At 47.3% G+C, this 72,089-nt stretch overlaps 2 protein-coding genes across 2 annotated transcripts; one reads left to right on the top strand and one right to left on the bottom strand.

The window, feature by feature from the left end:
- Positions 1-39,520: 39,520 nt before the first annotated feature.
- Positions 39,521-40,332, bottom strand: LOC112890778 (protein DMP2-like). The gene has a single exon (XM_025957635.1). It carries the CDS (start codon positions 40,320-40,322, stop codon positions 39,624-39,626), a length of 699 nt encoding a protein of 232 aa, XP_025813420.1. The 5' UTR covers positions 40,323-40,332; the 3' UTR covers positions 39,521-39,623.
- A 1,740-nt stretch (positions 40,333-42,072) lies between these two features.
- On the top strand, positions 42,073-43,344 carry LOC112890488 (aspartyl protease AED1-like). Its single transcript, XM_025957372.1, has 3 exons — positions 42,073-42,217; positions 42,312-42,706; positions 42,769-43,344. The coding sequence occupies exons 1-3, from the start codon at positions 42,073-42,075 to the stop codon at positions 43,342-43,344; spliced, it is 1,116 nt and encodes a 371-aa protein (XP_025813157.1).
- Positions 43,345-72,089: the final 28,745 nt, after the last annotated feature.

Below are 72,089 nucleotides of genomic sequence, written 5' to 3'. Positions count from 1 at the left end.
TTAAGCCTGTGACGTTGTTGACGGATTGCATTCTTCATCATGGCAGAACAGGCTTTTTGAACAGATGCATCATTGGTATTGATATCAAACATTGCCTATTAAAAAAAAGAAGAATGTGTGAAAAAATCAACAATTTATAGCCACTCAATGAGATAGGAAGACCTAGATAATGCACTTTAAGTGTTCCTCTAAATTGTTGTAAAAGAGCAGAATTCTTCTTATAATCCTTCCAATGCTTTAACACTGGCATATGGTTCCTGACTGCAATATTGCATTCGGTTGCAAACTTAGCAGCTGCAAAAGGTGCCACGGGTCTTATCCCCCCTTCAGGAATAACAATTGGTAGCTTCCCATGCATAGCTCGACTCATCTTCTCAAGACCATGTCCCATATTCACTCCTCTATCCCTTCGATCATTTTCAACAAGTTGTACATCTACATAGAGATAGAATTAGTAAGATGAATTGAGCATGGATCAAGCATGAGATGCAAAGTTCAATTGCGAAGCAAAAAACACATGATATGGTAGATAGATTGATATACTATTACCTTCATTAGTTATCTCATTCTGGACACCAAGATTAGTAGTAGCCTCACCTCCAATAGTCATGTTATCCTCAATCTGGACATGTCCATTTTCTAAAAAATGGTAGCCAATAAGAACAATCATCATTCACTTCACTAAGCGCTAAACAGAATGATAGCCAAAAATTATTACCTTCGTTACCCATCTGGTTGTGCCCATCAGAGGGAGTAATGGCATGAAGTTCATTGGTCATGTGGTTGTTATCATCAAAAAGGGCAGGTACATTAGCTGAAAAAATGGCAGCATGTAAAAATGCAGTCATCATGCAATCAATGCTAATATAATAAGAGTAAGAAACATGACAGTTAAACTAGCCTTCAGCTGTAGCATGTGTGTGGCCACCAAAGTTGCCAACTTCTTCAACTTGGCTGCCATGTGATAGAGATGAAGATGGGACAAAGATTTCATTTGGTGCCAAACTTGCATCACGATAGGAAGTTGTTTTCTTTGACCTTGTACTTCTAGTAGTTTGTGGCTCTGCAAAAACTCTTTTTGAACGAGTCTTGATTGCTTCGGGACGCATAGCAGCAGTTTTTTTTGTTACAACCCTTCAAACCATTCAAAGAATGGAAGCATAAATCAATCAATAAATTGGACAAGTAGATTTAGCAAGCAAACAACATGTTAATTTGTAATAAGATAGGAGGAATTAGCATCTCAGGAGTGTCATCGTCAAGCAGATCCTCCTCATCAGTGTCATTATTTGTCGGATCATACTCATCCTCGGAGTTTTCTCTATTTCTGCAATTTAGCTTATTCTTCTTGTGAGCAATAGAATTTGCATTTGAAAGCACATCGACTAGATCATGAATTCCAAATTCTTTTAGCCTTGCTCTGTTCCTCATACATTGTTGGAGGCGCTCCACTTCATATGGATGCAATGGTTGTTCTGACGTCACGGAAAAATGAGCAACAGATTACTATTGATAACACTACTTGCCGCATTACATGATTTTGAAATTTATAACAGCACATGCAAAATATTCACATAAACAGGAAATATATTCAGAAGAGAGATGAGTAGAGGATGGCACCTGCCGGTACTGGTCGATGTTTTTGTGGTTTATTGGCTGGAAACTTTGCACGACCAGGAGCCATCTTGCCCAATACTGGATGGAAAACATAGTCAAGATTAGTTTTAGAATAAAAAGAAGGGGGCACACAGCAGAAAAGAACATCACAAGCATAGTCACACCAATCGTAGAAGGGGGAGGGGCACAGCTCCCACCTGCAGCACCCCTACAGATCAGCCAATCGTAGAAGGGGGAGGGGCGCAGCTCCTTGCCCTCACCAATCGTAGCAGGGGGAGGGGCGTGGATCCTCCTAGACCTCACCAATCAACAGCAACATGAGGAGGTGAGCAGCAAGACTCAACCGATAGGAGCAGGAGGCAAACAGCAGGATTGAACCGATTGGATGGATTTGGGAGGGCGCAGCTCCTTACCCTCACAAATCGTAGCAAGGGGAGGGGCGCGGCTTCTCCCAGCCCTCTCCAATCGACGGCAGCATGAGGAGGTGAGCAGCAGGACTCAACCGACAGGAGCAGGAGGCAAACAGCAGGATTGAACCGATTGGATGGATTTGGGAGGGCGCAGCTCCTTACCCTCACAAATCGTAGCAGGGGGAGGGGCGCGGCTTCTCCCAGCCCTCTCCAATCGACGGCAGCATGAGGAGGTGAGCAACAGAGGCGAGCAGCCTGCGAGGGGTGCGCCTCCCAACCCTCTCCAATCGACGGCAGCACCACGAGGCGAGCTGCAGAGGTAAACCGGCCTTAGGAGGAGGATGCTTGAGATAGACACACATCACAGGCGGTTTTTTTTCCAAACAAACCGCTTGTGATAGGCCAACATCACAGGCGGTTTCTTCCAAACAAACCGCTTGTGATAGGCCAACATCACAGGCTGTTTGGTCTAAACGGACCGCTTGCGAGAAACAAACACTGGGCTCGTGTTTCAGAGACATCACAGGCGGGTTGAAAGAAAAACCGCTTGTGGTACGAACATATCACAGGCTGTTTATAAGCCAATCCGCTTGTGATAGGAACATATCACAAGCGGTTTTGAGCCGAGCCGCTTGTGATAAATTCATATCACAGGCTGTTTGTAAGCCAATCCGCTTGTGATAGGAACATATCACAAGCGGTTTTAAGCCCAGCCGCTTGTGATAAATACATATCACAAGCGGTTTGCAAGCCCAGACGCTTGTGATCTAACACATCACAAGCGGTTTAATATGTCCAGATTCATATCCAAATTCAATTTGCATTCATAAATCATATCCAGATTCATACAGCAAATAGATATACATAATCATACAAATCACAGATCACATTCACAGAATGACAACAATAGTATTATCACCAAACCATAATTTACAGCAGCTCAAGTTCAAGTCCATACATCAACATTGAAGAACAGCCCACACATGACATAAGCTAAACAAATTCAAGGTCTAAACACTGTGAGCTAGATTGTACAATTCTGGGAGATCAGACAACTTTCCCTTTTCATTGAAGAGTAGTCCATTTGGGGGAAGAACTTCACGGTGCAAAAAGGAAAGCAAGTCTCTTACAACCTTAGCCACGCCGACAGTAGCCATATCTCTTCCTTGCGATTCATCCTTGATGTTGGATTTAGAAACCTGGAATGAAAGCAAAAGGTGCTTTGTAATAGTAATGTCATGGGCTGCAATAAAAAAATTGAAACATAGATAATGATAGGGAACTTACATCCTCACGGTTGACACAACTCCATTCACATACATAATAACCGCACAGGACAGTACCAGGAGGTTGTTTCTGACTGGTTGAACATAATGATATTGACAAATTAGGCTTGTCCTCTGGATGCTCGCCGCCAAGATCTTTGTAATAAAAACGGTATGCGCTGCATATAAGAATACCATTGTGAGATTAAGAGAATACATTTGCTAAGTTGTAAGTACAAGTGTAAAATAGTCATACTTCTCTAAAATCCTCAAGAAGTCATTATATGCATCCTTTTCCATTCTCAGCGAGTCGAAGACCATGGCTGTACCACTCTTTGGAAAGATCTTGATACAAATGTAGTGGTCACTACATATACATATACGAAAACACATGTTAAGATCACGATTGCCATAATTTGTAGTTCAAAACCATGTGGAGAACTTACTTAAAGTGGTGCGGAGCTATTATTAACTCCTTGCCATGTTGTACATGATTGTACATGGCTCGCCCAATGTATGTTGCCATTAGCCTCATTTTTTTTCTTTGATTCTTTTTGACTGCTCTCTCAAATTCATCATCATCAAGGTCTTTGTATTCTTCTCCATGTCTCCGAACAACTTCTTTGTAGCGAGCTTGGGATATCATCAATGGACCAAGAAACCCTGTCTGAAGTTGTTTCTTCTTACCATCTATGTACTGCATCCTACATGTAAGAAGCAATAATTGTTAGAATCTGTGCTGTACAAAACTAACAGACATTAAAGTTTAGAGGTACTTACAAGCAAAAGAGGGTTAAATAGTTGGTTTCCATCCTTTTTCGATGGTACAACGACCACAGATCGTCAAAGAATAAATGCCGCACAGCATCTACATTATCTTTGCTCCAAAATGCATCATCTGGCACAACATATGAGAAGCCCTCGAGTTTGTGTTTGTTGCTAGCCACCATGTACCACTCATGCATTGTAATCTCTGCAGCTGACAACTTAGAAAGTTGCACCATTGTCAAGAACGGCATCCCATTCACAAATTTAGCAGGAACATCCTCCTTCTTGTATATCGGGATATCGACTTTAAGACGTAATGAATCTCGAGTATGAATCATTCCATCTTCTTCCCATACCTCGAGCTTGTCTTTTAATTGGGACCGTGTGCGTACTCCACAAGATGCTGATTCTACTTTTGACTGATCTGTCATAACTCTCTTCAACCTTTCCAAGTAGCGTGTCACAACTTCTGCCGGTTTCTTGACATTGTCAGTGGCTATTTGTTGATGAATTTTCTTTGAAGTACTTGGCCCTGCAACATTGGTGTCAACCTTTGCTTCCTTTCTAATGTCAGCATCAATATTCTGAGGAACAATTCTGTCCACATCCCCCTCCTCAACTGCCTTCTTCAGAGGTGATATGACTGTTTCACTAGTTTTGTGGGAGGCCGGTGCTATACTTTCCTGCACCATGGGGATTGAACTATCTTTCTGTTGCATGGGTGTTGAAGTTGGTGTTGGTGACTTATGACGTGATAGGGGGCTTGAGATCAGCTCATCACCCAACTTAATGTCGCGTCGATGCCAAAGGACCAACTTATTCACTGCTTGCTGCAAAGTCATGATCCCCTCAACTGGATAGTCTATCTCCCAATCTTCACAACCACTATCTGTGATCTCTAGAACTTGGACCACAGCATAGAATGGCAGAACAGGACTATCATTGCAGCAAAGCAGTCCTGGTTTTACCACACCAATAGCAGCCTGTTTTGTTTTTGTCCCAGATCGATTGATTGGAATATGAAGACGGCAAGGCGTGTCCTCAACAATGAAGTCTACAGGGAACTTGGTGCCCGATCCCAAGCTTTGCACAGATCCTACACTGCTAGGGACTAGAGGTGGACTCATGGGGCCTGGATGCTGTTCACTCGGTACACATCCTGTTTCCTTCATTCTCTTCATTGCTTCATTAATAGCCTTCTGTACCCTTTCATCAATAGCCTCTTCAAGGGTCCTTTTCGCCTTCTCATGTTTCCTGTATGACGCTGCATACTCTGGAAATGCCTCTCTCCAGGAAATCTTAGAAGAGATTCCCCGAGCCCGTCCAGTGTGTTCAGGAGTGCCAAGTGCTGCAGTTAGTATGTCATTCTCCCTCCGAGGCTTAAACTCGCCCTTCTTTCTCTTTTCTGCATATTCTTGAACTTTTTCTGCAACTTCACCAACCAATTCTGGATGCAACAGTTTGCCCTCATTAGTCAAACCTGCACGAGCTAAGATCCAACGAAGAGCTCGCTCATCGATATCTTTTAGTAATGGGTCCAAAGTGCCATTGGCCATAGCTTCCTCAATTATCCTGTTCCACTCCATTGCTTTAGGGAGATATCCGGTTGACCCGAGGCAATGGGGGTGTTTGTTCTTCTTTGCTCTCTGAGAATTAGTTTCGCTCAGCTCTTTGGCCTTCGGTTCGGTCTTCTGACGAACAAATTCCTCCCACTGAGCTTGTGTGATTTTCCCCATTTTCTTCGGCGGAGGAACCCTATTCTTCTTAACAAAATCCCTATTCATCTCAACCTTCCACCTGTAAGCATCTAGGCCCTTAAGGTATGTTTCGGTGATTAATGACAACCATTATTGTGACTAATGAGTTTGTGCAGCTTTATAGATCATTATTGCTCATTTGGTTATATGTCAAAAGAGGCCCCTAATTTTCATTGTTCAAAAAGGCGATCTCGGCATTCAACTCTATAATGTGTCAAGACTAAGGATCTTTCTAGCCCTAAGTGTCATAAGGTTGAGAAGGACACTTAGGTTAGTATAGGTTTTATAGTTTTGTAGTGATCGCTCTATTAAGAGGGGTTTAGGCTTAGTAACTTGAGCATGGACATGGTCATTTGAAAATGGATGCACACAATGGTCACTCAGGTTTCTAGAAGCTCAAATAAGTGGTTCTCAACTTATATCTCAAGAATATTTGGATTTCATTCAAGACTCAAGTCAGAATAGGCAAAATCAGAAAAATCCTATTCACCGGTTTAACCGACGCTTCAAGTTTCATATACGTCGGTTAAACAAGGTCAGCAGAGTTTGACAAGTCAATTCACCGGTTCAACCGATGATATTTAAAAAGGGACGTCGGTGCAGTTGTCCAGAGACTCGGTTTTCAGTTGATCAGTGGACAGATAGACTCACCGGTTAAACCGACGCTGTTTGAAATTGGACGTCGGTTCAGTTGTCCAGTGACTTGGTATTTCTGTTGATCAATGGATGATTACACTCACCGGTTAAACCGATGCAACGACGGTTAATCTGCCCAAGCTGTAACGGCTAGTTTTCAGAAGTGGCAGTTTACATTCACCGGTTAAACCGACGATGACTATTGGAGGGACGTCGGATTAACCGGCGCTACGCAGTTTTCTGGCAGCTTTTTCTCCAACGGCTCTATTCGTGTGAGCTGCCCATATATAGCCCTCCAATGGGTCATTCTACTACTCTTGACACCAGGCAACATCCAAACACACATACTATAGTCAAGAGCCACCTTGAGCTTCAACATTTCATACACTTGTTCATTCAATCATTCAAGAAGCAAGATTAAGGACTTGAGTAGAGAGAAGCTTGTGTGCATCCATTCTTTGTGATTGGTTCTTGCTCAAGTGAAGGCCTTAGCTTGTTACTCTTGGTGATTGGCATCACCTAGGCGATCTTGGTGATCGAGGTGATTCTCGCGGAGCTTGCCAAGGATTGTGGAAGCCCGGAGAAGAGTTTTGTACGTGGCTGATCTCCACCACACCGGGATGGTGAACGGAGACTCTTAGTGAGCACCCTCTTCTTGGTGACTTGGGAGGTGACAATACTCTTTGTGAGTGTCACAACGTGGATTAGGGGTGTGTGCCAACACATCGATACCACGGGAAAAAATCCGGTGTCCCTTGTCCACTTTACTTATTTCAAGCATTATCTTTCATGCAATTGATTCATGTGCTTGATTTAGGGATCACTAGATAGCTCTACCTTGCTAGGCTTTATCTCTTTTCATCTTATCTAGCTTGTGTAGGTTGTTTAGTTGTCCCGGTTGGTGAATTGGGGCCTTTCTAGTTCTTGCATAGGTTAAGGTTGTTTTATCTTGTTTTAGAAATTGGATAAGGCCCAATTCACCCCCCCTCTTGGTCCATCGATCCTTTCAATTGGTATCAGAGCCTCGTTGCTCATTTGGATCATTAGGCTTCACCGCCTAGAGATATGGCCAAGATGGGTGGTTCGCCGCCTCACTTCGAGGGCAAGAACTTTGCCTATTGGAAAGTTCGCATGGCCGCATACCTTGATGCGATTGCCCCCGAAGTATGGTTGGCAACTAAAGTCGGATTCACCGGAGAACCCACCCCCGACCAATTAAAATGGAATGCTAGAGCTAGAAATGCAATTTTTCGAAGCTATTAGTGAGGAGGTCTTTGCTAGAGTTAATGGCATGGACCTAGCAAGTGATATTTGGAAGGAGCTCATTGAAATACATGAAGGTTCCACCAAGTTCGTGAACAAAAATATCACTTGTTTAGAGCTAAGTATGATTCCTTCAAAATGCTAGCTCATGAAAATTGCAATGATATGTATTCTCGCTTGAATGTCATTGTCAAGGACATTAATGCACTTGAAATATCCAAAATTGACAGTGCATCCATCAACCGCAAGATCCTCATGCTACTCCCGAAGCCCAAGTATAACATTATCAATGCTATGCTTCAAAAGAGGATCTCGCCGCAATGGAAGTTGGAGAACTTGTGGGCGAAATTCGCGTTCATGAAATGAGCATTCTTGGTATGACCGAAGAGCCAACATCAAGCAAGTCAATTGCTCTAAAGACCAAGACAAACAAATCCCGCAAGCTCAAGATGGTCAAACAAGACTCAAGCTCAAGCAATGAAGAAGATGATCATCATGAGAGCTCATCCGATGTTGAAGATGATGGAGAGCTTGCTCTCGTGATGAGAAAGTTCACACGCTTGAATGAGAAGATCAATAAGAAGGGCTTCAACTTTGACTCCAAGAAGGGAATGTTCCGGGCCAATGGATGTCCAAGAACAAGATTTGCTACAATTGTGGCGAAAAAGGACACATCCGTCCAAATTGCCCCAAGCCGGACAAAAGAAGCAAGGACAACAAGAGTAAGCATCGCCATGATTCAAGCGATGATGAAGAAGAGGAGAGGAAGAACAAAAACAAGAGATTTGGGAAGAAGAAGACCCATGACAAGAAGACCAAGCTCTTTCCAAAGAAGAAAGGGCACACCAAGAAAAGTTTCTTGGTGGAGAAACAAGAATGGGTGACCGATGTCTCATCAAGCGAAGACTCAAGTGATGAAGAAGACATTGTCACCATCGCCCTCACCAATGAAGAACCTTCTCTACCTCCGCCTCCTATGTGCCTCATGGCAAAAGGTAACACCAAGGTATGTGAGGTAGATAGTGAAGATGATAGTGATGAAGAGCTTGATCCAAATGAATTTACTAACCTCATCAATGAGTATACATCCGTCATCAGGAGGGAAAAGGGCAAAGTTAAAGTTCTTGAGAGCACTCATGCCAAGTTAGAGCTTGCCCACTCCGACTTACTTAGTAAGTACAATGACTTGCTCAAAAAGCACAATGAGTCACTTGTACTTGCTAAGCAAGTTGAAGAGAGCCACAAAAAGCTCAAACAAGAGCATAGGGAGTTGGCTCACAAGTATCAAGAACTTGAATTTGCCTATGAAGTAATTGACCCAAGTCTTGAGAAAGTTGTCAATGAAAAGGTCAATGCTTCTACTTCATGTGATGACCTACTCATTGATGCATATGCCACTAATGTTGTGCCCAAGCTTGCCTTCTAGGGAAAAGGAATTGATGGATCAAGTGGCAAGCCTCAAGAGTAGTGTGGAGAAACTCTCAAGGGGAGAATACATCCACAAGGAGATTCTCTTCAACAATGCCCGTGACTATGGTAAGAGAGGTCTTGGTTCATTTCCGGAGCCAAACATGGCTACAACTCCTTCTCCGGAGATCAAGACAAGCTTCATCAAGGAAGTTGGTTCATATTGCCAACATTGCCAAGTCACCGGGCACCACACTAGGGAGTGCACTTTACCATCACGTCCTCTTCCTAAATTACCCAAGAATTACTCATCAATGTTTCAAAATAATCATTTTCTCTTGAGTAAAGTGAAGGGCAAGGTGAAGGCCAAGTTTATTGGCAAAATTGCTAAGGAGTCGAAGAAGAAGCTCCCCAAGCAACTTTGGGTCCCAAAAGCTCTTGTCACACATGTGCAAGGCCCAAAGCTTGCTTGGGTTCCGAAAACTCAAAAAATAAATTCTCATGTGTGTAGGTGAACTACAAAGCCGGTGGAAAACATTGGGTACTTGATAGCGGTTGCTCTCAACATATGACCGGCAATGATAGCATGTTCACCTCACTTGAAGACCCCGGCGATCATGAACATGTCACCTATGGTGATAACTCAAAGGGGAAAGTCTTAGGTTTGGGTAGAATTGCAATCTCAAAAGATTTATCCATTTCAAATGTTTTGTTTGTAGAAGCACTTAGTTTTAACCTCATTTCTATTGCACAATTGTGTGATCTTGGACTAACGTGTGCCTTTGACAAGAATGGTGTTGTAGTGACTTATGAAAAAGACAAGTCATGGTATTCACGGGGTTTAGGCATGGCAGTATCTATTTGGTGGATTTCTCTACAAAGCAAACAAGCACCATGACTTGCCTCTTCACCAAGTCGTCTCTTGGGTGGCTTTGGCATAGAAGAATTGCTCATATTGGCATGAGCAACCTTAAGAAAGCCCACAAGAGAGGGATGATCACCGGCATAAAGGACGTCACTTTTGACAAGAACAAGCTATGCAAAGCATGTCAAGCCGGGAAGCAAGTTGCAACTCATCATCCTATCAAGACGATGTTGTCTACCTCCAAGCCGCTCGAGCTACTACACATGGATCTCTTTGGTCCAACTTCATACAAGAGCATTGGTGGTAACCTCTATTGCCTAGTAATCGTTGATGATTTTTCACGTTACACTTGGGTCATGTTTCTAGGCGATAAGGGTGAAACTCCGGAAATCTTCAAGTCATTTGCAAGAAAAGCTCAAAGGGAATACAATTCCCCAATCGTGAAGATCCGGAGTGACAACGGCACCGAGTTCAAAAATATGAAGATTGAAGAATGGTGCGATGAAGAAGGAGTCAAACATGAGTTTTCCGCCACCTACACGCCTCAACAAAATGGAGTGGTGGAAAGAAAGAACAAGACACTCATCACCCTAGCAAGAGCAATGTTGGATGATTATGGCACGTCCGAGAAGTTTTGGGCGGAAGCAATCAATACGGCGTGTCATGCATCCAACCGTGTGTATCCTCACCGACTCCTCAAGAAAACTCCATATGAGCTCATCACCGGGAGGAAACCTAATATATCATACTTTCGAGTCTTTGGTTGCAAATGCTTCATTTATAAGAAGAAAAGGCTCGGTAAGTTTGAAAGTAGATGTGATGAAGGTTTCTTTCTTGGTTATGCATCAAACTCCAAAGCATATAGAGTATTCAATCAAACCTCCGGGTTAGTTGAAGAAACATGTGATGTGGAGTTTGATGAATCTAATGGCTCCCAAGAGGAGGTTGTTGGCTATGAAAATGTAGGGGATGAAGAGATTGAAGAAGCCTTGAAGAAGATGTCCATTGGGGATATCAAGCCGGAAGAGGTGCATGAAGGCAATGATCAAGGGGGAGGACCTTCCTCATCTACACCAAGCACCTCCACGGCACCCCTAGTGGATGAAGATCAAGATAAAGTTGATCCACTACCTCAAGAAAATGTGTCAACGCCAACACCCCAAGTCCAAGAACAAGAAGAGCAAAATGTTCCACCACAAGCACAAGTCACTCATGATCCACCCCAACAAGCATCCACGCAAATACCGCTAGTGAAGCATGGTCGCATCTCCAAGGATCATCCAATTGGTCAAATCATTGGTAGTCCTTCCAAAGGAGTAAGAACTCGCTCTAAGCATGCTTCTTTTTGCGAACATCACTCGTTTGTTTCGTGCATTGAACCCACTAGCATAGAGGAAGCGCTTGAGGACTCGGATTGGGTGATGGCCATGCAAGAAGAATTGAATAATTTCACCCGCAATGAAGTTTGGGTCCTCGAAGCTCCTCCGAAAGACAAGAACATCATCGGCACAAAGTGGGTTTTTCGAAACAAGCAAGATGAACATGGGGTGGTAGTACGCAACAAAGCAAGACTTGTGGCAAAAGGGTTTTCTCAAGTCGAAGGTTTGGATTTCGGTGAAACTTTTGCTCCGGTCGCAAGACTTGAAGCTATCCGCATCCTTCTTGCTTACTCTTCACATCATAATATTAAGTTATATCAAATGGATGTGAAAAGTGCGTTCTTAAATGGCTTTATTAACGAACTTGTTTATGTTGAGCAACCTCCCGGGTTTGAAGATCCGAGGAATCCTAATCATGTTTATAGGTTGCACAAGGCACTCTATGGGCTCAAACAAGCTCCAAGGGCTTGGTATGAGAGGCTTCGTGACTTCCTAATCATGCAAGGCTTCAAGATCGGGAGGGTGGACACCACCTTGTTCACAAAAGACGTCAACGGGGATCTTTTCATTTGTCAAATTTATGTTGACGATATTATCTTTGGCTCAACTAATGATTTACTAAGCCATGAGTTTGCTACCATGATGTCTAGGGAATTCGAGATGTCCATGATTGGCGAATTGACCTTCTTCCTTGGTTTTCAAGTCAAACAAATGAAGGAAGGGACATTCATTTATCAAGAAAAATATACTAAAGATATCTTGAAGAAGTTCAAGATGGATGAATGTAAGCCAATCAAGACACCCATGGCAACAAATGGGCATCTCGACTTGGATGTGGACGGTAAACCGGTTGACCAATCCCTCTATCGCTCTATGATAGGGTCTTTGCTTTACCTTACCGCATCTAGGCCCGATATAATGTTTAGTGTGTGCTTGTGTGCCCGTTTTCAAGCTAACCCTAAGGAATCACATCTTTCTGCTGTGAATAGGATCCTTCGGTATCTCAAGCACACTCCTAGCATAGGCTTGTGGTACCCCAAAGGCGCTAGTTTAGATCTCTTGGGATACTCGGATTCGGATTTTGCCGGAAGCCGTGTGGATCGCAAGAGTACCTCCGGGGGTTGCCACTTGCTTGGGCGTTCTCTAGTTTCTTGGTCGAGTAAGAAGCAAAATTCCGTGGCTTTGTCCACCGCGGAAGTGGAATATATAGCTGCCGGTGCATGTTGTGCCCAAATTCTATATATGAAGCAAACCCTTTTGGACTTTGGTGTGAAACTAGGAAGAATACCACTCCTTTGTGACAATGAAAGTGCCGTAAAAATTGCCAAGAATCCAGTTCAACATTCTCGCACAAAGCACATTGATATTCGCCATCACTTCTTGCGTGATCACGAAGCCAAGGGGGACATTTCCCTTCAAGGTGTGAGATCCGAGGAGCAATTGGCGGATATTTTCACAAAACCTTTAGACGAAAGTACCTTTGTTAGGCTAAGAAATGAGCTAAATGTGTTAGATGCGGCAAACGTCATGTAAGTTGCTATGTCATATAGAAAAATGCATACATATAGGACACTTGTCTAACCATGGTAAGATAGTGATGAGCAAGGGTTTAGCTAGAGGTGGTGGTCCACTTGTTTTCCTCTAGACTTGTAGAAAGGCTCATCATGATGAAGCTTTCCGTGGGATCAAACTTGACAAGTAGATCTTAAATTCTCGCTATGCATTTCTTGTCAAATAGTTGTGCATCTCATGTTTACCTTTCTTTCGCATGTGTTTGTAATTTGCATTATCATTGCATGCGTAAAAGTCACAAAGGAGATCACTTGATGAAGATGAGACTTGTTTTACATGCAAGATCTTAATTCATGAGAAGTGAAGAAAGTAAAGTGTTAGGTGTGTTATTGCCTAGTGAGCAATGTCATTGTGAGTTTGAAGCTTTCCTCCTTCAATATTCCTATGACATGGCTCATACATTTTAAATTGGCGCTTTGTCTCTCTTGCGACTTATCCTTGATTTTGAAAAGAAAAACTATTTAAGTTATTAAGCTATCCTATTTTGAGGGGTAAAGTCGCCTATGCAAGTCCATTAACTTGAGTTTAGTTGAATCTTATAAGTTCATTGGACTTAGCATAGAAAAGTGAGCTGAGAGAGGGTTTTTGGGTTCACCGGTTAAACCGACGTTCAATGGATCTATACCCATCGGTTTAACCGGCGTTACTAAGTGTCAGCCACAGCTCAGTCATTTCAGGCGTTCAACCGGCGTATACAAAGTCTGCAGCATCGGATCAACCGATGAACAGAACACACTTTTGACCTGAAAATCAACTGATATTTGCTTCGTTCAACCGACGAGTTCACTTTTCAGATCATCGGTTCAACCGGCGTACTGATGCAGATTTGGCAGAGTTTCTGGTAAACTACACCGACGCAATCAACCGGTGTTCAAAACCTAAGCGTCGGATCAACCGGCGATAAGAAAATCTGCGGGGTCCACATGTCATATTCCTCTCTTGACCGGTCACGACCTCACTCTCGCTCGTGTTTTGCTCGACCCCTCGCCTTCACACACTCGCTCCCGTCACCGCCGCCGCCGTCCGCCGCCATCTACTGCCGTCGCCATCCGCCGCCGCTCGCCGTCCGTGCGCCGCCGCCGCTCGCCGTCCGTGCGCCACCGCATTCCCGCGCCAGCGCCCGCGCCCGCTCGCGTCCACGCACCATCACCAGCGCCCGCGCCGCCGCCGTCGTTCACCTCACTGCCGCCTGCGCCCGCGCCGTTGCCACAGTCTCATCACCGCCTTGCAGCTCCACCGCACGCCACCTGCACCATTGCATCACCTCCACCGCAGTGCCGCCCGTTCGTCACTGTGCCGGCCGTGCATCCTGCGTCGCCTGCACGTCACCGCATCGTCGCGTCCGTGTTACTCACTGAGTAGTGATGGGTCGTGACAAGAGGAAGGGGAAGGAGATAGTAGTTGAGGAGCCCGCGCGCAAGCGGACTCGCGCAGCGAGAGAGGCCGAAAGGGCCGAGATGGTGGCTAAGGCCGCCGAGGAGCAGGCGTCAGGCCGCGCTCGTCCGTTCGCTATCAGGGACACAGCAGCTAGGGGCAGAGGCAGAGGCAGAGGCATGGGCAGAGTCAGAGGTGCCAGGGCCACCAGAGCCGTGACAGCAGCAGCAGCAGAGTCTGAGTCTGGTCAGTCACATTCAGCGGCAGAGTCAGAGACAGCTTCAGATACAGAGACAGCGCAGTCCGAGCAGTCTCAGGAGCAGGACACTCAGTCACCAGCTCTTCGACGTTCTGGCCGCACCCGGCAAACGTCCCCCGCAGAGCAGCCCTCACCTGCGACCGAGCGTCGTACCGGACCTAGGACGCGAGGAGGCCACCAGCCACAGGAGCCTCGCAGGTCCACCGCAGCAGCAGCAGCAGCTCGACGAGCCGAGGCCCTAGCGGCCGAGCGCGCAGTGTTCCGCATGGACACTGTCGTGCGTCTGGAGCCAGGCATACTGCTCCAGAACTTGACCAAGGCCAATGCGGCGAAGGTCAAGAGGCTCAGGTGGAGTGTACAGGAGGAGGAGTGGTTTCCCGTGACACGAGACAGCCGGGTCGATCGCAGATTCTGGACACTTCTTCAGGCCAGCTTCTACGAGACCTACCAGAGGCGGGGCCACAGGATTTTCCCTCACAAGGTTCTGGACTGGGTTTCACTGAGGACAGCTGCAGGGGGAGCCGATGTCCGCGAGCACTTCGAGCACTTCAGAGGTCTGCCCAGGTTGCTCTCGATTGAGAGGAACAGATATATTGAGGACTGGGTCAGAGTTTTCTACGCCACAGCTTGGATTGCCCCAGAGCGCAGAGCAGTTCACTTCATGTTTGGGGGGCAGGTATTTGGATTGTCCAGAGCGACACTTGCTGGGATACTTGGAGTTGACCTTGTTGACGTCTCTCTACACGAGATGGTCTACGGTGATGCAGATCCACCTCGCAGGGCCATGATTGGCGGAATAGCACCTTCTCACGAGGCGATCTCTCAGTGCTTCCGCCAGCCCTTCCCGGCCTCCTACGCCAGAGTTCCCAGCCTGCTGACCCCAGAGGCTTACGCAGTTCACATGGCACTCCGGAGGACTTTGCTCCCGAGGAGTGGCTACCCAGAGGGGTTCACTGGTCTGCAGCAGCTGCTACTACTTCACATCCTCACTCACGAGCCGTTCGATATTGTTGATTTTATTCTGGCAGAGATTGAGGATGTCATCACTGATGGGATGGGAGTCGTGCGTCAGTTCCCATATGCTCACTGGATCAGTTTTATTTGCTCCATGATTGTGCCAGCTGAGTCACCCATCAGCGCTGTCTACAGACAGGACGAGGTTCCCTGGTTCCCCGTCTACCGCCCGACAGCACCCTCTGACAGGAGGAGAGGGAGACAGGCCGATCGTGCTGCCATGGCACGGCTGTCACCCGAGGTACAGGCCCGAGTGGCCCAGGAGGATGAGGCACTGCTTGCCGCAGAGGCACAGCTTCCCGGAGGAGATGATGAGATTCATTGGTCAGACCTAGAGTCAGACTCCTCCGAGGATGAGGAGTACTTCCCTGCACCAGCCCCAGCTAGTCATGATCATGAGGCAGGAGGTTCCGGAGAGCCAGCTCCAGTGACAGCTGCTGCTACTACAGTTTCAGAGTCTCAGGTGTCTCAGCCGTCTGAGCTCACGGCACTTCTCCAGCAGCTGGTCACACAGCAGAGAGAGGATCGCCGTGCTCAGGAGGAGGCCAGGAGAGCCCATGAGGCCCAGCTTGCACAGATCCAGAGGGAGGCCGCCCGAGAGCGAGCTGCTACAGAGGAGCGTTTCGTCGGCCTTATTGACAGAGTCTCTCAGAGGACGGACGCTCAGTTTCAGCAGATGCAGCAGGGCATGATGGCGATGTTCGGGATGATTTCACAGTTATATTCTCACACCGGACTCGCCCCTCAGCAGCCAGCACAGTCAGGCCTTCAGGGCGCCGGAGCACCACCACTTGCAGTTACACCAGCTCCGGCCTCCACTGCTCCAGCTTCCTCCGCGACCCCAGAGATTATGTTCTCATTGTCAGCACTTCTTGGGTCTGTGAGTCGTTCTCTCTTCTCTCCTCTGCCTGCGACCTCACTCTTCCAGGAGTCACCCTCTGCAGTGCAGTCAGTTGGCCTCCCCGCAGTACCACAGCCATTACCTTCAGGGGGAGGCGGAGAGGTGTCCTTACTTCAGCAGTCGTCACAGCCGGCAGCATCAGCACTCACTACTTCAGATGTTGACACATCTTCTGCTGAGCCGGCTACTACTTCCACGGACCCTCTCCCAGGCAGTGCTAGCACCAGGGCCTCGACGACAGCCTCGACGACCGCTACACCTCCGGTCAGCTCAGCACCAGCAGGCCCTTCAGATCAGCAGCTACCGGCAGTCACTGAGGATCCACCGTCTGACGACGACGACGATGATGATGACCCGGATCGCTTCCTCGCCGTCCCGCGGCACCCAGATCAGTAGCTAGCCTTTTTGTGCTTTGATGCCAAAGGGGGAGAGGGAGTCAGGGGGAGGGTAGCACTAGAGAGAGCTCGATCAGGACTTTGTTGTATTATATATTGTCTTATATTTGGTTTTAGTTCATGGATATGTACATTTGTCATTTGAGCATGCTGAGCTTTTGAGACATATCTATGGATTTCGTTTGAGCCTTTGAGCTCTTTGGTTCCTTTCTCTCGAGTTTGCCTGTGTTTATTCTTGCCATATCTTTCTCGCTCTCTCGTTATTTATGTCAGTGTTGTCATCAATCACCAAAAAGGGGGAGATTGTAAGCATCTAGGCCCTTAAGGTATGTTTCGGTGATTAATGACAACCATTATTGTGACTAATGAGTTTGTGCAGCTTTATAGATCATTATTGCTCATTTGGTTATATGTCAAAAGAGGCCCCTAATTTTCATTGTTCAAAAAGGCGATCTCGGCATTCAACTCTATAATGTGTCAAGACTAAGGATCTTTCTAGCCCTAAGTGTCATAAGGTTGAGAAGGACACTTAGGTTAGTATAGGTTTTATAGTTTTGTAGTGATCGCTCTATTAAGAGGGGTTTAGGCTTAGTAACTTGAGCATGGACATGGTCATTTGAAAATGGATGCACACAATGGTCACTCAGGTTTCTAGAAGCTCAAATAAGTGGTTCTCAACTTATATCTCAAGAATATTTGGATTTCATTCAAGACTCAAGTCAGAATAGGCAAAATCAGAAAAATCCTATTCACCGGTTTAACCGACGCTTCAAGTTTCATATACGTCGGTTAAACAAGGTCAGCAGAGTTTGACAAGTCAATTCACCGGTTCAACCGATGATATTTAAAAAGGGACGTCGGTGCAGTTGTCCAGAGACTCGGTTTTCAGTTGATCAGTGGACAGATAGACTCACCGGTTAAACCGACGCTGTTTGAAATTGGACGTCGGTTCAGTTGTCCAGTGACTTGGTATTTCTGTTGATCAATGGATGATTACACTCACCGGTTAAACCGATGCAACGACGGTTAATCTGCCCAAGCTGTAACGGCTAGTTTTCAGAAGTGGCAGTTTACATTCACCGGTTAAACCGACGATGACTATTGGAGGGACGTCGGATTAACCGGCGCTACGCAGTTTTCTGGCAGCTTTTTCTCCAACGGCTCTATTCGTGTGAGCTGCCCATATATAGCCCTCCAATGGGTCATTCTACTACTCTTGACACCAGGCAACATCCAAACACACATACTATAGTCAAGAGCCACCTTGAGCTTCAACATTTCATACACTTGTTCATTCAATCATTCAAGAAGCAAGATTAAGGACTTGAGTAGAGAGAAGCTTGTGTGCATCCATTCTTTGTGATTGGTTCTTGCTCAAGTGAAGGCCTTAGCTTGTTACTCTTGGTGATTGGCATCACCTAGGCGATCTTGGTGATCGAGGTGATTCTCGCGGAGCTTGCCAAGGATTGTGGAAGCCCGGAGAAGAGTTTTGTACGTGGCTTGATCTCCACCACACCGGGATGGTGAACGGAGACTCTTAGTGAGCACCCTCTTCTTGGTGACTTGGGAGGTGACAATACTCTTTGTGAGTGTCACAACGTGGATTAGGGGTGTGTGCCAACACATCGATACCACGGGAAAAAATCCGGTTGTCCCTTGTCCACTTTACTTATTTCAAGCATTATCTTTCATGCAATTGATTCATGTGCTTGATTTAGGGATCACTAGATAGCTCTACCTTGCTAGGCTTTATCTCTTTTCATCTTATCTAGCTTGTGTAGGTTGTTTAGTTGTCCGGTTGGTGAATTGGGGCCTTTCTAGTTCTTGCATAGGTTAAGGTTGTTTTATCTTGTTTTAGAAATTGGATAAGGCCCAATTCACCCCCCCTCTTGGTCCATCGATCCTTTCACCACCCACGAAACCTCCTGGCCATAGCAGAGAGCATCGACTTCCTTACTGCATCCTCCGTGCCTTTCGGGACCCTGAATGACTCTGACATCTTAGCCCATAGCCTATTGCGGGTGTCCTCATCCAAATCCTTCCACTTCTTAAGTGTGATTGGCACTATATCTCTGACAATAGCCCCATAGGCATTTCGGAACTTTGTAACCACATCAAGTGGTTCTTCAGGAAACCCCTCTGCATTGAGCTTTGTTATGTACATGACTGCACCAGCCTTCAGCTGATTGGGACCTCGTGGCCCTCGTTTCCGCTTCTGTGAAACAGATGATTTAGCCACCGGAGCTTCCTCTGTGTTTCCTGTAGAGCATGCCTCCTCTTTCTTCTCTTCATTTGAGACCTATATATTCAAACAATTGATGGCCTTTAATATATGGACATATTTTAGATGCTACATAATTTAAGTTATCAGGCTGATTTCTATTTACCTCCTCTTCGTTGGGAATATAGTCAGCATCAAGCTCATCTGAAGTTTTTCTCTGTCTCGGAGGTATGGGTGTTGAAGGATTGTCATCACTAGGACTATCCTCCTCCCCGCTGCCTTCACTGGAACTGCTTGATGTCTGCCAATGGAGTCTGGTCGCGTCTTCATTAGATTTGTTACAGACACCGGTCAAGTCCATATCATCCATCCTAGTAACAAATATAAGCACTGCACATCAGTAGAAAAATTTAAGCTAATTCTATGTAACTGAAAAGGATGAATCAATGCAATTCAGATCAAGAATACATGCTATCTCAGAACATAAGAGGCAGTTCATGCTAACAAATAGAGGTTAACATAAGAGGCAGTTCATGTATTGTTATCATCTAGGAAGAACAACTGTATTCTGTAAAGGCCAGTGCACTAGAGCAGCATCTAGGAAGAACAATTGATGTACGTATATGTGAACTGTGAGGCAGAGAATCAACTACGAGAAGGCCAACAGGAACAGGTACAACCGTGGCTGCACTGGGCTCGAGGATGGCGGTGCTCCGCTCGCGGACGGCGGCCCTCCGCTAGGGCACCGCGGCCCTCCGCTCGGGGACGGCGGCACTCCGCTCGGGCACGGCGGCACTTCGCTCGGGGCGGCGCCCCTCCGCTAGGGCACGGCGGCACTCCGCTCGGGGATGGCGCCGCTCCGCTCGGGGACGGCGGCCCTCCGCTCGGGCACGGCGGCACTTCGCTCGGGGACGGCGCCCCTCCGCTCGGGGACGGCGGGCCTCCGCTAGGGCACGGCGGCACTCCGCTCGCGGACGGCGGCGCTCCACTCGGGGATGGCGGCGCTCCGCTCGGCTCGAGGATGGCGCGGCCCTCCGGCCAGCAAGGGGATGGCGGCGGGGATGGACACTGCTGGCGTGGTAGGCGGGCGATGAAAATTTTGTCTGGTGGCGCGCCTCCGGGAAGGAGATGAAAATTTTGTTTGGGGCGCGCCTGCGTGAGACACATAGGCATCCATCTGTTCACAAGCGCTTTTTCCTTGACGACCGCCTGTGATGTAGAACATCACAAGCGCTTCTTCCTTCACGACCGCTTGTGACGTGGAACATCACAAGCGCTTTTTCCTTCCCGACCGCTTGTGAAACCACTTGCGATACGCTTTTCCTTCCCAACCGCTTTTTCCTTCCAGTCCGCTTGGGATAACTTTTTTCAATTTTTGGTCTTATGAAATTTCGTTTCAGAATAATCTGTGTGTGAACGTTGGATAAATCTGTTGCTACAATTTCTACATATCATATAGTGCATGAGTGTCGCTGCATAGAATTTTCATGAATTTTTGAGTTCGGTAACTATTTAATTGTATTTAAATGAATTTCTACATGCTTCTTGAGAGTAATTCGAACTTGAACTAAGACTACAAACAATATGTCTCAAAAAAATTCCTGAAAAATATATATTGTTTGATGTGTTATAGTATTGACTAATTTCCAGAAAATGATCCAAAATTTAATTGTTTATTTACTAAAAAAGGTACCTTTGCTCTGTGTGATGGCAACAAATAAATCTAATAATATGGATTTTTTGTCCAAAAAATCTATAACTTGACATGGCATCATACTTTAGGTTACTGAACTCCTAGAAAAAAATCACTTTATTTAGACAAACTTGGAAACACACTTGTTCATAGGATCACAAGTAAGAGTCACATGGTTAATATAAAGTCAACTAAATCAATGATCCTATGAACAAGTGTGTTTCCAAAGTTGTCGAAATCAAGTGATTTTTTTTCTAGGAGTTCATGCACTATATGATATGTAGAAATTGTACCAACAGATTTATCCAACGTTCACACACAGATTATTCTGAAACGAAATTTCATAAGACCAAAAATTGAAAAAAGTTATCCCAAGCGGACTGGAAGGAAAAAGCGGTTGGGAAGGAAAAGCGTATCGCAAGCTGTTTCACAAGCGGTCGGGAAGGAAAAAGCGCTTGTGATGTTCCACGTCACAAGCGGTCGTGAAGGAAGAAGCACGTGTGATGTTCTACATCACAGGCGGTCGTCAAGGAGAAAGCGCTTGTGAAGTTCTACATCACAAGCGATTTCCGTGTATCTCAAGCGGATTTTGGTTTATATCCGCTTGTGGTGTGTGTACATTATGAACTGGTTGGAATCGAGTTGCAGAGGAACCCTTTCGAGTTTCTACCGTTGCCTAACAGCGCCGCCAAGGCTGCCGTTGGCGAGCTGCCGCCGTCCCTGCCCCGAGCGCCGCGACATGGGACGAGCTGCCACCGCCGTCCACGAGCGCCACGGCCCCGAGCGCCGCGGCCCCGAGCGCCGTGCCGTCCACGGGCTGGCGCCGCGGGCCCCGAGCGCCGATTCGCGTCCACGAGCTGCCGCCGCCGGCCCAGAGCGCCACGCCGTACGTCCACGAGCTGCCGCTGTCCCAGAGCGTCGCGCCGTCCAGGAGCTGCCGTTGGCGAGCTGCCGCCGTCCCTGCCCCGAGCGCCGCGACGTGGGACGAGCTGCCGCCGCCGTCCACGAGCGCCGCGGCCCCGAGCGCCGCGCCGTCCACGAGCGCCGTGGCCCCGAGCGCCGCGCCGTCCACGGGCTGGCGCCGCGGGCCCTGAGCGCCGATTCGCGTCCACGAGCTGCCACCGCCGGCCCAGAGCGCCACGCCGTATGTCCACGAGCTGCCGCTGTCCCAGAGCGTCGCGCCGTCCAGGAGCTGCCGTCGTCCCCGAGCGTCGCGCCGTGTACGAGCTGCTGTCCCCAAGCAGAGCGCCGCGCGTCCAGGAGCTGATGAACCGACCCCAAGCCGCAAGGTATCCTCATCAAATTTGTCTGTTGCTTTAGTTTATGCACATTCGTTCATGATTTAGTGATCGAATTCAATTAATTAGGGGTTTTTGTAGTTCATGGCATAGAATTTTGAAGATTCAGACTTCTGTCATGTACCTATCGATATGATCTTGTTTCACTGTCATGTACCTATCGTCATATGGTCTTGAATTCAATTTACATTAATCAATATAGGGATGGGCAATGGACCGAGGTTGGATGTACAATGTGCCAAGACCACATCCGTCGTACATTCGAAATGTCAGAAGCTTTATTGAAGCGGCCAACAAGCATGCGAATATGCAAAAACGTAAGGAGATATTGTGCCCATGCATCGATTGTGATAATAAGGTAGCTTGGAGAGATACAGGAGCAATCCAATCACATCTGCTCAAAAGAGGGTTCAAAAACAATTACACGATATGGACAGAACATGGTGAGCTGGATCCGTGTGAAGTGCTTGGTAATGACGAAAGTGCTGTGGGAATGTTAGCTAAAAAGGATGGTAAAGTGGATTCTGTGGATGCCAATCAAGATTTTGTAGAATTTGATTGCGAAGACATGTTGCGCCATATGGATCCAGAAATGTTGAGTTCTATGGGATCACAGAAGAAAGATCTACCTAAATTGGAGGGTCTGGAAAGTGCCTCAAAAGAACCTTTATATGATGAATCAAAGGGCTGTGACAAAGAGTTTACTACACTGTGTACAGTTCTTGAACTTCTTAAGTTGAAGGCTAGCGCCGGATGGTCTGATACTAGCTTCACAGATCTTTTAAAATTTCTATCCCAACTCCTACCAAAACCCAACAAACTACCAACCAGCACTTATAAAGCGAAGAAGCTTATATCTCCCATAGCTCTGGGTGTGCAAAAAATTCATGCATGTCCGAACCATTGTATTCTGTATCGTGGCGAGTTTGAGAACGCAACAAGATGCCCAGTTTGCAATGTCAGTCGATACAAGAAGAGCTACAATCAAGAGTGTGTGAACAAAATCGCGAAGATAAATAGAAACAAGAAAGCCGCTATCGGACCTGAAATTGATGATGACACTTTTGATGACATGGATGGCAAAAGGAGGTCAAAGATCGCAACTTTGGTGATGTGGTATCTTCCAGTAATTGATCGCTTGAAGTGTTTGTTCTCGAACCCTAGGGAGGCTGAGCTTATGCGCTGGCATGCTGAAAGTCGCAAGCAGAATAACAAACAGATTCGACACCCTGCTGATGCATCACAGTGGAAAACTTTTGATCATATGTATCCTGAGTTTGCCAAAGAAATCAGAAATGTAAGATTTGCTTTGGGTATAGACGGAATGAATCCATTTGGTGAAAAAAGAAGTATACATAGCACCTGGCCTGTGACTCTGACGATGTACAACCTTCCGTCATGGTTGTGTCACAAAAGGAAGTACATTATGTTGACTATTCTTATTCAAGGTCCAAAAGCAGCTGGTGTTGATATTGATGTGTTCTTGGAACCTCTTATGGAAGATATGGCGAAGCTCTGGAATGAAGGAGTTCAAATATGGGATGAGTATCGCCAGGAGTATTTCAACCAAAGAGCAATTATATTTGTTACCATCCATGATTCTCCCGGGGGCGCCACACTTTCAGGGCAAAAGACCAAAGGAAAGAATGGGTGTGTAGTGTGCGTGGATGGAACTGCTTCCTTATACCTTAAATCATCCAAGAAGTTGGTGTTCATGGGACACAGACGGTTCTTGATGAAGCAGCATAAGTACCGAAAGATGAAAGAGGAATTTAACAATGAACTGGAAAGTGAAGGTGCACCAAAGCCTTATAGCGGGAAACTCATTTTTGAAATTGTAAAAAACATTCAGGTTGTATTCGGAAAGGGGAAAAAACAAAGGAGAAAAGAGAAAGAGAACTGACCCTTCAACTGACACAACTTTCAAGAAGCAATCGATTTTTTTCAAGTACCTCCCATACTGGAAGGATATGGAAATTTGCCACAGCATTGATTTGATGCATGTAACAAAGAATGTTTTTGATAGCATCATTGGAACCTTACTGGGCATGCCGAGTAAGACAAAGGATGGACTTAAGTCACGCCAGGACCTAGTAGATCTTCAAATCAGATCGGAACTTCATCCAGTGGATAGTGGCAAAGGGAAGCCTTACCTTCCCCCAGCTAGCTACAACTTGACAGTTGAGGAGAAAACAAAAATTTGCAAATATTTGCGTGGGATCAAAGTGCCCACAGGTTTCTCATCCAATATCAGCAAACTAGTTAGGATGAAGGACTTGTCTCTATTTGGTTACAACTCTCATGACTGCCATATGATGATGACGGTGTTCCTCCCAATTGCGGTAAGAGCCCTCGAAACAGAGCATGTCAAAGTTGTCATCACACGTTTGTGTTACTTTTTCAATGCAGTGTCACAAAAAGTAATAGCTTTAGAAGACTTGGACTATCTGAAGGCATACATCATCGAGACTATGTGCAAGCTTGAAATGTGTTTTCCTCCATCATTTCTTGATATGCAAGTACACCTTATCATACATCTCGTGGATCAGATAAAAATATTAGGGCCACTATATTTACATCATATGTTTCAGTTGGAGCGGTACTTGGCAGTGTTAAAAGGTTATGTGCGAAATCGCGCTCACCCAGAGGGTTCAATCATGGAGGGATACACTACAGAAGAAGTGATTGAGAGCTGTATAGATTACATCAGAGATGGAACAATGATAGGTGTGCCTGTACCTAAACATGAGGGTAAACTATGTGGGAGAGGGAGAATGGGCAGGAAAACTTTCCGCGTCGAGGATTACAAGATAGTACATTGTGCTCATGGTAGTGTACTACAACATCTCGCGATAGCCGAGCCTTACATTGAGGAACACCTAGATGAGCTTCGTAAAGAAAATCAGAACCGCAGAGAGGACTGGATCATGAGGGAGCACAAACATCGTTTTAGCGAATGGTTAATGGACAAAAACATCCCATCCGGAGACTCTTTGGAAGAGAAAACAATGAGGAATTTGGCTTCTGGACCATCGTGTTTAGTGACATCATGGCAAGCATATGACATCAATGGGTACACATTCCACACTAAATCAAAAGACATGAAAAGTGTTGTGCAAAATAGCGGTGTTCGTATTGATGCTTTTGACCTACAGGGACAGAAGACCACATATTTTGGATTCATAGAGGAAATATGGGAACTTGATTATGATCCGAGCTTGAAAATACCCTTATTTAGGTGCCAATGGGTACAACATCCCGGGGGGGTGACAGTGGACAACTACGGACTCACACTGGTAGACTTAAAGAAAGTAGGATATAAAGATGACCCGTGGGTTCTCGCCGAATGTGTTGCACAAGTGTTCTATGTACTCGATCCATCAAATGAGAAGTGCCATGTAGTTATTTCTGGAAAGCAAAAAATTGTTGGAGTTGAGAATGTGGGAGACGGAGATGAGGAATACAATAAGTATGAAGAGATGTCCGTCTTTAATGGTCCTGAGAGAATCAAGCGTGTGGAAAAGAAAATTGATAAGAACTTGAAGCCATACATGCGGAAAAATGGTAGTTCATGAAAAATTGTATGAATCAAATTGTATTTGTCATGTGTCCGATCGACTATGTATTGTGGTTACCAATGAATTTAAAATCTCTCAAGTTCTCTATGTGTGCTATTTAAATTCATTCACATATATATATATGGTGGTTTTCTACTAACAATATAAATGCTCATGTTGATGCTAAAGGTCACGGTTAACTGATTTGTTTTGCCTATATGTGCAGCAATGCTCAGGAGAGGTCTCAGCTAGAAACTTCATTTGTTGGAGCTCAATATAGTGTTACATATTAATTTGTTACTTGTAGATTATAGAAATTTCCCTTCTGTGATTCTGCATTTATCTATATTGGACTTGAAAGAATATCGATTCTGTGATTCTGTATTGATCTATATTGGACTTGAGTATATTTCATTCTGTGATTCTGGACGAAGGGCCTCTGTCTATGCAATTTTACTTGGTTTGGTATTCACATACAAGCGGTTCTATTTAGCTTGACCGCTTGTGATACGTATCCAGCATCACAAGCGTTCCCTGTTACAGACCGCTTGAGATATGAATCCATCACAAGCGGTTAAGATTCTAAAACCGCTTGTGACACATGTCCCGCATTACATGCATTTCGTATTACTGACCGTTTGTGATTTCAAAATTATATCACAGCCGGTCAGGTTAAAAACCGCCTGTGATGGTAATAAACTCACAAGCGGGTTGTCTTATAAACCGCCTGTGATGCTGATGCGGATATCACATGCGCTTTTTAATTTCGGACCGCTTGTGATACTTAAACATCACAAGCGGTTTGAATGGCCTGGCACATCTCAAGCGGTTTTCCAACCTAGCCGCTTGTGATGGAAAAAGGCTACCGCTTGTGTAGAGCCATATTGTACTAGTGGAACCAGCATTTTCAGGTCATTATTTTCCGGTACCCCATGGCCAATTACCAAACATATGAGACATGACACAAGGTATGAGGTTCAGATAATATCCAAATCCACATGACTAATAGACCACACTGCTTGAACAAACTGGCATTCAAGAAATGAATATTTAATTGTCTCTTAACTTCAATATCACCTATCATATCTCTACAATACATCGGCATGGTGTGCACTATTTGGAAATTTGTTGTGCAAGAATCTGATTATTTTTTCATGAATATGTAGGAGAGTTGTGTATCTTTGCATTAAGAAGAATGATGGAAATAAAGTTTTTTACAGTGCGGGCCTGCCTAGGCGCACATACACCATACACGGTAACACACAAAATTAAAAGGGCTATACTGCAAAATGAAGAACCCCATCCCCCGGGCGGGTTAAAATGTATTTTTAGGAGCGGATGGGGTACTCGTCCCTACTTTTCGTAGTTAGAAATGCTATTTTTAGGGACGTATATCTTAAAAATGATTTCTAGAGGCGGATCATACCATAGCCCACCCTTACAGATCAATTTTCAGAAAAAAAAAATAGTCGAAAACAGCAAAAGAAAAAAGAAAAAAATATTACAGCCAACCAGCCACCACCACAAGCCCCTTATTATTGAGGTATAATTTTTTTGACGAAATATGCACACTTACATCATCCAAGGTTCGAACCGCATACCTCTAAGTCTCGCGCGTACCTTCCTCTCCACCACACTATACAGTCAGTTGTGACTTTATGGGGTATGCTATCTTTTATATTAACTCTAAAATTGATATATAGAGGTGGGTGACGCTATCATCCGTCCTAGAAACCTATTCTAGGGCGGATCATGCCACCACCCGCCCCTAAAAATATTTTTCTACTTTATTCCTAAAATTCATATAAATCTTTACATATAGCAAAAGAAATAAAAAAAGTAAAACTTCTGCACTGTGGTTATTATGAACTATAGATTAAAAAATATACCAAGTATATTTCAGTATATATAAAGGTTAAGATTGTGGAAACCTCAAAGTATGACTTGAGTTGTATAAGATACTATATATTCATAGCTATTAGACAACTTATAATAATTTTTAGACTATTAAATGATATTTAATGAAAAAATTATCAACCATAAGATTGTAGGTTTCGTCAATCTCTACAATTTTGGTATAATGTTTGACTTCATCCGATATCATATGAAAAAGTTAAGAATTTTTTTGTGTGCAACTATTTGTAGGGGCGGGCTATGCTATCATCCGCCCCTAGAAATGCACTTTTAGGGGCGGGTGACCCGTCACCCCTAAAATTGCATTTCTAGGGACTGGTGATGGCGTCACCCGTCCCTAAAAATGATGGTTATTACCATGAACGTGTGACGCCATCATCCAACCCTAAAAATATATTTCCAGAGATGGATGAATTGCTACAGCAACCTGCTCTATCTGTAGGAGCGGATTATCTTTTAGGCGGTCTCTAAAAAAGCCAGGACGTCCCTACAAATTGTTTTTGTAACAGTGAGGGTTGCCCTTTACTCAGGATTTGCATCACCAAAAGGGCGATGTGCATCCTTAAGGCTACGGTTGTCAAGAACTCTGTTGTTTCTCTCCTTCCAGATCACCCAGGACGTGAGCATGAGAGTGGAGTCTAGGCTTTTCTGCTGCTCCTTGCTCAGTCCCTCATGCATCCACAATTAATTTAGAACGGAGCAAGTATACTACAAGAAAATAGCTTAATTTTATCGGCCAGAAACTGTCGAAACTAGCCAAAAAGCCATCGAAAATATATATATTCGTCGGTCGCCCGACGAAAATAGGCCGACAGAATAAAATCGACAAAAATGAACGCATTTTCGTCGGCAACCGACGAAAATACATCTATTTTCGTCGGCCACCCAAGCCAACGAAAATACACAACATATTTTCGTCGGCTGAGCTGGCCGACGAAAAAGATAGAGTTTGTTTCGTCGGTCTCCAAGACTGACGAAAATAATGTAGTCAGTTTCGTCGGCTTCTCTAGCCGATGAAAATACTGGATGCGCCTGCTAAAAACAGCTGATGCATTTTCCATAGTTTTTCAGAATTACAAATAACAGTTTTCCAGAATTACAAATAATAGTTAATTAACATAAAAATAGTCATCCATAAGCACAATCATGAAATACGTCATCACACAATCATGAAATACATTAAATACGTGCAATCATGAAATCCATAGTCCAAATGACATATATGTATCGACGAAACGCAAAAGCACAAATCAATGGGGGGTAATATTAAGTCCGCTGCCGCCATCACCTTCAGAAATGTTACACGCTATCGATGGTGGCGTGGACGGGCTGCCAGAAACTCCTCGAGGATGACTACTCGTCGAACCCTGATTATAGACAAAGTTAAATGTATATAGTTCTTATATATAAGAAAATTTGAGCATTGCTAGTTATACGAAAGAATTACCACTTGTGGAGATGGTAGATGCATGTATGGTGCAAAAGTCGGCGGTGGTGGAGGAGGTGAAGGAAGAGGTGGCAAATTAAATTATGATCCAAGGGTAGCCGCTAACATTTCCTAAAAACCGATAATAAATCAGGTATCTTATAGTAATGAAAAGTGCACAACGACTTGAAAAATATCAAACTTGCATAGTACTTGAAGCTGTCGTTGCTGAGCGAAAAAACCTTGCATGTACTCGTGTTGTTGCCTTGCCCATTCCTCTTGCCTCTGCATCACTTTTTTATGCTGCCTTATCTTCTTCTGCAGTCAAATTTCCCTTTCGTAGCCCCAAGAACTCTGAGAGGACTGAGAAGACCTTGCCTCACTCAAAGCACCACTTGTCTCAATAATGCCATTCAACATGCTAAACCTGCCATACTTCTTCCCTTCCCGCTTGAGTATAAGGCACCGACATCCATATCACTCGGCCTCCAATCATACTCCTCCCCATGACGTGCCACCATTTTATCACCATATCTCATCTACCATTCAAGCAAGCAATATTAAGATAATATTCGAATCATCGCTTAATTGAAATCAAATTGTTTTACTAACCAGAGTATGTGTGGCATTCTCACTGCAAAGCAACTCTGACTGTGTAGGATCTGCGCCGTGGTGGCCTCGATTGTATGTCTCAATATAGCTTGGGGCCAACCCACTTTGTGCCTCCTGCCAAAGAAGAAATTGTGATATTGCAAGTAAGTACATAATAATTAAATTAAAATAATAAACACCTACCATTCGATGAGCCAAAAGAAGATGTCCATCGGTCCCATATCTTTGTGTAACCCATGGTCCTGCTTGACGATTCGCTCTCTTCATCTTGGATTTTTCCACGAAGTTGGGTGAAGCCTAATAAGCACAAAATGCTCGCCAAGCATCTGGACACTTTCTCAACCAAGGCAAACCGCTAATATCAACTTGAAGATACTCATCCTCTCAGAGATATATCTCAGAAATGCCCAGTTTCTTGTTCATGTCTTGCAGCTTTATTTTCTTGTAGTATAAGCAAACACACTGTATACGAGCATTGGACATCATGTCCCTAACCACCTTCGTCGCTGCCTTGTCAAACACAGATCACTACTCCTCCCCTACCGGCAAACGATACCTCTCCTAAAAAGGAAAATAAATTAGTTAGACAACTTATAGATGAATTAAATAGATAGTAGTTATACAAGTTATACAACTTATGAAAAAAAATACCCAGGACTCATTCCAAACCCTCACTGCAGTCGTGATGCCCTGATCATCTGATTGCAGCTTATAGGGCTCCCACTTCAATGCAGGCTGAAGCACACCTCCAATAGTGACCATTCCTGAGTAATGAAACTGACAAAGTATTCCCAATGTTGCATTCACAGGTCATAACCTATTTCTTCCCTCCCAACAAATGTTTCTTACTTAAACTATATAAAATATTGAATGAAACAATCACAACAATAAAATAGATTACTTACCAATCCCCATGTGGCCTAATCTGTCGATGATTTGCCGGATTGGTAGCTACAGGAGTCATCACATTGTTGCCTCTAAATCTAAATACATCGTATTAGTTAGCTAGTGCATATAAAATTTTATTGAATTGATCATAAGTACCTGAACACAGGTTGAGCAGCAGTATCCTCCTCTTCCTCCTCCTCTGCATCTCCATCTCTCTCCTCGGACCCTTCTCTGTCCTTGCACCCATCTCCCTCTCCACCTCCATCTCCATCGCCATCCAAATTCACAACATGTTCTTCCTCCTCCATACCCCTACCTTCCTCTTCTTGCTGTTCAAGGACAAGTAGAAATTAAATTAAACATGCAAACTACTTACTTGCTGAGCCTCATCTAGACATCGCTGAAATGCACTTCTTCGACTGAGGTGAGAACTGCTGCCTCTAAACAGAGAAGACCTATCCGAAGACGTGGAGCCATCATTCTTCTTTCTTTGACTCCTTGAAGATGAGGAGACATCCTTCTTTCCCTTCAAAGAGTGCACAAATGATCTCATCCTGAAAGAAATGGATTATGGATAGTTAATATCATATAAAGCAATGGTAAATAGAAGATAACAAGTTTCATAACAACAATTAGCAAATAATACACTACTAAGAAAACTAGTTTTTACATCACGTTACATGTTAAAAGTCGTCGGGGTCATCTTCTTCAGTTATGGTGTCACCATGACTACTACCATGCCTCGTTTCATATGTTGTCAACATTACTTTGGTTGCACGACATGGTCGTTTTTTCTTACGGACCTCAGAAACTATTATATCACCGGTGTCACCATCTAATTTGTCAAGTGCCATCCCAATATCAACTTCAAAAGGTCCATTACACTCATCTTCCTGATATGCTTCAGGAACAGTACGATCAAGCTCACTTTCATCGTAACCTTCATCTCCAATAATAGGCAATCGACCAGGAGGACATACTTTCTAAACAATCCACCATGGTTCTAAACTTTCCGAATGGTATGGATACAACATATAATACACTATCTCAACTTGATGTGCAAGGACAAATGGATTGTAACCTGAAAGTCGCAATTTATGGTTCACCTCCACTAAACCAAGTTTTTTATTATGCTTTAACCCAGAACCTAATTTATTATTGAACCAATCACAATAAAAGAACACAACTCTTAAATCTTTTGAACCTTCAAACTTCAGCTTCACTATATTCTGAATGACACCGAAATACTCTGTGATAGAACCATCTGAGGCACTCGCGGTGATTACAACTCCACTATTTGTTCTGGCAGCATGTGGATTTTTTGCTTCAAACTTGGCTGAACGGAACCGAAATCCATTTATGTCATAACAACCATAACTCCTTGCAGTCGTGCTTCCATGTGAAAGCTGTCTTAGATCATCATGGACACTGCTATCCCTCATGCACTACAAGTTTTAAAATTTTGTTAACTCATAATGATTTATATAAATAAAGTACTTAGAGTACCAATGCTTACATGTTTTCTAAATCATATGACAAAATTGGGACCACCACGTAAACCCTCACGCCGCAAGGTTTCAAGCTGTTTAGCAGTTGGTTGTCGTGCATATCACCATTCTTCTTGATCAAACAACCTACATATCTTTATTTAGCACAAGTACATCGCTAAACACGAATCACATATGAGATATATGGTGGTACTTACATGAAATATTTGCCCATCTCCTCCATATTTGTGTACATATACAACAATACAGTGTTGCATTCTTGTATGCACATTTCATAAACCAAACTAGCACTTGAGATTGCTCCTCGGTGTCTCAGGCAAGGTGTGGTAGCGCGGTATATGAGCATTAATATTATTTTCTTCTACAAAATATGTGCTCGTGTAGTACGAGATCTCCTTGAGATAGAATGCCTCGGCAATGCATCCCTCAACTCGTGTTTTATTTCCGATGGTTGCTTTAAGCCTCTTTAAGTCTCATTGTACAAAGTACATCCACCTGTATTGTACGGGCCACCGACCTCAACTTCATAAGGCAAATGCACTAACAAGCGTTGCATTACATTCATGAAACCCGGGGCGAACACCTTCTCCATCTTACATACTAAGATAGGTATTTCCTTACTCAGTTTTCTCATTGTATTTTTGTTAATTTCATTTGCACATAATTGCCTGTAGAAAAAACTTAACTTAGCCAACATTATCCAAATTTCTTTAGAAGGTACCTACGCAGCATGACAGGCAACAACCTTTCCATGATGATATGGTAATCATGACTCTTCAAACCATTCATTTTTCCAGTTACAATGTTCACCGTCCGTTTCAGATTAGCTGCATATCCATCAGAAAATTTTAGGTTCTTGAGCTAGAAAAGAACCTCTTTTCTCTCTGCAGGTTTAAGATAATACTTAGCACGTGGCTTCCCCATATGTCCAGCTTGATTGGGTCTCAGATTAAGGGTTGGCCGAACACATATTTCAGCTACATCTTGCTGAGCTTTCAAATTATCTTTAGTCTTATCTTTGAAATAAAAAACCATACTAATTATACTTTCAGCAACATTGCGCTCTTGATGCATTACATCTAGATTATGTGGAAGGATCAGTGTAGTAGCATAAGAAAGGCTCCAAATGGCAGCTATATGAGTCCAATTATGCTCCTCTTTGAACCCTTCAAACCATCATCTGTGGCAATTAACCGACAATGACTTGCTACAATCTCCTGACCGGTCAAACGCTTGGGTGGACCCTTAGTAACGATTGTGTCCTTGCAAAAGACATCTCTTTGACTCCTGAATGGGTGATCATGAGACAAGAACCGACGGTGACAATCAAAAAAGCAGAATTTGCCACCATATTTCAAATGAAAAGCATCTGTATCACCCATGCATACCGGACAACATAGATGACCGTGCGTGCTTCACCCCGAGAACATTCCATATGCAGGGAAATCATGAATAGACTAAAGAAATGCTACCCACATATTGAAGTATTCCTTCCCACTGCTGTCATATGTCCTAACTTCATTCCACAAGTCATGCAGCTCATCAATCAATGGTTGCATGAACATGTTCAAACGCATAATGAGAGTCAAGAACACATACTCATCCTTCATGCATAATGATGGTGGAAGATTGTATGGAATTGTAATCACTGGCCAACATGAGTAGGGGGCAGCATTTGAGTTAAAGGGAGTGAAGCCATCAGTGGCCAACCCAACACGCACATTCCGGGGGTCTCTTGCAAAACTTGGATCATAATGATCGAGGGCCTTCCAAGTCTTACTATCAGATGGATGACTCATGCATCCTGTATTATTACAAATTCCCTCTTTGTGCCATCTCATATATTTTGCAGTCTTCTGAGATAGGTACAACCTTTGAAGCCTTGGTTCAAACACTGCCTTTGCCGGTCCCAAGCCCGCGATGAGAAAATGTGGAGGGTTGTGTTAGGTTTGGCGAACCAGCGTAAAAAATATGCCACTCTAATGGAAATGAAACCCATAAGAAATTCGTTGGGGTGTAACCCTCTTAGCGACGCGCTACATCGGAATCCGGGTGTGGTGTTAAATGGGCATGGGCCGGGTCGTCATCCTCTTAGGGATGCGTCGTATCGTGATCCGGGTACGATGATAAGTGATCAAGGGTTGGGTCATCGCAGCATCTGTGGCGCACTACATCTGCGCCCGGGTGTAGTGAAAAATGAGCAAGGGTCTTCGCATTTCTCTCGATGGGTGCGAAGGGTAAGGAAGCTAGCCGAGCTAACTAGGATTCGTCTAGGTAGTTGGAACGTAGGGTCTCTAACAGGTAAGTTAAGAGAACTAGTTGATGTAGCAATTAGGAGGCGTGTAAATATTCTATGCGTGCGGGAGACTAAATGGAAGGGCCAGAAGGCGAAGGAGGTGGAGGTTCTGGCTTCAAGCTTTGGTACATGGGGACAACTTCGGGTAGGAATGGTGTAGGCGTCTTGATCGATAAGAGCCTTAAGGATGGAGTTGTAGATGTTAGGAGGCAAGGCGACCGGATTATCCTAGTGCGGTTGGTCATTGGAGATTTGGTTCTGAATGTGATCAGTGCCTATGCCCCTCAGGTAGGTCTTAGTGAGAGCTCCAAGAGTCAGTTTTGGGAAGATCTTGATAGCATGGTTAGTACTGTGCCTATCAGTGAGAAGGTCTTTATAGGAGGAGACCTCAATGGCCATGTGGGTGCGACTAATGTAGGATATGAGCGAGTACACGGGGGTTTCGGGTATGGTAGTAGGAACGAGGGGGGAAGGATGTTTTGAATTTTGCGTTGGCCTACGACCTGCTGTTAGCGAATACCCTCTTTAGAAAGAGGGAGTCCCATCTAGTGATCTTCCATAGTGGACAATACTCAAGCCAAATTGACTTTATCCTTGCTAGGAGAGAGGATAGACGTGCCTGCTTAGATTGTAAGGTGATACCTGGGGAGTGTGTTGTCCCCCAACACAAGCTTGTGGTGGCGGATTTTCATTTTCGGGTACGTGCCCACCGGGACAAACGTGCCAAGATTGCGAGAATGAAGTGGTGAAAGCTTAGAGGGGAAGAGGTAATTTAAGGAGAGGATGCTAGGCGAGGGGCCTTCGGAAGAAGGAGCAAATGTAGATGATATGTGGCTAAAGATGGCGACATGTGTTCGGAAGGTGGCCTCAGAAGTGTTTGGTGTGAGTAGGGGAGGCAAGAAGGAAGTGAAAGAAACTTGGTGGTGGAATGACGAGGTGCAAAGGGCTATTAAGGAGAAGAAGGAGTGTTTCAAATGCCTTCACCTCGACAAGAGCGCAACCAACATCGAGGGCTATAGATTAGCGAAGAGGTCTGCAAAGCGAGCTGTAAGTGTAGCGAAAAGTCAGGCTTTTGATGACCTTTATCAACGGCTAGGTACGAAGGAAGGAGAGAAGGATATTTATAGGATCGCTAGGACCCGCGAGAGGAAGACAAGGGACATAAACCAAATCAAATGCATCAAGGGTGGGACAGATCGACTTCTGGTGAAGGATGAGGAGATCAAGGACAGGTGGCGAGAATACTTCGACAAGTTGTTTAATGGGGAAAATGAGGGTCCTACTTTCGAGTTGGATACTCATTTGATGATACCAACAGAAGCTTTGTGAGGAGGATTCAGGAGGCAGAGATCGGGGAGGCTTTGAAGAGGATAAAGGGAGGTAAAGCGATGGGTCCTGATGGCATCCCCATTGAGGTGTGGAGATGCCTGGGTCAGAGGGCGGTAGTATGGTTAACTAAGCTTTTTAACCTAATTTTCTGATCAAACAAGATGCCGGAGGAATGGAGGAGAAGTATATTAGTACCGATCTTCAAGAACAAGGGAGATGTTCAAAGCTGTACTAACTACCGGGGGATTAAGCTGATGAGCCATACGATGAAGCTTTGGGAGAGGGTTATCAAGCATCGCCTAAGAAGATTGACAAGGGTGACCCAAAACCAGTTTGGGTTCATGCCTGGGAGGTCGACCATGGAGGCGATTTTCTTTATACGACAGTTGATGGGGAGATATAGAGAGGAGAAGAAGGACTTACACATGGTCTTTATTGACCTAGAGAAGGCGTATGACAAAGTACCGTGAGACGTCATGTGGTGGGCCTTGGAAAAACACAAAGTCCCAACTAAGTATATTACCCTCATCATGGATATGTACAAGGATGCGATGACTTGTGTTCGAATATGTGATGACGATACCAGTGACTTTCCAATTAAAATAGGACTACATCAGGGGTCAGCATTGAGCCCTTATCTATTTGCTTTGGTGATGGATGAGGTCACAAGGGACATACAGGGTGATATCCCTTGGTGTATGCTCTTTGCTAATGATGTGGTGCTAGTTGACGAGAGTAGGGCAGGGGTTAATATGAAGTTAGAGCTGTGGAGACACACGTTAGAGTCGAGGGGGTTCAGACTGAGTAGGACCAAGACTGTGTATATGTTGTGCGACTTTAGCCTGACTAGGCATAAGGATGGGGATGTTAGCCTCGAAGGTCAAGTGGTGGCCAAGAAGGATACTTTTCGGTATCTAGGATCAATGCTCTAGAAAGATGAAGACATTGATGAAGATGTTAGGCATAGAATTTCAGCCGGTTGGTTGAAGCGGCGGCAGGCTTCTGGCGTCCTCTGTGATAAGAAGGTGCCACAGAGGCTAAAAGGTAAGTTCTATAGGACGGTGATTCGCCCGGCGATGCTATACGGTGCTGAATGTTGGCCTACAAAAAGGCGACATGTCCAGCAACTGAGTGTAGCAGAGATGCGTATGCTGTTGGTTCTGCGGGCATACAAGAAGAGAGAGAGTCCGGAACGAAGAGATTCGAGATAGGGTCGGGGTGGCACCCTATGAGGAGAAATTGATTCAACATCGGTTGAGATGGTTTGGACATGTACAACGGAGGCCTCCTGAGACGCCGGTACGTAGTGGAGTTTTAAAGCGGGGTGATAATGTAAAGAGAGGTAGAGGTAGACCTAGACTAAATTGGGACAAGACGGTTAAGAGAGACCTTAAGGAGTGGAATATCGCTAAGGAATTAGCTATGGATAGGAGCGCTTGGAGATTAGCAATTAATGTATCTGAACCGTGACCTTTGTTACTTTTTGTTTAACCCCTAACTCTTCCTTTGGCTTGTGCGCTTTTTGTGTTTTTTATTCTTATTTTCTGTGGGTTTCATCTCTAGACTACCCCAACATGTTTGGGACAAAAGGCTAAGTTGTTGTTGTTGTTGTTCCATCTTTGTTCACCACCTTCTTGTATCTGCACTTCTTACAAAATGAACAGTACTTGAGATTTTTATTTTTCTTCCAAAATAACATGTAATTGTTCTCACACACATGGATTTTCTGATACGGCATCCCTAAACCAGCTAACAACTTCTTTGAGTAGTAAAAGTATTTCAGGAAGTTGTGAGGTTTCAGAAGTATGTCCAATATTAAGTCAACAAGATCATTGTAACAACTTATTGAAAAGATGTACTTCGACTTAATAGCCATTAACCGTGTCACAGCAGCAAGCTGTGATAAATTAGTGGCCCCATTTGATGGTTCTTTTGATGACGCAAGCAGACCAAAATATTTCGGGACCTCAGTAACATTCTCAACCTGCTCGACAAAATCATCCATCATTGCATCCATCCTATCTTTATTTTTCACAAATCTATCAACTAGGTTGTATGCCTCCTACTTCTGTGACTCCCCATGCTCGTACCACCTCTCATAATTCGGCATGAAACCAAACTTGCAGAGGTGACACTCCATATCAATCTTGACTTGACGAGAACAATTCTGACACTTGTTACATGGACACTTTGCCAAACTACCACCAGGAGACAATGAAAATACATGATCAACAAAAGCTTGTGTGTTGACCATCCACTCTCGCGTAGGCATTCCGTTACTTCTCCAACCATCATACATCCAACTTCGATCATCTCCCATTTTCTCAAACTAGCTACTTCATTAATGAAATTGAGAATGTTACTTCCTTAACGATACTAAGCAAACAAAAATTATCAAGCATATGTAACACAAATCTTTCTAGATATCATTAATGCTACAGTTTCTAAGAAATGAATTAGAAATATTATAACAATCACAAATTTTCTACGAACAGAATCATAAATATAGTTACAATAAGACCAACCACATTTCTAATAGTATTAACAAAAAGACAACTACAATCAACAGGTTAATACCTGAGCACGAGCAGGGCAAGCAGGGGACGGCCGAGAGGAGCTTGACGGTGGCGGCTCGGACGTGTGGGTGGGGGCAGCATGGGGGGCAGCACGGGGTAGCACGGGGGTGGGTGGGGGAGGGGAGCAGCACGGGCACGGGGGCGGCAGCGCGCGGGAACGACGGCACGGGGGGCGGCGGCTCGGACTTGTGGGTGGCGGCGGCACAGGGGGCAGCACGGGCAGCACGGGAGCGGGTGGGGGCGGAGCAGCACGGGCACGGGGGCGGCGGCGTGCGGGAACGGCGGCGCGGGGCGTAGGCTGCTGCGTGCAGGGATGGCCGTGGGGGCACAGGGCGTGGGCTGCCGTGAGCGGGGCGGCGGGCGCGGGCATGGCCGCGCGGGTACACGCGGAGCGATGGGCGTGGGCAGGGGCGGCCGCCACGGGCAGGTGCGCACGCCGAGCGGCGGGTGGCGGGGCGGTGGGCGGCAAGTGCGGCGGGCGCGCGCAGTGCTGCGCAGGGGATGGCGGGCGGCGGGGCGACGGGCAGCGGGCGCGGGCAGGGGCGGCGGGCGCGGGCACATGCGGGGCGGTGGGTGGCGGGCGGCGGCGGCGCAACGGGCGGGAGTGAAAGCAAGGGAAGGAGGGAAGGTGAGCTGGTGAAGAGATAGGGCAAGTGCAATTTCGTCGGCCAAGCGAGGCTGGCAAAATTATATTTATTTTCGTTGGCTTGACCTAAGCCGACGAAAATGTGACTATAGTTTCGTTGGCCCTGGTTTGGCCGAAGAAAAATAGTACTTTAGTTTCGTCGGCCACTACCAGGCCGATGAAAATAAGTTCAATTTCATCGGCTTTGGTAGGCTGACGAACTGATACAGTTGTTTTCGTCGGTTTGCCGTGGACCGACAAAAATAAATGTGGCCGATGAAAATGAGCTATTTTGGTATAGTGGTATTTATGTAAAAACGCACAAACAGCATACTGATAGTAATAGTTTGGGAATTTAGCTAGTCTAACGTATTAAAATATTTTCTACATATATACATCGAAATATAGCACATAGATGCAATATACTAACTCCATCTCAAATTACAATATATTTTAACTTTTCTAGATATATATATATTTTACTATTCACCAAGATGTACACTATATTTAAAATTTTAGATACATAGCAAAAACTATATATTAAAAAAAATAAATTGTAATTTGGGACATGCTTCGTCCTGAAATATAAGGTATTAAAAGGTTTAAAATTTGTACCTAAATATAAGGCACCCTAGGATATTTTGGAAAGTAATTATTCCTAGCCTGTTATAAAATTAGCAAAATGAAAAAGCATATCGTAAAAATATTAGGATGTCTTGTATTATAGGGTGGAGGGAGTACACTCCAACTGCTAATAATCAGCACGGCTTCCGTTCCACCCTCATAATGTCTGTTTCATCATACAATCGCCGTGCTTAGGGCATTATTGCTTCCTTTCCCGTCGTCTTCCTGTTTATGAGGCATCAAGTCTGTGTACCCGATGCTCTTCCTGGTCGTCGGAAAGATCATGAACACCATGCTAGCCAGCAACCCTAGCCCCACCGGCAGGTTCATGAGCACCTCCCTGACGTCCGGCCCGATGTTCGGGAAGAGGCAGCTCTTTATGCCGGCGTTCCCGAGCGCGACGACTACGAACAGGACCGCGGAGACGGCCGCGTGCATGAAGTCCAGCGGCCTGACCTTCATCCGGGGCAGGTCCCCGAACCTGCGCCTCCTCTCTTCGCCCGTGCCGTCGAAGTTGAACGGGTAGAAGCCCCGCGGCGTGGCCACGCCGTAGTAGAGCCGGCCGTCGCGGTCGACGAGGCTGTCGGTGAAGGAGAGCAGCACGCAGGAGGCGGCGCAGGCGCCGACGAGCGCGAGGGTGAGGTACCGGCTGGCCACCCCGCACGCGCCGTGGTTGCTGAAGGTCGGCGCCAGGGCGTGGAAGACCGTGACCGTGCCGGTGGGCAGGAGCTTGATGATGTCGCAGGCGCCGCACAGGGTCTTGTCGACCAGAGGCGGCGGTTGCTTGGTGGCGCCGCCGTTGGGCACCAGGAGCTTCATGTCGTGGGTGGACTCGTTGGCCATTTGGGTCTGCACGGCGGCGTTGTGTCCCATCTTATTTATCACCAGATGGTAGCGAACTTGCACTCGGCTGTTGCTAGCTGCACACACTTTTATAGTTTTATGGCCGTTCTGCACAGTAGTTGCAGGATGCGACATGTAATGTGATAATGTTACAACTTCTGGTTGCAGGATGCGACAGTAGTTGCTAGGACAGGAAACTCGTGCCAAGTAGCTAGCTACATTGTTAAAGTTGACGTTGACGCTATAGATCATAGTGTGGGTGTTATAGAGAAAGTACGTGTGACACACGATGGCAGATATATTATGTGTAGTGTTCACTTTTGTTTCTGTGCAATGTGAATTTACAAGTTTTGAGTATCATAGGTTCGAAGGAAAACGTTCACAGCATGAAAGGAAAAGTTCAAAGAAATAGGAATGGCTAGTTTGGCAATCCGTGCATACTTTAAATGTCATACTTATTGCAATAAATTATGTTTTTCTTCAAGGCATTGCAGGAATACACCTTCGTCAAAAATGTTCAAGCATCATTTTGGTTATGGAATCAAAACACAGCCGCAGTATATATGTTGATGAAATACAACTATTTTTCATGCTATTTTTTTGTGGCACGCAGTGACACTGCGCATGCGTTGTGGACAGAGGCGGATCTTAGAGTCTTAAGGTTTGGGGGCTCTCATCTTCCCCGTGATCTTCATGTTCTCTCTCCTTTTCTTTTCCATCCTCCTTTTTTCTTCCTCGCTCCTCTTTATCCATAGCTGAAATTTGTAGGCTTTTTTTAGCCCCCCCCCCTCTTGTGGAACTTAAAACGCAGCAGGGTCATCATACAATTTATGATTGTCGATTTCTTAATTTTCATCAGTTGACAAAATAACATCCGCTACTTTTTTTATTAAGGGAAACCTCCAAAATTTGTAGAGGAAAAAATGATTCTCGATGTGGCCATCTATGATACACTATCTTTGTTGGTCCTCCAACACCCTCCACCTCCCGTGGCTGATGATGTTGCCCATGATCTCGCGAGATGCGATTGGTGTTTTGAGTCCACAAGAATCATAGCGTGGAGCTGGAGGGAGAGGACAAAATAAAATTGGATGATGGAGGATATGAAACAACGAGGTGCCTTTTATTGTTTAGGATGGCGTTCCCGTGTCGAGTTTAGGATGAACCATTGTCTATCTAGGCATATCCATTCCATCCAATCTATGTGATAGCATGCCATGTGGAGTACAGATCCAAAATATTTCAAGCTCTTCTAGTGTACTAATAGGACAATGATAGGCCTAGCCTACAATGCGATTCGAAACACCAAGCCGGTAATTAATGCTGGTTTTTCGCCTCATGACAGCTTCAAACCAACACAGTGGATGTATACATATAGAACCAGATGCTAGCGTATCTCTGCCTCATGCTTGCATATATGTATACTCCCAGATACCCTAGCTGTACCCCTGTAGAAACCAAAGGGTCCCGATCCATCACTCCCTGTTGATCCAGCAGTGATTGCAGCTGATTGGTTTGTCCCAGCAAGGAGGCATGATATGGATTCCTATATCCAGATGACCAATTCAAATACAGCCATCGATCGATTTCTTACATCAACCGTTAGAGTTATAAACTCAGTTGTATACAAAAGGATGCAACAAGAACAAAATGCCAATTGTGGCACACGTATATAGAGTTCTCACCAGCAGATAGTTCGCAAGTGCTTTTTTTCATAAGGTTCGCTTTCTGACAAGTATAGCTAGATTTGCACTGAGCAAGCTGACAATCTGAATCAGCCATGGCTTCAGCCATGCCCCTGGCCCTTCTGCTCCTGTGCCTTCTCGTTACTCACGCCTATGGGTCAAGGCCCGTGCTTCTCCGTTCGACCGATGACTCCGGTGCCTCGCCGTCGTCGGACGCCTGCCGCCCGTCCATCCCTTCAGGTACAATGCCGAACGTTGCCATTTGGACGCAAACTCCACAACTCTCTAAATTAGCCTTGTCACGTGGTAACTAGCTCCTGTCGTGATGGTCCAGGACACAGCAACGGCAACAAGCTGCCGTTGGTGCACCGGCTGAGCCCCTGCTCTCCTCTCGGCGGCAGCGGCGCGCGGAAGCATGGCAAGGCGTCGCTGGATGAGATCCTCCACCGGGACGGCCTCCCCCTGCGCTACCTCTCCGGGTCTGGGGTCCAGGCTGCGGCCGCCGCAGCTCCTGCCCCTGCCTCCTCGGCCACGCCGGCGTCGGGCCTGTCCGTCCCCGCCACGCAGAACGTCATCAGCAGCCTCCCCGGAGTGTTCGACTACACGGTGCTCGCCGGGTACGGCACTCCAGCGCAGCAGCTCCCTCTGTACTTCGACGTCAGCGGCATGTCCAACCTCCGGTGCAAGCCGTGCTTCTCCGGGTCCTCCGGGGCCGCGCCGTGCGACCGGGCGTTCGACCCCTCCTTGTCCTCGTCGTTCAGCACCGTGCCGTGCGGGTCGCCGGACTGCAGGCAGACGTCGCCCCCGCACTGTCGGACTACTCCGGCCTCGCCGGCGTCAAGTACGTGCCGCTGGTGACCAACCCGAGGGGGCCGAACTTCTACTACGTTGACCTCGTTGCCATCACCATCGACGGCAAGGACCTCCCAATCCCGCCGGCCACGTTCAGGGGCAACGGGACGATGATCGACTCGCAGTCGGCCTTCACCTACCTGAACCCGCCGATCTACGCGGCGCTCCGCGACGAGGTCCGGTGGGCGATGGCCAAGTACCAGCCCGCGCCGGCGTTCAGCGACCTCGACACGTGCTACAACTTCACGGGGCTCCAGTACATCGAGCTCCCGGACGTCACGCTCAGGTTCGGCAACGGGGAGACCATGGACCTCGACGACCGGCAGTTCATGTACTTCTTCCGCGAGCACCTCGACGATGACTTCCCGTTCGGGTGCCTGGCGTTCGCCGCGTCCCCCGACACCAATTTCCCCTGGAACTTGCTGGGGTCTCAGGTGCAGCGGACGAAGGAGATCGTGTACGACGTGTGGGGTGGCATGGTTGCCTATGTCCCCAGCCGCTGCGGGTTGCGTTGATGCTGCTTGAAGGCGACCGTTAGTTGGAACGTCCTCTACTTCCTATATTATTGTGGTTTGGCCTGGTTGCTAACAAGTACGTAGCTATTCTCGCCCTTGTGTTTTGTTTGTTTCTCGCATTTGGATGTCTTCCGAAGTTGTTTTGGGTGTTTCTGAATGTTATAACAATTGGTTTGCGATAATTGTTACACCATTTAGTTTTTTTAGAACTGTGCACTGATGCGGGTGCTTCATTGAGCCACCACTCAACCCTCATCGCAGTGCTAAAAGCGTGTTTATCACATACATGAGCCATCTATGTCCGGAGTCCCAGCAACGACGACTCGGCGGTCAAGACAACAAACTCATTAGGTCCAGAATCCAATCTGGGCCGTGCCCAGCTCGATCATCAAGCGAGTCAGCAATCTTTCTCTCGACAGCTCTGCCCAGAGTCACGCCACGGTCGCCTCACCGTCAATTCAGATGATCTCATCTCCGTATTAGATCGTACCGGGCAAACCATCGCCGAGGCCATCGCGCTTTCCGAGTACAGAAATGAATCTTTGATATTAGTTCCGGCTGCTGTTGGGCACGGGACTAATGAAGGTTTTAGTACTAGGTCTAATGGTTAGGGAGCGGCGGGAAACTTTAGTCCGTGTTGGAGCCACCAACCGAGACTAAAAGTCATCCTTTAGTCTCGCTTGGTAACTCCAACCCGGACTAAAAGTTCTGAACATTTAGTCCCGGTTGGTAGCTCTCCAACCGGGACTAAAGGTTCTGAACATCTAGTTTCAGGTGGTAACACTGATCGAGACTAAAAGATGACCCTTTAGTCCCGGTTGGTGGCTCCAATCTGGATTAAAAGGGTTTTTAGTTCCGGTTGGTGGTTCCAATCGGAACTAAAGGGTCCTTCACGGGTTAGTTTAAAATAAAAGTATCGCATCTAAAATCACATATGCTGACGTGCTGTGCAGGTAGGATGGTAAAGAAACTACATGCGAAGTGAGACATCTCAGGTTCGAGTCCTGGGTTGCGTAGAATATTTTTTACCTTGCACATACCCTTTAGCCTCGATTATTGGACCCTAGACTAATAAACGGCTGGGACCTTTAGTCCCGGAATCCTCATTCCGGTTGGAAAATCGGAAATTAAAGGAGTTGTGGCCCGGGACTAAAGGATAGTTTAAGCCCAAAAGGAAGAGGGATATCCAAGTTCAGAAAAGCGAAAACAAAAACAGACTCGGTAGCTTCCACAGCCGAGACAGGCGAAGACCAGGTGGATCACAGCTTCTCAGGTGCCAGCTTCAACTTTTTCAGCCTTCGAGCGCCAAGGGGGTCTTGAGGCGAGCCTCCAAGAGCTGCATCATCGAGCGATATCCTCCTCCAAAGACATTTGAAGCATAGGTGTCCACTCCTTCATGATGCTCCACAGCCTTCCGAGTACCAGCTTGATGTTTGACTATTTCTGTCCACGAAAATGAGATCGTTTCTGATTAGCCATAAGCATCGCACCACTCCTGCAGAGATTGTGTTTATAGCCTTATATTTTTTCTCAGCAATCCATTTGCTAGCCATAAACAAGTGCCATTAAACTCAAATAAGCAAGCCCACAGCTGCTTAGCAACAATGCAAAAAAAAAATGTTCAAAATGATTCATTTCTTTGCAAAACTGGGATTCAGGGGGTTTCTTTATGCCCCTCCCTACTAGATTATCGACAGTCATCAACTTGTTGTTGGAAAGGAGCCAGAGGAACACATGGATCTTTGGAGGAACATTAATTTTCCAGACAGCAGGAACATAAACAGGCTGCACACCTCTAAAGTTCATAATTGCGTATAAAGACTGAGTGGAATAAACTCCATCGCTATTGTATACCCACACCAAGGAGTCCCCTCCAGGGTTATAGCAGACACTTTTAACTATTTCCTCAAGCTCAAACCATTTTTCCATCATACTCTCATCAAAGGTCCTTCAAATGTCAATTTGACCTCTTGACCATCCCAAACATCAGCAAGTCTATTCCCCATTTTGTTACAAACAGTATAGAGCTCCCAGAACTGGACAGAGAGAGGAGAGTTACCAAACCAGGTATCCTCCCAAAATCTTATTTGAGTGCCATCCCCCAACTCCACTTAAAACCAAATTTTAGAGCTTTTGCAGTTCCAGTTATTCCTTTCCAAAAGGTAGAGGATTGAGAGTTAGGCACACAAAAGATATTAGTTGCATTCCTCATGTATTTTTCTTTAATCACTGAATGCCAAAGTTTCCCCTCATCTTTGATAAATCTCTTGATCCAGAAACCCAAAAGGGCAAGGTTCAGATCCTTCATGTCAGGAACCCCAAGCCCTCCAGCTTCTTTTCTCATGCTAACTATTGGCCATATGTGTGTTGATAAGTTTCAAAGCCCATTTAGGAAACTTAAAGAAAGACATTAAATAGATTGGAATGCTGCCAAGACGTTTTAATAAGCACCAGCCTACCAGCATGGGAAAGCAACCACCCCTCCAGCCGGAACAACTCAGTGTTGTCCATATTGATGCTTCATTGGCTCCCCAGCTGATGGCCGAATTCCAGGATGCTTTGTTCACCCTCCCCCAACCTCGTTAGCAACACGGCAAGCCCGGAGCATCACCAACCTTTCGTCTCCAATGATTCTCGCACGGTCGATGGTGAAAACGACGCTGATCGCACCGCACAACAAACCCGCAACCAGGGTCGTGCCCAACGCCGGGCAGCTGAAGCAGCCCATGACGATAGCCACAACGTTACCGGCAACGACTCGGGTCACCACCCTAGGGTCCCACCTCGTCGACCACCGATCATGCTGTGAAACCTCGAACAAGATTTTGTCCTCAACCTCGACGGTCAAGCGGTCTTTGCCACTCCATCCGCCAACATGGCAGTTGTCCTCCAAATGCTCCCCTTGGACTTAAGGAGGCGGCAATGATGGGTGGGGTTGGAGGCAGGCGGTGGTGGCGGTCCATGCCTGGAGTCAGAGCGGCAGCCGGGGTCGAGTTGGAGTGGGTGGTGGCTGTATGTAGTCCTTGTGGGTGGAGGGGGGAGGGTTGGAGCGACGGCTCAGGGTCGCACTGGAGTGGGCGGTAGTGGTGGTCCCTGCTCGAGGTCGGAGCAGGAGGCGGAGACGGTGGTCTGAAAGGAATCGGTGCTCGTAGACTAAGAGGGGGAGGGGTGAATTAGACAACTTAAAACCTTAACCTACGGTCTCCATCTAGTTTGCACAAAACATAAACTAAGATATGCTATTTAGATGTGTAACTATGGGTCTTCTAGTGTGAAATTCTTATCCCAAAATAAGTTTTGCAACTTATAGCCAATCTTAGCTTGATGCTACTCTAAGAATATAAAGGCACACAAAATGCAAGTTAGACATGCGGAAATGTAAAGAGGGGATAAGAGCAAGCAAACTCTTGACACAAGAATTTATCCTGTGGTATCGGTAGGCACTAAGCCACCCTTAGTCCATTTGTTGAAGCACTTACAAAGAGTATTGCTTCCCGGTCACCCAGTATCTTCCGGGACTCCCCTTGACTTTCCACAAAGGCTTGGGCACTAAAGCTCACGCCAAGTTCCCCGGTCACCTTGATGCTATCTTCACTATGGAGCTTTCCACAAAGGAGGGGTCTCCTCGTCCCTTGCACAAAGCCGTCGTCGCCGTTCCACACCAAGCTGGAGGGTCGATGACTTGCCGGCAAGCCACCAAGACTTCAAGGCGCTGGCACACCAATATTACAATGGTGGTTCACTCTAGAAGCATACACAAGGCAGTAACACCTTGCTCTCTCACTCTCTTAGGCCTAACCTAGCACTAACACTGTCAAAGCATGTGCTAAAGCCTATGGATATGATCAATTAGCTCTATGGATGGCTTGGAGGTTTTCTTCAGTGTCTTTGTGCTTCTTTTGAACTCCAGTAGCCTCAAATGACCTGGGGTGAGGCCTTATATAGGCTCGAGATCCACTCATAGTCGTTACCTGCTTTTTTGCCAAAAAACTTAAAGTGTCGGTTGTTCCGATCGCCACCATCAGCTCAACGTGTCACACTGAAGTTGCATGCTAGCCGTTGAATCTCATCGTCTCCTTCTGCTGACATCATTGCCCTGACGCCTTGCACCGACGGGTGTCGGCTCATCCGGTGCAGAAGACTTTGCCCCAAAAACCTTCTGGAGCAAAAAAGCTTACTGAGTAATCACAACATGCTTGCACCGACGCCCCTTCTTGTATCGTCGGTTCATCTGGTGCTGATGTCCATTTTGACCAAAATCTTCTGGAGCTTCAGCACCAATAGTCAGTGCAATTTTCCATTGCACCGACGCCTATCTTCATAGCATCGGTTCAACCAGTGCTACTGACTTCTTCTACACTTGATCGTTGTTGCAAATCTTTGTTACACTGACCCATTGTATTTTGATGCCGTCGGTTCAACAGTCGCATGCAATCATGCTGAGACTTGTCCAATTCATCTCGGCTATCATTTGGACATCCCAAATATATTCTATCTCTAGAATTTTGCTATAACTTGGCATCTTGACAGTGAGTTGGATATCTTGAATATGGTTTGGACTACATCCATAGGACCTTGAAATTCTAAAAATATAAACTCATAAATTTTTTTAGTCCCATTGATTATGTTGTCATACAATCATAAAAATCACAATTATGGTTTAATAGGGTCATGTTTTCTTACATGGTCCCTGCCCGGGGTCGGAATGGCGGCGTGGTGGGGAAGGATGGGCGAGGCGCTATTGAGAAGAAGATGAGGATAAAGTTAAGGTTTGAGGTGGGCCACCCTTATTATAGGGTCATAAATATTCTTGCCGGTGTAAAATAGCATTGGAAAGTATATGTATCCAAACATACCGGCGCTGTAATCTGAGATAGAGTAGGAGTAGAGGACGAGTCGATTGCGCTGTCGGCAATCCAATACCGCCCATGATTCTTACCTCCTCCAACCCTCATGACGACTTCTCCGTCAAGGTCCTCGGTGGCCGAATCAAACTCTGGACCATGGGCCTCCCTTGCCATCGTTGTGTACGCATTGAGGCGGGTATGGACCATGGGGTTGCTGTATGCCTCGGGCCCGTCCTCCGGATTGTAGTTAACGTCAGACGTCGCCTTGCCCTTATGGGACATAGCATATGCCTTCAAGAGGGAGCAAGGCTGGCCACCATGTGACGACGACTGCAAGAAAACAAGCAAGACAATTAAAAATCATGCATAATTGAGTGTTACATTAAATAAATTCATTCGCGTACCCATGCTTCTGCGTATCCGCTGAGGCTGTGACTGCCTTGATGGTGTGTTGCACCTGGCATCATCAAACGTCGCTCCCGACAAGCGTTGTGCGACTCCTCCCACTCGTCGGAGCACCACTTCTGCACCATCTGTCGCCAGCACTCTTGATACCCGAGGCACCAATAAGGAGTCGTCTATAGGGCATCAAGTATTTGAAATATTCGAAGATGAAATTAAGCCTGCTTAATGTAAAACAGAATGCATATTAATTTTCTTTATTTACCTGCAAATACTGCTCCTCAGTCAAAGACATGGTTCTTGCTTCCGTTTTGGTGACCCTCTCCCCAAGAACATTGCCGTGAAAACTAATAATGGCTTGGATACGCGCCTCATAGTGCATATCCACGACTCGTTTCTTACATACTTTGGTGGCCACCACATCAGCTTTGTCCTCAAATCCATGCTCACATCTGAAGAAATCCTGCATGGAAACACGATGTATACCATTCATTTTTTTAAGAATGTGAAATGAATGCAATGTATTTAGCACTTACCCACAGCTCTTGTTTCACCCGCTCCGCCTTATTGTTGAATACCCTGCCATCCCGATCTTCAGCATCAGGGGCGGCGGCGTAGTGCTCGAATGTATAGGCCGGCTCCGTCACTCCACCGTACTCAACCAGGCCAGGGAAGTGTTCCCTGCACAGAAGACCGAGGATGCCATTGACGGAGCGTTTGTGAGCAGCACCTGCACTCTGCACAATCGTCCAGGACCTGCACAAATGATTAATACCTCTTAATAGTTTCAAATTTGAATTTGAACATATAACAAGAAGAAGAAATGAAAATATGAAAAGTTACTTTCTTTTCCCCTTCGGGTCGAATCAACGGGCGCCTCTCATGAGGTATCGGTCGTTTAGGGAGACTGGTGGGACCTGTACATGTGATTAAGAAAAATTATTATTTTCAACTTTGGCGGTGAACGTATAACATAAAGAAGCAATGAAAACATATAAAGGTTCTTACCTCGCAAGTAGACGCTCGACGAACCAGAGGCACCAGAACCAGAGGCGGTCTGCTGCGCCTCGTCCTCCTCCTGCACCTCCTCCTCCTCCTCCTCCTCCTCCTCCTCCTGCGCCACATGCACCTCCTCCTCCGTAGCGTCTTGCTGCCCCACCTGCGCCTCCTCCTCCTCCGCCTCCTGTGGGGGCACCTGCGGCGTCCCCCTCCTCCCCCTCCTCCTCTCAGACGACCTAGATGTAGCTGACCTAGCCCTATGGTAAAGCGACCTAACGGTCCTCAACCCACTGCCTACCATCTTTGTTCAATCACCTGCAATTAAGAAGAGTAAAGTAATTAGTACATATAAACAAGACGTACTTAGAAAAAGATGCAAAATAAATTAAACATAAATGCATAATAATATAGTATTACATTGATTAAAAATAATCTTCATAATCGGGATTAGCTGGATCATAAGTCTCATCATCACTATTAGTCAAATCATAATCAACAGTATCCGAAGGATCAATGTCGTCATTGGCATTGCCTAAATATAATCGTTCTAGCATTTGTAGTTCTTTCACATTTTGGACCTCATCCTCCTCCTCATCAACAACCGTTTCAACATCCATTCTGTCCGCTTCGGTTAAGTCTATCTCAAATCGCCCTTCTAGCCCCTCTTCTTGAAAGAACTCTCCGTCATATGTGTTTGGGTCTAAATTGTAGTCTTCATCATTTGGAACAGATACTTTACCATGCGGTGATACCTTGTGCACAACATACCAACCCTTAAGATGCTCTTTGGTTTGGCACGCATATGGGAGATAATAAACTTGTCTAGCCTGTTGGGCCACAATATACACATCATCTCGAGGGAAGACGGAATCCTGTCGAATTTCCACTAGCCCAAGATTAGAATATGTCCATCTCGTTACTTTAGGATCAAACCAATGACATTTGAATATGACAGGATTAAAAGGTTTGCAACCATAAAAACTGAGTTCGTATATTTCTTCAATTCTTCCATAATACTCGATCCCATCAAGGCCAGGAGTAAAAACTCCAGTATTTGTGGTCTTTCGATTGGGTCGACTTGCCTCGTAGCTTGCTGTACAAAAACAATATCCATTCACGTCATAAACAGAATATGACCTGACCCTAAGGGCAAAGCCATTGGCTACCTGTCTCAACTCAGCATTCATCGTATGGCCCTGCATGTTCAAGCACATTTGATCATTGTATGCCTCGTATGTGGGACCAACTTCAAATGACAAACTAAGTACAAGCTAGATTGCACGGTTACCTACTGTTTGAACCAATGAATGAAATCGGGCGCTCCATTTCCAGCACCCTAGCTAAAAAGGGCGCTACATTCCTGTTGGGTAGGTTCCCTTGATCGATGCCAGAATTCATGAATAAATTGCTTCATGTACGGCACCACCTCGTCAAGGTTGGTCAACACATATGGCATTATCTGGCGCCACTCTTGATGTGTCAATATCTTGGTGGTCGAACCACTTGCACTTCCGAGTTGCCCTAGGAAAAGGCTGAGGTTCGAGTCATTTTCACTAGCATTGTAACGAGGGGGTGGATTGTGCACACTAGGGAGGTTGTCACCATAGTATGTTGTTGTGAAGTTCGAAACCTCCTCCAGAATGTATTCCTCTGCAATGGAGGCCTCGATTTTACATTTATTTCCACATTTCTTCCGAAGAACCTTTAGAGACCTCTCGATTGGATAGCACGAACGATCCTAAACGGCCCCCCCCCATTCGTGCCTCATACGGGAGGTGCAATATCATATGCTCCATCAGATTGAAGAAGCCGGGTGGAAAGATCTTCTCCAACTTACAGAGCAACACCGGTGCAACTTTCTCCAAGTCTGCCACCACGGTCCGTGATAACTCCTTGGCACAAAGCTGGCAGAAGAAATAGCTCAACTCTGCAAGCACTAGCCAGACATGCTCAGGGACATAGCCTCGAACCATCGCCGGAAGAAGCCGCTCAATCCATATGTGGTAGTAATGACTCTTCATCCCTAAGACTCGCATAGTAGATAAGTTGACCCCCCTACTCAGATTAGCTGCATACCCATCAGGGAACATCAACCTCTTTATCCATTCTAGTACTTCCCTCCTTTGGGGCTTGCTCAATACGAAATCGGCCTTAGGCCTTCTCCATGTCTTTCCGCGACCAGGAGGCTTCATCTCTAGGTTTGGTCTATCGCATAACATTGCTAAATCCACTCTAGCCTTAACATTGTGCTTTGTCTTACCGGGAATGTCCATGATTGTTGCCCAAAGTGCCTCAGCGACATTCTTTTCAGTGTGCATCACATCAATATTGTGTGGAAGGAGAAGATCATCATAATAGGGGAGCCGAGTTAAGCCTGACTTATGAGTCCACAAATGTTGCTGGCTATATCCCACAAAGCCACCTTCTGGATTCAGCACGAGGCCATCTATCTGCTGACGAACTACGGCACTAGTCTTTATAGGAGGTGCAAGGTCTGTCACTACGACACCTTTCATAAAGTTTTTGATGTCTCGTCTGAATGCATGATCAAGAGGGAGGAATTGCCGATGTTTATCAAACGCCAAATACTTGCCACCCTTCTGCAACCAAATGAACCTAAGACCTTCCTTGCATACTGGGCATGGATACTTCCCGTGAACACACCAGGCATCGAATATCCCATACACCAACAGGTCATGAAGGGAGTATTGGTACCAGACATGCATTTTGAAGTTTGTCTTTGTAGCCCGGTCATATGTCCATACTCCTTCCTCCCAAGCACGGACCAATTCATCAATTAGAGGCTCCATGAACACACCCATGTTATTCCTCGGGTGTCCATGAATAATCAACAACAACAATATGTTCTGTCGTTGAAAGCATACGCCTGGAGGGAGATTGAGGGGGATAACGAATACTGGCCAACATGTGTATGTTGCAGCCATCATTCCATAAGGATTAAACCCATCTGTTGCCAGCGCAACACATACATTACGAGACTCTCTGGCTTTCTCATGATGAATGATATCAAAGTGGGTCCATGCTTCACCATCGGACGCATGTACCATCTTATCACGATTGTATCATTTTTCCATTTTTGTGCCATATCATCTGTTTTGCGTATTCCTCTGTCATGTATAACCGCTGGATCCTCGGTATGAACGGAAGATGATGTAGGATTGTCACGGGGATGTCAAGCTGCCTCTTCTGCCCATCACCAGAGTCTACCTCCATGAACCTAGAGGATCCACACCTTGGACAATACATTGATTCTGCGTATTCTTTCCTAAACAAGACACACCCCTTCGGACAAGCATGTATCTGGTCATACGGCATCTTGAGTGCACGAAGAAGTTTCTGTGCCTCGTACATGCTCTTTGGAAGAATGTGACCCTCCAGAAGTAGGCTGCCAATAATTGTCAACATACCATCGAAGGCGTCTTGGCTCAGGCTATACTACGACTTTAACGCCATTATGCATCCAATGGCATCCAATTGAGAAACCTTCGTCTGTTCGTGAAGGGGTTTCTGTGCCGCGGCAAACATGTCGTAGAAGACCTTTGCAGTTGCCTCTGGCTCCTCCTCCGTATGTCCTTCAACAAATTGTGCCTCGTGGTAGTCATGTAACATTTCCGCTACCCCGGCATCGGCATCATAATCCTCGACACGTTGCCTCACCACCTCCACTCTCATACGATCGGCTTCACCATGGAAGACCCACTGGGTATAGCCTGCCGTAAATCCATTCAAACAAAGATGTTCCCCCATGACCTTCTTCGTTTGTCATTTCCTGTTTGCACATTTGCTGCATGGACAGAAAATTCTACTCGCTCCTTTAGCAGCTTCGCCAAACACACGTTCCAAGAAGGAAATATATGACGAACTTCATATCCAGTTATTTTTAAAATTATGAAACTTGTCGAGATGTAATGATATCATATGGGGAAGCTATGATAAAAATATGACGAGGTTTCGTGGAAGTTAAAACATACGATGCTTATAAATTGAAAGTTCTTCAAAGAGATATATGATTTCATGTGACATCCGATTAAGTGTTAAGCATCGTAGATGTCAAACTTTCATAAAATCTTATACAAATTTTATCACAGTGTCCTCACATGATAACATTACATCTCGACAAGTTTCATAATTTTCCGACCAAATTTATCTTTTATACAATTTAAACACGACTTGAACATAATTTAGTCGCCATGTTTTGTGAATAGTAGGTTTAAAATTTGTGGTCCTTCCTTCGTTAAGGCTTCAAAGCATGCTCATTAACATGAATAACAATTTTTCATACATTTTTTCCACTATTCAAATGACCACGCAGTTCAAATTTGAATTATTCAAGAAATTCACTACAATGAAATAAATTATCGAAATATAGCAAACACTTGGATAAAAGAACCTAAATTACATATCTTGTTCAGGAGACTGTAGGAAGACAATAGAAAAAATTTTAGAGAAATTAAAGAAAAAAATTTATATATTTTGCCGAGTGTCTGGCCGCGGCACTCGGCACAAGCTCTCTTTGCCGAGTGTCTTGGACCAGACACTCGGCAAACAGTCACAGCGTGACCTACCGTTACTTCCTGGCGCCTATTTGCCGAGTGTCATCCTTTACCGAGTGCACGGCACTCGGCAAAATATTCTTTGCCGAGTGCCCGACGCTCGGTAAAGGATGAGTTCACCGTGTGTTTTGTCTTTGCCGAGTGCGGCACTCAGCAAACAGCCACTTTGCCGAGTGCCCGATGTTTTGCACTCGGCAAAGCATTTGGCACTCGGCAAAGTGCTGGTTTCCGGTAGTGGGAAACACGCATCTGTGATGTTCAAAATCAGAGATGCAACTAAGACGCATCTGTGATGTTGAACATCAGAGACGCGGCTGCAAAAAACGCGTCTGTGGTGTACAGCATCAAAGACGAGACTGTAATAAAATGCGTATGTGATGATGAATTAAAAAAGAAAAATAGGACATGAAATAGATCTTATATACACCACAATTACATAGGTTCTATCCATATATACATTGCAGATATACATACATAATCTGTTGGAGTCATACATATCAACTACTATCTCTAAAGTCACCACAATTATCAGACACATAAGTTCCTAGCTAAGGGACATTCTAGCTAAGGGATACACAGCTCCTAACCTTGAACATTACAGTTCCATTGTTAGACATATAAGTTCATCTCTCAGATTCCAATCCATTGTTTTTGCAACTTCAGCAGGAATGAACTAGTGTCATTCATTCTCAATGTAAAGACTTTTACATTAAGTGTGCAGATGGGACAAGACCCCTTGACAACCTCTGAAAATAAAGCACCCATGCATCAGTAAAAATGCATATATAAAAAACATTTCTTTCCACCAATAGTCATGTTACTGAAGATAAAACAAGTGACCAAACTCCAAATTAACTCCTAATAAACTCACAAATTTCAATTTGGTTTCCCACCAACTCTCCTAATAAAATCCTAATTAGCACTGTTGTATACAAAGAAATTACTAGTTCAGCTTTGTCGGAGTCTGTACTGACCAAATGTGATGCAAAATCATGCCAACTCTTCCATAGTGTAACTGTTAGCTCCCTAGGTGAGGAAGCTGCTAGCACAGGATTTGCAGCACAAACATTGACAAGCAACTTAGAAAAATCTCTGATTATATTACTACCAGTGGAAAAGGAAACAAGCTAACCTTCAGATGACAACTGTTTAAGGCTTCCCTTAGACTTTTTCGAAAGGTGGAGCATGTAAAACTAGCAGCAGACTTCTCTCAAAAAAGTGGTTGAATTGTTGGGGAGCTTACCGCAGCAACCGACTTGTTCTTAGGGTTCTTCTCCTTGAACTCCTTCCGGAATTCCTTCCTGTGTACACATCCATACAAAAAAAAATGAGACAGCAATTTCAGGAAAAATGTGATAACAGTGATGTTATGAAGTAGGCCAGTCCTGCAACTACCATAAGTGCTTAAACAGATAGGGATCCTAGAATCTCCTGTCCTAAAGATGAAACGGGCATTATTTGGTTTGGTTCAAAGGCAAACATAACTGCGCATCCCATAATTCTATCCCTACCCAAAAATACAATCCAACACGCCGAACAGATAGATGTAACAAGTATCCAACTGCACCATATGTTTTTTAGTTGCAACGTAATCACTTCATTGTAACACCTCTACAATTTTGTCATTTTAATATTAGGTATACATATTGGTTTGTCCACTCCACCAAGGCTTGCCCACTAACAACTCAAGAATATGATGAGGATATAATACCCATGCATATGACCATAATTGGCGCATGGCATGGAAAAGGAGTTCAACAAGGGTGTCCAAGTAAAGAAGGAGGCTCGAGGCTAATTCAGTTGGAGTCGCCAAGGTGGAGGCCCAAAGCCATTCAAGTTCGAGCCCACCTCGGAGTCCAAGAGTAGCACGCACCAAAAACAACGCCTAGGTCGCATACAGAGTCCGTTTTGGACCTTCTTTATATGGATGGAAAGGTAATTTCATAGAGCTTCCAATGGTACCGGTCCCATATCAAAATTGCATCTGAGTCAATAGGAATCGTCAAAACAAGTGGACATCCAGAATCTGTCAGGCTGCCGCGCCACTGTGTTTTGGGCCCTGGGCCCTACAACAGTCCACAAAATGCCCTACTAAAAAATAATTCTGCTGTCCTATAAACCCTTTGTGCCCCACAATTTTTCAGTTCAGTTTGTTTTTCTAAATTTTAGTCCCCCGCTGTGTCGTTGTGTTCGTTGTGTGTTGGTCTTGTTCGTGCTCTTTAGTGTCAACTCTTATTTTTGGTTTACTGGTGCATATGTTTGTTGCACACAGCATAAGTTATAAAGTGAGAGAGAAAATATTTTTTTTCCATCACCAGATTTCATTGCTGCATTTATTGGAGAGAAGGAAAGTCTCAATCGTATATATATTTGGTTTCCTTTGTTTACTCATAGAAAGATATACTTTGTGTCTTGCAGCAGTTCTGAAAAAAATATAAAGAAAATGGCAAAGAGGTGCTAAGAAACACGAAAAGAAAAAGCCACACTAAAAGAAAAGGGAAAGAAAGAAAAGGCAAAGAAAAAAAATTCAGAAGCGCTTGCATCCTTTGTATCCTTGTGTAGAGTCCTATTGTTGCTTGCTTGACCTAGGTCCAGGACAAGTTTAGGCCGGCGACATAGACTAGCTTAGGACTTCTTTTCAGTCTTGCAATTCTGAATTGAATTTTTGATATTCCATACTACCATATTGTGCCTATCTAAAGCTACGCATATACTTCTGATCAGTACAGGTTCACCTTGCAATTGTTACACTCAAGCTTACAACGGATTGTGCTTTCCTGTTGGCTTTGGTAAGAACACTTGTAAGATGGTGGTAAGCCGCTTGAGATATTGCAGTCTACTTATCCACCTCCTAATCCCCAAGTTGCTAGTTGATAGGGATAATACTTTTTGTGTTATCTTTTGCTGTCTTCTAACAATGACAGGTTGTTCATATCCACCAACTTATGATGGCATAGATGCTGATGAGTACATTGAGTGAGAAACAGCAACAGATAAAATATTTGCTAATCGTTCTATGTGTGCAAGGAGGAAGGTTCAGAATGCAACTAGTGTATTGCGAGATTCTGCTTCAACTTGGTGGAGACATTAAGTGCATTAGATAAGCCTCAAACTTGAATGATATAAAAATTCTTATGATAGAAACTTTTGTTAATCCACCTCCTGTAATTCTAATGATGAGGTGCATCATCTAGATGATCAATCCGTTGTCATTCCTCTTGCTATGGCTAACCTTTTGCAGGATATTGTACAGAAGCGAGAGCACGACATGAAAGAAAATAAAGTTCTCACAACCTCATGTCAAAATTCAGAACCGTCTTTTTCATACTGCACCTGTTACTCCTGCTAAAAATGAGAGCAAAGGTAATGCCCATGGTGCTACACTCACGGATGGTGAGACTTCTCTTGATGTGTTGAATTATTCCACCAATCATGCTTTTGTAGAGCAACTGTTAGTGGAACCGACTCTTAATCTCTCTTTGTCACAAGATGACTTCCTCGACGTTCCTTGTGATAAAGATGATTTGTGTGATACTGCTTCTGCTATACATATTTTATAACCACACACTTGCGCTGAAATTAAACATGTTATTCATATTGCTAGCACAAACGATAAGCTCAAACTGTTGTCTTCTTTAAATACTTTGGATTACATTGAATTTGATATTTTCTGTAATCTAAATTGTTTGGAAGATAGATTTGTTCAATATGCTAATTTGCCATGGTTTTCTAGACACACATATCATGCTATTGGCAAATATAACAACAAAGGACAATACATGATACAACATGTTTACATTAGTAGCAATATAGATCTTCTTTTGTTGTGCAAGATTGTAATCAACTAAATGGATCCAATGCTGCTAATATTCATATGCCATATACTCCTATGTTGCTTCTTGTTAGTACTAATCTTTTGCAGGATAGTATTGTCATACATCGTGTACATTCCGATCAAGAAGCCTACATGCTTGCTGAAATTTTTATGCGAGATGACACACTAGAAAATTGGAAATATGGTCACATCCCTTCTCATAATTATTTCGGTTTCCTTTATTTTCGCAACCTGTTTTCCTTTGTGTTGTGCAGGATCCGTTTAGAGCACAATCGACACTAAGGACGGCTTTTCGTCAAGAAGAGGAGGATGATGAGGATATGACACCCATGCATATGACCATGATTGGCGTATGGCACGAAAAAGGAGTCCAACAAGGGTATCCAAGTAAAGAAGGAGGCTCGAGGCTAATTCAGTTCGAGTCGCCAAGGTGGAGTCCTGTAACATCCCGGGTTTTTCGGAATGATTATCTTGGTGCAAAAATCGTGAATTTCAAAAACTTTTTCGTGTTTGTGCTTAGCTAGGTCCAATTTTGAGCCTAAGTTCTCTCTATCTCGAACTCTTAGTAAAATTCAATTGAAATTAAGGACAATTAAATGCTAGTGTGAATATTTGAAGTCTTTAGATTTTAGTGCCACCTTCCTTGTTTTAAATTTGTTGTTGGATATTCTTGTTTGATTTTCATTTTGTGTGATTCCATTATGTGGAGTTTGAATTTGAGATGGGCATTCAAATTCAAACTCATTTGCTCCTCCCTTAAAACCCCTGTGGGCCGAAACCTATGTGCGCAGCCCACGAGCCGGCCCAACTCCCTCTTCCTTCCCCCGCGCAGCACAACCCACGCGGCCCACGAGCAACCGCAGCCCAGCCCAGTCCATCGCTCGCCCCCGCGCTCGGCCCTTCACCTTCCCCCGGGACGGCTGACGAGTGGGCCCCGCTGTCAGCTTTCCCCTTTCTCCTTCCTCCTACTCCCGTCGCGACAAGAAGCTCCTCTCCGCTCCGCCCACTGCTATGCTTCGCTCCGCCCCGCAGTGCTCCGCCCCGCAGCAGCCCGGCTCTGCTCCAACCCCGTCGCCGCTCGCCCGCTCCGCGACAAGGAGCCCAACCGCCGCGCCCCTGCTTTTCCCTTCGCCGCGCTCCCTTTTCCCTTTTTCTCCCCCGCCGTGGCCCCGCTCGCTCGCGTCACCCGCCAGCCCTGCGCGCCGCCCCGCTCCGCGACAACCCGACGTAACCGCCCCGGCCGCAGCCGCTCCCGAACCCTAGCGCCCCATATAAACCCGAGGCCGCTTCACCTCAAACCCTAGAAGCCCCAGTCCCCCTTCCGCCGCCGCCACACGAAGAGGAGGAGAAGGAGGAGAGGAGCAGCGCTTGGAGGAGAGGGGGAGGTGGAGCAGGAGCTGCGCGAGGAGGAGAAGGCCGGCGCCCCGTACGACGACCTCGACGTCGCTGCTCGCCCTGCACGGCCCCGATCCGCCGGCACCGACCCGTCACCGCATCGAGCCTGTCTCCCTTCAGCCCCGCCGGTGAGCATCTCGGCCACCGCCTCTCTTCTTTCCCCTGCTGCCGGCGTGAGCCACGGGCTGCCGATGAACCCTCTGTAGCGATCCCTAGTGCCCTACCCTTGTCTTGTGCAGGAGCCTGCCGCGCCGCCACCGTGCTCACGCTACTGCCGTCGCCTTACCGCCGCCGCGTCGTGCTGCGGGGCCAGGATGCCGTGCCCCGCGCACGGCACGCCCACGCCGCGGCCCTAGGACGCCAGGATCCGCGCCTGTGCGTGCGCACCCTTGCCGCGAGACCCGGCCGTGCCCGTCTCCTTGCTGGCCGCACCCCCAGCCTAGTCTTGCCTGCGCCACGGCCTTGCCGTGCGCATCCGCCCACGCGCCACCGCCGTGACGTCGCGTTCGCGTCGCGGCTAGGCCGTTGAGGCCTTCTCCCGAACACCCTCCGGGCGTTCACACCCGCACACGCCCACGGCGCCCACACGTACACACACACCCGCCTGCCGCACCAGATCCGGGCCCACCACACCGGATCCCACAGAGACTGACCATGGGCCCGGCCTGTCAGCAAGAAGGAAGAGGGAAGAAGCAGCCAGCCAGCGAGGAAGAGAAGAGGAGGAGGAGAGGGCCGCCGGCCCACTGCGGCCCAAGGAGCATCAAGGCCAAGACGAGCCAGCCAGCCCACCTGCCGAAGCCAGCCTGCCGAGCCGCGGACCAAGCCGACCCGCGAGCCGAGCCGAGCCTTGTTGGGCTAACCAAGCCGGCCCATCTCATTTGAGCCCAGAACCAACCGGACCCCTTTTCTTTTTCCTTTGCCAGGCCTAACTCGAGGGGCCCACCTGTCAGCCTCGTGCCGAGGCTGACCCGTGGGGCCCGTTGACCGTGGACCCCCTGACCGTTGACTGTTGACGTCAGCATACCCGGACCCCTTGATGACGTCAGCATGCCACGTGGCACACCCTGGTGCTGCCACGTGTCTCTGTTTAATGGCTTTCTTTTCTAAAATTCTTTTATTAATTTTAGAAATAGGTTTTTCCTTAGAAAATTCATAATAAATTATCCGGACCTTCGAAAATTATGAAACAAGTTTCATAGTTCTTCTAAAATCATGAACCACCTGTTAGAGTAAACATTGTGGTGATTTGGAACTTATTTGTAGCGTTTTGTGCACATTTGCACTTTGGTCCCTACTCTTACTCGTATTTACGAATAGGACCCGACCGCGAGGAGTTGACCGACGACAAGGACTACCCGGAGGCCCAGGTGGACTTCGAAGAGACGCCAGGTTCACGCCCATCTACGATTTGAATACCTATTAGGCATTTGCTTGTAGATATGCTAGTGCTGTATGTGTATATATATACGTCGAGATAAACCTGCATGGCCTCTTTTATGTACCTTGCTCCTTGCCAACCTATCCTACTTGTTTATTATATAAAATGCCTTGTAAATCCTTGAATGTGAATGTGTGGGATATGGATGATAGTCTTGGCGTGTGTGAAGTGGTTCTCTTCAAGAGTTGGTGATTAGGGTTTAGCCGGGAGTGGGCGACCGAACTCGATCGTGGATCGAGAGCTTGGGGTGTGTATCTTGGCACACCCTACGGAGTACCTGTGGCGGGTATAGTTTTGGTTACGTGTTTGAGGTGTTGGGGCACCCGTTAAGGGTGCAGTCGCGGACCACCATGGTGGATACGCTTTTGACGAAGATGCCCGCTCCGGCAGATAAGGACCGGGTGAGAGTAACCATGACTTGTGGGAATTTGTTAAGCGTGCACATCACTTACCCATTATGAGGGTGGGCCCGGTCCAGAATTAGCAAGCGCGGTACCAAGCCGGTAGGAGGATCGAGTATCGGTGCAGGGGAAGGAGGTGCTGACCTCACGTTCCCCGAGACGCATGGGAGGCTTCACAGTCTCGGGGCGACCTCCCGTGGGAGGATGCGCCCAAGACCCGGGAAAGCCGGATGGTGCCGTGGCTCCTAATTCCGTTTCATAGACCGGTGTTTCGTATATTAGTCGGCTGATCTCCGGCTAGTGTTGATTCGAGTGGGTCCAGGTGTACAACCCCTGCAGGGTGAAAACTATACGTATAGCCGCGTCCTCGGTTATGGACATCCGTACTCCTCTGTTGCTCTTATTAGTTAGTGTTACTCATGATTTTTACCTCCCTCTAGAATATCTTCCTGCCAGGGGTCAGCTGAGATGCAAGGAGAGGGAGTCCTCGCATCGACTTGGTGTTTTGGAAGGTGTGCGTGACCGGGAGTCCGGGATGCCGGAAGAGCCCGAGTCGGGAATGAAAGGAGATGTGTAATCTTATATATATATATGTTGCATGCATAGGAAAACCCTAGCTTTACCTCTTGAACTCTATTTTATCCGTAGTATAGACCACAAAAAGCTTGCATACAGATGGTGACGTGAACCTATCCCATTCCTTGGGGATAGCCTGGTACGATACAGGATCCGACCCGGAATTCGACCCCAACGACGACGGATGGTACGACTGAGGCCTGAGCTACGCTCAAGTCGCCTGTGAAGGAGGTTCCCGAAGATGAAGGACGGCCGAAGTCCTAGCTACCGTTTTGCGCCTTCTGCTTGTTTGATCTAGCCGAGAGGCTTGTAATAATTTCCGTACTACAGATCCTTTGGATTTATGTAATATTTAAACCCGTGTTTGACCTCTCAATGAGTATGACTGTGATATTATGCCTGAAATGAGTTCTGTATGTGATAGCGCTTGATCCAGGGACTATCACGACGATACAGGGAGTCGGAATCCTCGATTCGGGAATCCGGTTCGTTTCAGTTGGTATCAGAGCCATACTTGATTGTAGCACGAGCCTTAGACATGGTCGGTAGAGCTAGGGAAATCTATACGATTCTATCTACTTAGTATAATACCTTGGACTATTGTTCGTCGATACCTTGACTCAGTTTTCCTCCACCCTTGATTTATTCTCTTACCTACGCTAACACCGCTCTTGTGTATGTTGCACAGAGTGAACGCCGCTATGGAAGTCGCCATGATGGGTGTGACCCACGAGCCAGAGACGTACGGCCGCCATCGCCAGGGGCTAGTTGTCTGGTTGGAGCGCGTCCTATGGATCACCGGTTTCAGCATGAGCAGTGTCAAGCTTTCCACGCGGGTGACGAGGTCTTCCCCACACTACTGCTGCAGCACGGTCAAGCTAGTTGTCATACCTGATCCAGCAGTGCCTGATTTCCCTGGAGAGATGGTCTTCAGCTCAGGCATCCTACTCACCACAGCCATCCAGTCAGCGGCCAGGAAGATGGTCAAGAGGATCATTACTAGGTACTGGGACGCCGTGTTCAAGGAAACCCACTTCAGACTGATCCCTAGAGCTATTTTGTCAGCCGAAGATAGAATGGCCGTTCGCCTAGCAAAGGCCATGGCTCCGCACCAAGGATGTGAGGGAGATCACCTACTCCACACCACTGGGGCCTACTTGCTTAGCATTGATGGCTTGCTGAGGGATAGAGAAAAGAAGTGTCGCCTCATGCATGCGGGCATTGCATCGTTTGCGCAGCGTGTGCAGATGTTGGAGAATGAAGTTCAGAGGTGGACCTTGTCCTATGCCAGAGTAACCGCTACCGCGCTTCGCACGAGTGAAGCCAAGGACGTGTTGGAGCTGAAACTCCAGGAGGAGACCGCCCTGAGGGTTGCTGCTGAAACCAAGCTTATCAAGGCAGAAGCAAGGATTGCCGAGCTCGAGGCACGCCAAGCTGCTCAGGAGGAAGCCCGGCCGCTCTGAGGATTTGGAGCACACGATGGGAACCCACGAGTATAGTAGGTTGTAAGCTAGTAAGCCGATTCTGGTTGCCGATGTCGCATGCCGGCAGTAGTATTAGGAGTTGCGTTCTAGATGTCTGGATCGGTCGGCCCTCTTTTGTAACCTTCGTGATGTACCTTAGATGCGAGAGTAGTGTGTTATGTGCAAGGTTAATCGTAACCACGGGATAACATGGGTGTAGGACTTGTGCTGTTGAATGAGTGAATGCTGAATTTAATGCTTCTTATGATTTTACCTGCTTTTTCCTAATGAGTGAGTTTGTATTGTATGTATTTGAGTTTTACCTTTCTTTGTGGTGAGCGACGTTGCTAACTAATGTACCGCCACCCGCGACCGTACAGAGAGATGTCGACCCGAAGGTCCAACCGTTTGATCGCACACTTTGAGCAAGCTGTTCAGGAAGGAGCCGCCGCTGAGGCACGCGGACGAGGCTACCCGTTTGGCCGCGGACACGGACGTGCTGCCCCAGCACGTGCCCCGGCAGCGGGACGTGGAAGAGGCAGAGGACATGCCACACCCCGCGCCTTTGGAGCAGCACACAGTGAGGACAAAGCTGACGTGGAGGAAGTCGACGAGAAACTCGATGCCGAGCCCGCACAGCAGCCACCGCCACCACCGCCGACACTCGCGGAGATCATGGACAGGCAGACTCAGCTACTTCAGCGCCTGGCTGAGTCAGTCGAGCAGAGGAACCACGGAGCCCACCGTCAAGGCCCGCCTGAAGAGGATCTCCAGCGCAAGATCGAGAGGTTCATCCGCCTGAAGGCCCTGACCTTCAGCTACGCCGAAGATCCCATGGAAGCCAACGACTGGCTGAGGGTGATCGAGACCAAGCTAGACCTCACCAACTGCACCGACGAGGAGTGCGTCGCACTCGCCGTCCACCAGCTTGAGGGTACCGCCAAGTCATGGTGGGACAGCTACTGTGACTCCCACCATGACCCCGCACACATCTCGTGGGAGGAGTTTGCCAGGGCGTTCCGTGAGCAGCACGTGCCCCGGCAAGTGATGATCCAGAAGGCCCAGGAATTCCATACCATGACTTAGGGTACGATGAGGGTGGAGGAGTACGAGCGCCACTTCACCAAGATGATGAGGTACGCTGCAGACGACACCAACACCGAGGAGAAGAAGCAGTTCTGGTTTCTCCGCGGACTACACCACGGCATCCGTCAAATTGTGACAGGATGCGACTACCCGTCGCTCCGCAGTTTGGTCAACCGCGCCATAGCGGTGGAGAGGGAGAGAATCAGCTGGGAGGACCACCAGCGTGACAAGAAGAGGAAGACCGAGTACCAAACTCACGACAGGAACTCCCGGAGGTCATGGAATGCACCATCCTTCCCACCCAGGAACAGCTTCCGTTCTGACTTCAGCCACTAGAACAGAGACTTCGGTGGCGGGAGTGGCCAATACTCTGGCAACAGAACCTTTGGGGAACAATCACAGGGAGGAGGAAGCTCCAACCGCCAGCAACCAGTGCCAAAAGCCTCGACGCCAGCTACCCCGTTCGTCTGCTTCACCTGCAACAAGCCGGGTCACAAGTCCTACAAGTGCCCCGAGAAGAAGACCCCGACTCCGGCTCGCACGCATGGCTCTGCCGGCAGGCCCGTTCAAGCTCCGCGCACCGCCGACCGTGGCCGACTGACTCACCTGACTGGGAGAGAGAACAAGGCTGCACCTAACGATGCAAGTGGTATGTACCTTTCGAAATCTCTAGACTTTAGTTTTAATTGACTTCTGGGCTGCATACCCTTCCGAGCCCTAAGTTGCCTTTAATCTCGGGGATGAGATTCTTGTGAGGGGGGGAGTCTGTAACATCCCGGATTTTCCGGAATGATTATCTTGGTGCAAAAATCGTGAATTTCAAAAACTTTTTCGTGTTTGTGCTTAGCTAGGTCCAATTTTTAGCCTAAGTTCTCTCTATCTCGAACTCTTAGTAAAATTCAATTGAAATTAAGGACTATTAAATGCTAGTGTGAATATTTGAAGTCTTTAGATTTTAGTGCCACCTTCCTTGTTTTAAATTTGTTGTTGGATATTCTTGTTTGATTTTCATTTTGTGTGATTCCATTGTGTGGAGTTTGAATTTGAGATGGGCATTCAAATTCAAACTCATTTGCTCCTCCCTTAAAACCCCTGTGGGCCGAAACCTATGTGCGCAGCCCACGAGCCGGCCCAACTCCCTCTTCCTTCCCCCTCGCAGCACAACCCACGCATGGCCCACGCGGCCTACGAGCAACCGCAGCCCAGCCCAGTTCGTCGCTCGCCCCCGCGCTCGGCCCGTCACCTTCCCTCGGGACGGCTGACGAGCGGGCCCCGCTGTTAGCTTTCCCCTTTCTCCTTCCTCCTTCTCCCGTCGCGGCCCGAAGCTCCTCTCCGCTCCGCTCACAGCTATGCTCCGCTCCGCCCCGCAGCAGCCCGGCTCCGCTCCGACCCCGTCGCCGCTCGCCCGCTCCGCGACAAGGAGCCCAACCGCCGCGCCCCTGCTTTTCCCTTCGCCGCGCTCCCTTTTCCCTTTTTCTCCCCCGCCGTGGCCCCGCTCGCTCGCATCACCCGCCAGCCCCGCGTGCCGCCCCGCTCCACGACAACCCGGCGTAACCGCCCCGGCCGCAGCCGCTCCCGAACCCTAGCGCCCCATATAAACCCGAGGCCGCTTCGCCCCAAACCCTAGAAGCCCCAGTCCCCCTTCCGCCGCCGCCACACGAAGAGGAGGAGAAGGAGGAGAGGAGCAGCGCTTGGAGGAGAGGGGGAGGTGGAGCAGGAGCTGCGCGAGGAGGAGAAGGCCGGCGCCCCGTACGACGACCTCGACGTCGCCGCACGCCCTGCACGGCCCCGATCCACCGGCACCGACCCCTCACCGCATCGAGCCTGTCTCCCTTCAGCCCCACCGGTGAGCATCTCGGCCGTCGCCCCTCTTCTTTCCCCTGCTGCCGGCGTGAGCCACGGGCCACCGATGAACCCTCTGTAGCGATCTCTAGCGCCCTACCCTTGTCTTGTGCAGGAGCCCGCCGCGCCGCCACCGTGCTCCCGCTACCACCGTCACCTTACCGCCGCCGCGTCGTGCCGCGGGCCCGGGATGCCATGCCCCCCGCACGGCACGGCCACGCCGCGGCCCTGGGATGCCAGGATCCGCGCGTGTGTGTGCGCGAGACCCGGCCGTGCCCGTCTCCTTGCTGGCCGCACCTCAGCCTAGCCTTGCCTGCGCCACGGCCTTGCCGTGCGCGTCCGCCCACGCGCCACCGCCGCGACGTCGCGTTCGCGTCGCGGCTAGGCCGTTGAGGCCTTCTCCCGAACACCCTCCGGGCGTTCACACCCGCACACGCCCACGGCGCCCACACGTACACACACACCCCCGCCTGCCGCACCAGATCCGGGCCGCCACACTGGATCCCACAGAGACTGACGCATGGGCCTGGCCTGTCAGCAAGAAGGAAAAGGGAAGAAGCAGCCAGCCAGCGAGGAAGAGAAGAGGAGGAGGAGAGGGCCGCCGGCCCACTGCGGCCCAAGGAGCATCAAGGCCATGTCGAGCCAGCCAGCCCACCTGCCTGAGCCAGCCTGCCGAGCCGCGGACCAAGCCGACCCGCGAGCCGAGCCGAGCCTTGTTGGGCTAACCAAGCCGGCCCATCTGATTTGAGCCCAGAACCAACCGAACCCCTTTTCTTTTTCCTTTGCCAGGCCTGACCCGAGGGGCCCACCTATCAGCCTCATGCCGAGGCTGACCAGTGGGGCCCATTGACCGTGGACCCCCTGACCGTTGACCGTTGACCGGTCAACGCTGACGTCAGCAGGGCCCACTGCTGACGTCAGCATACCCGGACCCCTTGATGACGTCAGCATGCCACGTGGCACACCCTGGTGCTGCCACGTATCTCTGTTTAATGGCTTTCTTTTCTGAAATTCTTTTATTAATTTTAGAAATAGGTTTTTCCTTAGAAAATTCATAATAAATTATCCGGACCTCCGAAAATTATGAAACTAGTTTCATAATTCTTCTAAAATCATGAACCACCTGTTACAGTAAACATTGTGGTGATTTGGAACTTATTTGTAGCGTTTTGTGCACATTTGCACTTTGGTCCCTACTCTTACTCGTATTTACGAATAGGACCCGACCGCGAGGAGTTGACCGACGACCAGGACTACCCGGAGGCCCAGGTGGACTTCGAAGAGACGCCAGGTTCACGCCCATCTACGATTTGAATACCTATTAGGCATTTGCTTGTAGATATGCTAGTGTTGTATGTGTATATATATACGTCGAGATAAACCTGCATGGCCTCTTTTATGTACCTTGCTCCTTGCCAACCTATCCTACTTGTTTATTATATGAAATGCCTTGTAAATCCTTGAATGTGAATGTGTGGGATATGGATGATAGTCTTGGCGTGTGTGAAGTGGTTCTCTTCAGGAGTTGGTGATTAATGTTTAGCCGGGAGTGGGCAACCTAACTCGATCGTGGATCGAGAGCTTGGGGTGTGTATCTTGGCACACCCTACGGAGTACCTGTGGCGGGTACAGTTTTGGTTACGTGTTTGAGGTGTTGGGGCACCCGTTAAGGGTGCAGTCGCGGACCACCATGGTGGATACGCTTTTGACGAAGATGCCCGCTCCGGCAGATAAGGACCGGGTGAGAGTAACCATGACTTGTGGGAATTTGTTAAGCGTGCACATCACTTACCCATTATGAGGGTGGGCCCGGTCCAGAATTAGCAAGCGCGGTACCAAGCCGGTAGGAGGATCGAGTATCGGTGCAGAGGAAGGAGGTGCTGACCTCACGTTCCCCGAGACGCATGGGAGGCTTCACAGTCTCGGGGCGACCTCCCGTGGGAGGATGCGCCCAAGACCCGGGAAAGCCGGATGGTGCCGTGGCTCCTAATTCCGTTTCATAGACCGGTGTTTCGTATATTAGTCGGCTGATCTCCGGCTAGTGTCGATTCGAGTGGGTCCAGGTGTACAACCCCTGCAGGGTGAAAACTATACGTATAGCCGCGTCCTCGGTTATGGACATCCGTACTCCTCTGTTGCTCTTATTAGTTAGTGTTACTCATGATTTCTACCTCCCTCTAGAATATCTTCCTGCCAGGGGTCAGCTCAGATGCAAGGAGAGGGAGTGTGACGCCCTAAAAAAAAATTTACCAAGTCAAATCACGCGATTAAAAACCACTCGTCGTCAAACCTTAGCCCTAACCCCTGACCGTATCGCGGCCCCACCCCGCGCCGCCCGGAGGCTTGCCGTCCGCGCGCGGGCACCGCCGCGAATAGCGCCGGCGCAAGTCACTTCCCGCGCAGCACGCGGATTCCACGCGCGCGTGGCCGACCGGCCGCGGTCGCCGCCGCGACCGGCGCCGACACGCGCCTCCTCTCCTTTCTCTTTCTCTCTCCTTTTTCTTTCCCTCTTCCATTTCTTTTCTTCTCTTTTTCCCTCTTTTTCTCTTCTCTTTCCCCTTTTCTTCTTTCTCCTTCCTTCTTTCTTTTCCTCTCCTTCCCTCTTTCTCTTCCCCTCCTGGTTTCCCCTGCCGCACGCCCGCACGCCGCCCAGGCCGAGCACCTGCGCCACCCCGGCCGTGCCGCGCGCACGCGCCCGCCCTGCGTGCTCCGCGTGCCCCGCGTGGCCGCGCGCCACGGCGTGCGCCGCGCCGTGCCCGCGTCCCGCTCTGGCCCGCGCCCCGCCGCGCCGCACGCGCACGCGCCCGCCCGACCCCGCGACGCTGCGCCGCCCGCCGCTGCCGCACCTGCTCCGACGCGCCGCCCGCTGCTGCCGCACACCGCCGTCCTCCTGTACCCACCCCGCACGCCACGCCACGACGAGAGCGCGCGGACAAACGCCATTACGGCGCCCCGCACCGCTCGCCGGCTCCCCCCTCACCGGCCACCACCCCTCCGCTGCCCCGGCCGCCTATAAAAGGGGCCGAGGAGCACCCCCGGCACCCCACGACCGCCGCCCCACGACCGGCCCCTCGCCTCCACCGCCCTAGCGCCGCCACCGTACGCCCCACCACCGGCCGCCGCCCCTCACCGTGGACCCGCTCCCTCACCACGCCCCAAGCCGAGGTGAGGCCGGGAACTAGTTCCCCGTGCCCCCCTCCCTCTCATCCCCCATTCCCCCGAGCCGCCCATGGCCCGGCCGGCCGGATTTGGCCGCCGCCGGCGCCTCCCCCCCCTCCTCTGTTTTGCACGGGGAAGAAGGGGAGAGAAGGGGCCTTTTGCCCGAAGCCCCCTCCTTTTTCCTGTAATACCCCAAAGGAACCCCCCCCTCCTCTAGATGCCCCCCTTTTTGCTAAAAAGACCCTACTCTTTCTAGTATTTCGAACCAAAACCCCTCGATTACGTAAACCTAAATACACTCGACACCTTTCAGCGTACACTGAGCATTTCTAGGATTCGCAAATAAGTCCTTGTCCTTTCCGTATAGTTACGAATATACCCCTAGACCCCCGTTTAAGCCCTGAAACCACCTTTAGCGCGTCATTTTATGTGCGAAACGACCTCCGATCGACCCGAAACTTTACCACGCCCTTTCTAGTATAGTTTTAGTCATGCCATTAAGAAACCACCCAAAAATATTACCCCTACCTCCGTGACTAAATTATTTCCGATTCAAGCTCAGCGATAAAAGCTTTTAGTTTTTGTGCTTGATTGTGTGTTTGTTTGTTTGCGTCGTAGGACACGGAGTGAACGAGGAAGGCCTCGACTGTGATCAAGCGAACGAGAACCAGTTCCGCGACTCCGAGCCCGAGGGACAGTGCTACGATCAGGACCTTCCGCAAGAGTTTGACGATGGCAAGTTCAATTCCGCCCTTTGATGCATGTTTCTGTCCTAGTTTTTATAAACACAACCCAGTGGCCTGTTTTATAAAATTGCATGGTTTTGCGTGCTGAAAACATGGTAGGATAGCCACCCTTGTTTGAGATAACCCTACCTTGACCACCTGATTTTATAAAGAAAATGTGTGTGTGTGGGAAGGGATACAATGTGGTTTTGAAAGACGAGTTAGACGGGATGGATGGCATTTCTGTGTGAATTGCCGTTGGTGTGCTCGTACCTGTGTGGTTGAGCGAGGAAGGGAGATATCCATCCTGTCACCCCTAAGGACCGAGTTGATGTGACATCTCACCTAGCTTCTTGTCGTGCGAACCACTTGACCGTTGTATGGGCAACGGCTTAGCATAAATCCCACTAGTTAGCCTGATAGCCATCAGGAGAGCTGAGAGCAACGGGTGATCAAGGAGACGGGATAAGCTCTGTGTGACTTATGCCCCGGTTAAACCTCGGTGATAGGTCGAATGACCCCTTGATGGATCCCGTGGTGGCTAGTCAGGTCTAGCTAAGGTGGGTAATGGCTTTGTTGGGATCTGCACCGGCACTAAGGTGTTCGTGCTGTGGTACCCCACTTGTGGGTAAAGTTGCACACCTCTGCAGAGTTGAAAATCTATTCGAATAGCCGTGCCCACGGTATTGGGCAAGTTATGGTGTGGTCACATAACTAGTGTTTCTCTCTGGGAATGGATGGGCTGGTGTGAGTTGTTTGGAAAGTGTCCGGCAGTTGTGCCGTGTGCTACGGCGGACGGGAGTCCGGTAGCAGTTTAAAACTTGGATCCTGTGTGGATCAACATCGTGTGCTCCTTGGTATTGGAAAACTTGTTTTGAAATGTTTTCGAAATGAACCCTTGCATGTAACCGAGTTTTCCGCAAAATAAACCCTAACCGTACCCTTGGATTGTCCTTTGCATTAAATTCTGTTATACCCCCTCCGTGGGTGTGATTGGATTTGCTGAGTACGTTCGTACTCACCCCATTCCTATTTTTACAGTGGAAGACCCAGACTACGTCCCCGAAGAAAACGAGTAGGGTTTCGTCCTGCTCCCAGTCTTGCCTGTGGTTGAGGCCACCGTTGGATTCCGCATGGCGCAAGACTCTGATGATCCTCTTTTCATAACTAGTGTAGTGGTGTGGGTTTTAGTTGTAATCCTCGCGATAGTGGCGCTTCACTGCCCATTATCGCGAAGAGTTGTACGGTGATGTACCACCTGTTGTAATAAAAGTGTTATCAGCCTCCTGGGACTGATAAATCAACACTTTTAGGTCTTCCCTGATGGGGGGGACGCTTCAGGTGGTATCAGAGCCGTAGGCTGGCCGTAGGACGTGACCCTAGGAGCGAGACCCCTTTTCAAGCCCTAGAACTTGTTCCGATTTAGAAATTTTCTGCACAAACACTCACCGCTGGTCTTTGCCTTGTTCCAGATGGCTGGCAATGGATGGGTTAGCGGAATCTGCCACGCAGAGCCCGGCCTCCCCAAGTTACTATTGCTCAGCCTGGAACGCGTCGGGGTTATGGAACCACCGGAGTATGCCTACCGTGAGCACATCGCCGGAGGCACCCTTCGGTGCGACATGATGGTTTTTGTGGAGAGAAGCACCCGCTACCCTGATGTGGACCCTTGGTTCATCTCCACCACTGGTTTCCGCTTTCCCGACACCTATCGAAAGGCCGCTCGTAAAGCCCTGCGACGACTGCGTGTGCTCTACAGGCACCACCTTCAGCGGACCCCTATGGGATTTTTCCCACCCGCTGAGGGACGAGGACGCACTTGGATTGCCCGAATGAGGGGACTTGGACGAGAAGAAGAAGACCTAGAAGATACGGTCTCCCACCTATCCATCTACCTAACTGGCTTGGATGCACTCTGCCGCGAACAGTCGGCGCAACTGAAGCAGCTAATCCGTGGGATTGAAAGGATAACCTAGGAGCTGGAGGAACAACGGACAAGAGCT

This window comes from Panicum hallii, chromosome 4, assembly GCF_002211085.1.
Source record: "Panicum hallii strain FIL2 chromosome 4, PHallii_v3.1, whole genome shotgun sequence".
Taxonomy (NCBI): Eukaryota; Viridiplantae; Streptophyta; class Magnoliopsida; order Poales; family Poaceae; genus Panicum; species Panicum hallii.
This window is presented reverse-complemented; position numbering and strand designations above follow the sequence as displayed.

Excerpts from the sequence above, each read along its gene's own strand:
- LOC112890778 (XM_025957635.1), bottom strand. The coding sequence starts at position 40,322 with ATGGGACACAACGCCGCCGTGCAGACCCAAATGGCCAACGAGTCCACC.
- LOC112890488 (XM_025957372.1), top strand. The coding sequence starts at position 42,073 with ATGGCTTCAGCCATGCCCCTGGCCCTTCTGCTCCTGTGCCTTCTCGTT. Across the intron at positions 42,218-42,311 it reads CCGCCCGTCCATCCCTTCAG|GACACAGCAACGGCAACAAG; the intron begins GTACAATGCCGA and ends GTGATGGTCCAG. Across the intron at positions 42,707-42,768 it reads GGGCCGCGCCGTGCGACCGG|GCAGACGTCGCCCCCGCACT; the intron begins GCGTTCGACCCC and ends GCCGGACTGCAG.